Genomic DNA, 72,089 nt, shown 5'->3' on the forward strand with positions numbered 1-72,089 from the left:
TTTTAAATCTTACTCATTCAAAAAATGTACCTACAGCATGAGGCTTAGGGTGGAGCACAGATATTTATCACCTTTCTATTCATTTTCTGGTCCTATTGTCCACTAGTTGATCACACCTTTGGCTACTTGTTCAACAATGCATACTATCCTTTCCATGCCACAACTTTCTAGGTATCACTTTTATAGAAGTCGCCTAACCAGTCCTTCTGGATGCCAAAGGTTTAAAGATCAAGCACTATTGGGACCAAAAAAAACAAAACAAAACCCAAGATAATAATAAATTCTAATTAAATATTTAAAAACAGAAAGCAGAACAGAGGAGAGCAATTGTGTCTCAGAAAAAGCAGACAGTAGGGGTGTGAGGACACGGTTAAGAGGATGAACAGAGAGGTGCGTAAATGTTCTGCTGTCCCTCTAGCTCCCATGGAGAAATATGCAGCCAGAATCTAATTTCCAAGTTGTCCCTGGATAATCCTTTGTTAATCTACTCTGAAGATGTCATCCTTTCAGTCAGTACTCTTCAGTTGAAGTTTCCTCAATTTGGCAGCACAAAAAAATGTATTAAACTAAGTAATGTAGGTAGAAAGTGTTTCACACATTTGTTGAATATAAATATAGTACACTTTACTATAGCTCTAAAAATTCTCTTTCTTTGCTTAGATTTTCTGATTATATCCTACTGTATTTAAATTTTTTTTTTCACGTTTTTAGGAAAAAGATCTTTAGTGTCTGTTTAGTTTTATACTTCTTCCTACACTTCTTTAAGTTTGTTGTAGGGGCTGGAATGTTTTCTCATCTAGCTATCAGTAGTTTTTAATGATTTTCCTAGACTCCTATGATGCGTAGACTACACTTCCAAGGATCGTCTCCTGTGATCTCCATTAGAGGCTTTTGAAATTTACTTTCAGCACAATATACTGAAAATTTCTAATGGTCTGAAAAATGCACAGAATGACATCAAGTTGAAGCGGCAGAGAGGAGCTCAACAAAAAACTCCTCTCCCAAAGTTCAAAGTCCTTTTATACATTCAGTTGACTATTCATAGCAATCCTTTCTTCTACTAAGGCATTGGAAGCAGCTTCTGAAGAATTTGCGGAGATTGCATCATTATATCTAGCTAGGCATATTGAAAACATACAAAAAACATCATTCTAATATTACATGTTATATTTTGCTCCCAAGAGTTTAACCATGGAAGAAAACATATATCAAACTCTGAGGTCAATGAAATTTTGGTGGTTAAATAGGTGAGAATAAAAAAAGAGTATGTTTCCTGAATATTACCTTTTTATTGCCACAATGAAAGCATAAAAGTACTTTAGAAACATTAGATTTTTTTTCTGACACCAAAAAAAAAAAAAAAGTAAAAGGAAGAAAAATGAATTTTCTTAAAAAATGTTCCTGGTATTTACACTTTTTGAAGAAAAAGGAGAAAATTACTTGCATCAAAGTAATTTTCTAGATCTTACAATTATATTTGTTATTTAAAGTTGTTTCCTGTACATTTGGTAATTCCCCTGGTTTATTAATTTGTATTTTGTCTTTATTAGAATGATTATAATTGCAAACTATTTTATTTCTCCCTCCACCTGCAGAAACCTTTACGATGAATGAATGAATGAAGTCACTCAGTCGTGTCCGACTCTTTGCGACCCCATAGACTGTAGCCTACCAGGCTCCTCTGTCAATGGGATTTTCCAGGCAATAGTGCTGGAGTGGATTGCCATTTCCTTCTCCAGGGGATCTTCCCAACCCAGGGCTCGAACCCGGGTCTCCCGCATTGTAGACAGAAGATTTACCATCTGAGCCACCAGGGAAGTCCTTTATGATAAACGAGAGATTGAATTTGCTTGAAATTTTAGGAGTTTGAGCCCAGTAAGAGCTAACTAACTTAAATTTAATTACAACTTATCTAACCTTTTACTGTTTTTCAGTATGATATGCAATAAGATTATCAATAAGTTAATACAAATAATGATAATACAATTGATAGTCAAAAACATGAAGAAGGTAAAATAAGGATCATAAACAGGAACTATTAACAATTGTTCAACGTCAGTCCAAATATTTCTATCAATGGACAAATAGTAGTCATAAAATATTTGCCAGTATTTAATGATATATATTAATAATATATTTTAATATGTAAAATTTGCATGATTATAAAAGGATATAATAAATCTGAAATAAAAGAGGAAGATATTGCAGAACTTAAGGTCAAATTTTTTTCGAGGCAATCAGTTCAATTCAATTCAGTTGCTCAGTCATGTCTGACTATTTGTGACCCCATGAATCACAGCACACCAGGCCTCCCTGTCCATCACCAACTCCCGGAGTTCACTCAAACTCATGTCCATTGAGTCGGTGATGCCATCCAGCCATTTTATCCTTTGTCGTCCCCTTCTCCTCCTGACATCAATTCCTCCCAGCATCAGAGTCTTTTCCAATGAGTAAACTCTTTGCACGAGGTGGCCAAAGTACTGGAGTTTCAGCTTTAGCATCAGTCCTTCCAAAGAACACCCAGGACTGATTTCATTTAGAATGGACTGGTTGGATCTCCTTGCAGTCCAAGGGACTCTCAAGAGTCTTCTCCAACATCACAGTTCAAAAGCATCAGTTCTTCGGCACTCAGCTTTCCTCACAGTCCAACTCTCACATCCATACATGACTACTGGAAAAACCAGAGCCTTGACTAGATGGACATTTGTTGGCAAAGTAATGTCTCTGCTTTTGAATATGCTATCTAGGTTGGTCATAACTTTCCTTCCAAGGAGTAAGCATCTTTTAATTTCATGGCTGCAGTCACCATCTGCAGTGATTTGGGAGCCCAAAAAAATAAAGTCTGACACTATTTCCCCTTCTATTTCCCATGAAGTGATGGGACCAGATACCATGATCTTCATTTTCTGAATGTAGAGCTTTAAGCCAACTTTTTTACTCTCCTCTTTCACTTTCATCAAGAGACTTTTTAGTTCCTCTTCACTTTCTGCCATAAGGGTGGTGTCATGTGCATATCTGAGGTTATTAATATTTCTACCGGCAATCTTGATTCCAGCTTGTGCTTCTTCCAACTCAGAGTTTCTCATGATGTACTCTGCATAGAAGTTAAATGAGCAGGGTGACAATATACAGCCTTGACATACACCTTTTCCTATTTGGAACCAGCCTGTTCCATGTCCAGTTCTAACTGTTGCTTCTTGACCTACATACCGGTTTCTCAAGAGAGAGGTCAGGTGGTCTGGTATTCCCATCTCTTTCAGAATTTTCCACAGTTTCTTGTGATCCACACAGTCAAAGGCTTTGGCATAGTCAATAAAGCAGAAATAGATGTTTTTCTGGAACTCTCTTGCTTTTTTTAGGATCCAGCAGATGTTGGCAATTTGATCTCTGTTTCCTCTGCCTTTTCTAAAACCAGCTTGAACTACTGGAAGTTCATGGTTCACGTATTGCTGAAGCCTGGCTTGGAGGATTTTGAGAATTACTTTACTAGTGTGTGAGATGAGTGCAACTGTGCGGTAGTTTGAGCATTCTTTGGCATTACCTTTTTTTGGGATTGGAATAAAAAGTGACCTTTTCCAGTCCTCTGGCCATGGCTGAATTTTCCAAATGTGTTGGCATATTGAGTGCAGCACTTTCACAGCATCATCTTTCAGGATTTGAAATAGCTCAACTGGAATTCCATCACCTCTACAAGCTTTGTTCGTAGTGACGCTTGCTAAGGCCCACTTGACTTCGCATTCCAGGATGTCTGGTTCTAGGTGAGTGATCACACCATCGTGATTATCTGGGTCCTGAAGATCTTTTTTATACAGTTCTTCCGTGTATTCTTGCCACCTCTTCTTAATATCTTCTGCTTCTGTTAGATCTATACCATTTCCGTCCTTTATTGAACCCATCTTTGCATGAAATGTTCCCTTGGTATCTCTAATTTAATAATTCCTTACAAATAATTCCTCTGAAGCCAATGGAGGGAGAGGGTTTTTTCTTTTTTATTTGAAAAGTGTTTATGAAATTATAATGGTTTCTGCCATACAACAATGTAAATTAGACTTAGCATTCTGCTTCTTGAAGCTCCTTTCCTCTCCCCACCCCATCCCACCCTTCTAGCTTGTCACAGAGCACTGGATTGAGCTCTCTGTGTTGTACAACAACTTCCCACTAGTGTCAGCTTTACACATTGTAATGTTATTTTTCAATACTACTCTCTCAATTTGTCCCACCCTCTCCTTCCCACACTGTGTCCACAAGTCTCTTCTCTATGTCTGCATCTCTATCAGCAGGAGAGTTTTGAAATACATAAAAAACTGGAGTTATTGTAGCTTGTCTTTTATCCATGTTCCCCAAATGTCTAATATTTATAACATTTTTAATATTTCCAGTATTAACTTCCTGCTATGAAAGAACAGAAAACCAGTGTATTGATATATTTACTTCCCTTTCTCCAACCCTATGATCTTATGTGTTTATCATTTTTTTACATTAATAAGGTTCTTAAAGTATAATTTCTACAGTTATAGGACTTTTGTCATTTTAGTGATTCATTTTAATTTCTTATTTCCTCTATGAAAGTGAAAAAGTGAGAGTGAAGTCGCTCAGTTGTGTCCGACTCATTGCGATCCCATGGACTGTAGCTCTCTAGGCTCCTCCGTCCATAGGATTTTCCAGACAAGAGTACTGGAGTGGGTTGCCATTTCTTTCTCCAGAGGATCTTCTTGACCCAGGGATGGAACCCAGGTCACTTTACCATCTGAGCCACCAGGGATGTCTTTCCTCCGTAACAGGCTTCATAATTTTGATGATCATGAATCTGTCACACAAGTGCTCAATAAATACTTCTTTTCCCTTTCCTTCCCACTGATAATACTGAGTGATTTGTTCCATTACAGATCAGATTTCTTTACTGGTTTTTCTTTTTTAAGCTAATCTTTACTCTTGCAGTGATTTCTCTGAGTCAATAGGTGGACATTTATATCTCTCTGAATATATTATGATGAATCATTAGAATTCTTTTTTCTCTGTGTCACATATAAGATATGCGTGCTCAACAAAAACGCAAATCATTACTATTTTTTGTTACTCACATAAAATGCATTCCAAAGGGAGGGAGGAGAAAAATCTAAATTATGATGATTTAAAAGAACGTTCACTTCCCAGGCAACATACCAAGAAGATTATTTCACTGTAGCATAAAAATGACTGATGACCTTGTAGGAATATATCGTCTAAATATTTTGTCTTTGCAAAGTCCATATTAATATGACTAGTAAACATTTGGGATTTATATTATGCTTGATAAACTGAAGCATCATAAAAATAAAACACATAGCTGATCTTCATTTTAGAAATGAATAAAAGGAATAAAATATGAAATACAGGAGGTTTTATATGACATTTTTGCATAGTTTAGAATTTTATTTTGGAGCAATACTTTTGCAAGAAAAATTGCATCCACACAGAAGTGACATATCTTTTGATAATTATTGCTCCCCTCAATTCCAAGTTTTGTAGCATCAATATAAGAAAGACTGATAACATACATTTCTAATGTTTTTATCTTCTGTGGGCACACAGATTTTCAATAAATGTGATTTTAGCAAATGTGATGTTCATCTTTGCAGTATACACAAAAAAATGGTAAGAGACTTGTAATAAGCAAGTGGTAGGAAAATCATAATGATCACAGCTTTAAAATGATTTTAAAGGCCAAATACGATGTCCCAGAATAATTTATGACACAATCTAAGACTTTTATTTCTAGTTAAAGATAGAGAAGACTAAGAAATGGGCAAACTAGAAACAAAACCCATAGAAAAGGGAAAATAAAACACACACCCACACCCACATGTATAAGGTGCACACATCCAAGTATATTTTTAGGTTTTCAAATAAAATTAAAAAATGTCACTTATGTATTTTTGTAATATCTCTTAAACATGTCCAAAATGATAACATCAGCAATAAATCGATTAAATCACAATACATTTTACATATTTAAACTACCAAAGAGTCTTTGATATACAAATATACTTAACAGTATTCAAGTACTCTTTTGTAAATTTTGCTAACTGCTCACTATTGGAAAATTTTAGTGTTTTCAATGCCTTCAAAATTTTGGGAATTCTGAATTTTTGCTGTTCAATGAATGCCCTTTTCTGAAACTTTCTTATGTGCAAATCCATGCTATTTTATTTAGTCATATAATGGTAGTCACCATTTGTTTTATTAAATACTTAGCTTTTACTGAGAATTCATGAAATGCAAAAAGCATAAACATTTAGAATTTACAACAAAATATCAATCAATATCAGAAAAGTCTATGAAATTCTGATTTTGTCTAGCGTTCCTTGGGTTGAAAAATTAAAAAATGCCTGTTCTGGATATTTTCTGAGCAGATAAGACTCTTCTGACAGAATAAAATAATATGACATGTTTATAGATCAGATGTGAAACTATTATAAACTGTACTCATGTCTGAGATAATTTTGTGCTAGTTAGATTAACCTCAAGTTTAAAACCTCTGCATTTCTTGTATGGCCAGAATTTTCCTCCCTAAATTTAAGCCATGAGCCCAAACTCTTTCTGCTTCAACTGGTTATTAAAAAGAAATGTTTTTTTTATTTTTTAAAACTTTTTATTTTGTATTGAGATATAGTCAATTAACAGTGCTGTGGTAGTTTCAGGTGAACAGGGAAGGGACTCAGCCAAAGCAAGTTATTAAAAAAAAAAGACACTCCACTTTTAATGTCATGGCTGTGAATTAAAACCACATGGAAAGACAGTACTACTGTGAACAGTAGAGTTGTGATTTCTGAGAGAAGCTACTATCAATCAAGGGCTTGTGAGGCTATAGAGCACATCTCCTTCTGCCAAAGATGGTTAAATAGCTACCAGGAAATCCCTGGCGTTTCCCCCATAGAGATGTGCCAAGTAACAAACAATGGAAGCGCAACATAGACAAGAAACATAGAAGTGGACCTTCACTATTTGTGACCGGGAGAAAAAGTCCAGTTTGTGAGACCATAATTTTGTGTGGGCTTTACAGAAGTAGTAATTAGAGCCATTTCTATTATTTCATTTACTCCTTACATTTCTTTTAAAATGTTTAGCATTAAAACAGAACTAGATTTAACCATGGGGTGAGTGTTTATAAATTAAGCTCACCTAAAAATCATTTTGTAGTTAGGATCACATTCAGAATTTATCAATCATAAATATCAACATATACATTTTGGGCTTCTTGGCTCAGATGTTAAAGAATCTCTTTGCAATGTAGGAGATCCAGGTTTAATCCCTGGGTTGGGAAGATCTCCTGGAGAAGGAAATGGTAACCCACTCCAGTATTCTTGCCTGGAAAATTCCATGGACAGAGGAGCCTGGTGGGCTACCGTCCACGGGGTCACACAGAGTCGGACACAACTGAGCAACTAACATATAATTTTGACTGAGCAGCAGTCTTTCCTGTGAAATACAAATACTCTCAGAATCCAAATGTACTTTTAATTACCAATGTATTTATAAGTGACAAAACCACATTTAGTGTACATTACAATTATAAGCAGTTTGATATTACCTGCAACAAATATAAACTAATATTTTATCTTTGTCCATCAACATGGACTTTATGGTGAATGTCCTCTAACTGCTTACATGTTGAGAAAATATGTTGATGATAGGTATCCTTATTTTGCTTTACTTATCCAAACACTTCTAATTTTGCTGCATTTTTAACCCACAGCAGGCTACTCTGAAAGGTAGAAAAGCTTGGTTTGACTCATGGGATTTGACTGTCTTTACTCTGTGTTTCCACAGTACTCTATCAAATACTTTGGCCTCTATTTCTTATATTCTAGCTGTTTGCTCTAATGTCTGATTTTACATCATTGCCCAATTCCAGGAAAGATGGCTTTGTTTCTTTTTTTTTCTTATTCATTGTTGGATAAGTCCTAGAAGCTGACTCAATACAGAGCTAATGTTGGCTCTTAAACATATTCAAAATTAGATAAATTAATTAGCCTAGCAAGATCCTGAAATATCTAACTTAAATTTAAGGCACATTCAAGCCACCACTGAGAAGCAAATAAATTTGTTTAATCACTGAAGTACAGAGCACAAGCATAACCCATGTAACTCCAGGAATTTCCTTCAGCAATCATTATAAAAATCATTTTCTATGCCATTTTTTTGAGGACTTTATCAAATATAAACCTGTGAAATAGAAGAATGGGCATAAAGATATAGCAAACAGATGAACATTTCTTAGAGTTGCAGACCAGTAAACCCACTTGTCATGATTAGTGAATCCACTTTATATTTTATCTCACTGGCCTCTCCAAAGCTCATGCCTCAAGTTCTGTTTTGCCTCTTAGAAGTATCTTCTAAATATTTTAATGTCTTTTACTCTTGAATAATAAACATATAATTTCGGTATTTTTTTGTGAATAATTAAAAATACTAAAAGCATGTGAGACCAAGCAGGTGTATTACTTAACAGTATTCTACTGTGTTCTTTCCATCTGTTTGAGTTTTTGATTCAACTTGACAGGAAGTAAATATGCTTAATTCCTGTGAAGAAAAAACTTCCCCTGATGATTACTTTCAACTGGAGTAGGGAACACGATGTAAGAATGAAAGTCAGGATTTTATTTCACTTGCCCTGAAGATCTTGTCTCCCCAAGGGCAAAACATATTTCTGAGGAAAAAAAGAGAATGCTGTTTTACTTGGTGCCATCAACTCAAAGTAAATGTATGTTGATCTTCAGTATTTGTTTATACATACAATCTTTAAATGTAATAAGAAATATAGAAACTTTACTCTAAAATATTTCATTGCCTGCCAAGAGGAATTTTACTCAGATTTATTGCTACATGGAGACAGGCATTTTCAAGAGGTTGTTTGATTTGACACCTGACTTTTCCTGTTTGTGAAGTGGGTAAATAATGCCTCCCTAATAAAATGTTCAGTTCAGTTTAGTTCAGTCGCTCAGTTGTGTCCTACTCTTTGCAACCCCATGAATCGCAGCATGCCAGGCCTCCCTGTCCATCACCAACTCCCAGAGTTCACTCAGACTCACGTTCATCGAGTCAGTGATGTCATCCAGCCATCTCATCCTCTGACGTCCCCTTAAAATGTTTGTGAAGACTGCATGAGAATGTAAATATAAGTTGAATGTGATATTTACATTAAAATGCCTAGAATGATTCTTCAAAAAGTGCAATTGCCTCGTAAATATTAATCTCACTAATCCATCCATTTCATTTTTAATTGAATTCATGTTTATTTTTTCCCTCTATTCCATTGGGAAACTTAAAAAAATATGAGAGACAGTATTCAACTGTAATTTGAAAGATGCAGAAAAGAAACACCTAGTAGTGTTGAGCAGTCATGGGACTAGTAGATTAGCTCGGACAATGAACCATACTGAAAGTTACAATCAAGCCTTTCTTCACATCCTGTGCTAGTACAGTCAGGTGGCAAAAATAAGATCCAGCTTTCCTTGAGATCTGCCACATTAAACCTTATCACTGCCTATGATTAAGCTAGATAATTTACACATAAGATTTTTGCTTGGAGTTGGAATTCTCAGTTCCTTTGTGGATGCAAAATTGAGAAAGCAAAAGGATGATATAGAAAATATCTCTCTCCACGAATGCATCAGGAATACATCTAGAGATGCAACAATCACCATAGAACACCAAATGAATACTATTAGAAAACCCTGAACACTGGAAAGGACTGTAAAGATCCCCACATAATGGGTCTCTGAGGACAATTTCCCCCCCTTTGGTTTGTATATTGATTTTTTCCTTTTTTTTTTAAAAAAAAATCATTTTTGCCTATTTGTTTTGTTTTCTTTGCTTTATTCTTCCATTGGTTCTCTGCTTTGGTTTTTGGTTTGTTTGTTTTGTGTTTTCTTTAGAATTTTTTAAAATTGTTTGATTTTGTTTTTAGATTCATTAGTTTATCTTGTTGGCATCTTGGTTTTTGTTTTCCTTGGTTTTGTTTTCATGACTTTTGTGTGTGATGTGTGTTTCTTTGCTTTTTCTGGTTTGTTTGATTTTGCTTTTACCATTTGTCTGAGGTTTTGTTTAACTTAAAAAAAATTTTTCTTTATCCTTAATTGGAGAATGATTGCTTTACAAAATTGTGTTGGTTTCTGCCATACAACAACATGAATCAGCCACAGGTATACATATGTCCCCTCCCTCTTGAACCTCCTTCCCACCTCCCTCCCCATCCACTCTACTAGGTTGTCACAGATCACTGACTTTGGATTCTTTGTGTCATACAGCAAATTCTCACTGGATCTCTGTTTTACATATGATAAAGTATATATTTCAATGCTACTTTCTCAAATAATCCCACCATCTCCTTTCCTTACTGTGTACAATGTATGTCTGCATCTCCTTTGCTGACCTATAAATAGGATCATCAGTACCATCTTTCTAGTTTCCATATGTATGCCTTAATATACAATATTTTTCTTTATTTTTCTGACTTAATTCACTCTGTATAATAGGCTCTAGGTTCATCCATCTCATCAGAACTTACTCAAATATATTCCTTTTTATAACTGAGTAATATTCCACTGTTTATATGTATCACAACTTCTTTATCTTTCATTTTTTGATGGACATCTAGGTTGCTTCTATGTCCTAGCTATTGTAAATAGTGCTGCAGTGAATACTGGGATACATGTGTTTTTTCAATTCTGGTTTCCTCAGGGTGTATGACCAGTAGTGAGATTGCTGGATCATAAAGTAGTTTTATTCTTGGTTTTTAAAGGAATCTCCATACTGTTCTTCATAGTAGCTGTATCCATTTGCATTCCCACCAACAGTGCAAGGGGCTTCCCTTTCCTGCACATCTTCTCCAGAATTTATTGTTTATAAACACTTTGATGATGGCCATTCTGACATTTGTGAGATGATCCTTAGTTGTAGTTTTGACTTTCATTACTCTAATTATGAGTGGTGTTGAGCACCTTTTCATGTGTTTAATTAGTCATCTGTATGTCTTCCTTGGAGAAATGTCTGTTTAGGACAGACATTCTTTAGAGAAATGTCTTCTAACCGCTTTTTGATTGGGTTGTTTATTTTTCAGATATTGAGCTGGATGTATAGTTTGTATATTTTGGAGATTAATCTTTTGTTATTTGCTTCATTTGTTATCTGATTCTTTACATAGAAAACCCTAAAAATGCCACCAAAAAATGACTAGAGCTAATCAATGAATAGAGTAGAGCCACAGGATATAAAATTAATACACAGAAATTCCTTGCATTCCTATACTCTAAGAATGAAAAATCAGAAAGAGAAATTAAGGAAACAATCTCATTCATCATTGCAGCAAAGAGAAATTATTCTTTTTGCTATATATTATATATAAGTATATTAATACTTAGGAATAATTTTACCTAAATAGAAAAATGATTTGTATGGAGAAAACTATAAGACAGTGATGAAAGAAATCAAAGATGACACAAACAGATTGAGAGATATACCATGTTCTTGGATTGGAAGAATTAATATTGTGAAAATGAATACACTACTCAATGCAATCTATAGATTCAATGCAAACCATATAAAATTACCAATGGCATTTTTCACAGAATTAGAAAAATTAATTCCATAATTTGTTTAACTTAAAAAAAAATCATCTTTATTGCCATGCCTAGAGGCTTTCATGGTGCTGGTTCCCCAAACAGATGTTTGGCCTGAAGCTCTGGCATGGGAACAAAGTGTTCAAGAAGCTGGAAGGCCCAGCCCAGAGGAATATTAATTGGTGAGCGCTCTCATTGAGGTCTCTACCTCAAATCCAAGACGCAGTTCAACCAAGCTGCCTGCAAGCCCCAGTGCTGGACACCTCACACCAAGCAACAAACAAGACAGGAATGCAAAAGTACTCATAAGTAGACAGGCTATCTAAACTCATACTAAGCTCACAGACATGCCAATACACACCAGCTGACACTGCTCTGCCCATCAGAAGGAAAAAACTCAGCTCCACCCACCAGAAAACAAATACCAGTCCCTCCTCCCAGGAAGCCTACACAAGCCACTGAACCAATCTCACCCACCAGGGGCAGAGACCAGAATCAAGAGGAACAATCTTGCAGTCTGTGGAAACGAGACCACAAACACAGTTAAACAAAATGAGAAGACAGAAAAATATGTATCAGATGGAGGATCAAGTTAAAATCCCACATGGCCAAATAAATGAAGAGGGAAAAGGCAATCTACCTGAAAAATAATTCAGAGTAATGATAGTAAAGATGATCCAAAGTCTCAGAAATAGAATGGTGGCACAGATTGAGAAGATACAAGAAATGTTTAACAACTTAGAAGAACTGAAAAACAATCAGTGATGAATAGCATAATAATTGATATGAAAAAGATACTAGAAGGAATCAATACCAGAATAACTGAGGAAGAAGAACAGATACGTGAGCTGGAGGAAAGAATGGTGGAAATAACCAAAGTAGAGCAGAATAAATAAAAAAGAAATGAGGACAGTCTCAGAGACCTCTGGGAAATATTAAATGCACCAACATTTGAATGATAGGGGTCACAGAAGAAGAAGAGAAAGTTTCTGTGAAAAAATATGAAGACATTATACTTAAATTTCCCTAACATGGGAAAGGAAGTAGTCCATCAAGTCCAGGAAGCACAGTGAAACTTATTATACAGGGTAAATCCAAAAAAGAAAAATGCCAAGACACATATTAGTCAAACTAACAAAACCAGCAAGAGATAAGCAACAAATAGCATACAACTGAATCCCCAAAAGGTTAACAGCTAATCTTTCAGCAGAAACTCTGTAGGCTGGAAGGGAGTTGCAGGATATATTTAAACTGATGAAAGGGAAAAACCTACAACCTACAAATATTACACTCCACAGCAAGAATCTCATTTAGATTTGATGAAGAAATCAAAAGCTTTACAGATAAGCAAAAGTTAAGAAAATTCAGCATCACAAAACCAACTTTACAACAAATGCTAAAGGAACTTCTCCTGGCAGGAAACACAAGAGAAGGAAAAGACTTACAAGGACAAACCCAAGCAATTAAGAAAATGGTGATAGGAACATACATCTAGATAACTGTCTTAAATGTAAATGGATTAAATGCCCCAACCAAAAGACACAGACTGGCTGAATGGTTACAAAAATAAGACTCGTATATATGCTGTCTACAGGAGACACATTTAAGACCTACATAATACATACAGATTGAAAGTGAGGAGTTGGAAAAAGATATTACATGCAAATGTAAATTAAAAGAAAGTTGGAGTAGTAATACTCATATCAGATGAAATGCAGTTTAAAACAAAGACTGTTGCAAAAGACAAGGAAGGACACTATATAATGATCAAGAGATCAATCCATAAAGAAGACATAACAATTGAAAACATTTATACACACAACATACAAGCAGCTCAATACATAAGGCAGATGCTAACAGGCATACAAGGGGAAATTCACAGTAGCACATTAATAATAATGGACCTTAAGATCCCACCTACACAAATGGATAGATCTTCCAGACAGAAAGTAAAAAAAAAAGCACAAACCTTAAATGGTACATTAGATTAGATAGTCTTAATTGATATTTATAAGATATTCCATCCGAAAGCAGTAGAATACACTTTCTTAAGTGTACATGGAACATTCTCAAAAATACATCACATCTTTGGTCACAAATTAAGCCTCAATAAATTTAAGATAATTGAAATCATATCAAGCATCTGTTAGGACAATACAATGTTATGACATTAGATATCAATTGTAGGAATAAAACTGTAAAAAACAGACACACAGAGGCTAAACAATGTACTACTTAATAACTAAGAGGTCACTAGAAACTACTTAGAAAAAATGACAATGAAAACACATTGACCCTAAACCTATGGAATGCAACAAAAGCTATTCTAAGAGAGAAGTTTATAATAATACAATCCTACCTCAATAAATAAGAAAAATCTCACTCAACTAAACATTACACCTGAACCAGTTAGAGAAAGTAGAAAAAAAAAAGGAAAAAAAAACTTAGTGGAAGGGAAGAAATAATAATGATTAGAACGGAAATAAATGAAAAAGAAATTGAAAACGATAGCAAGGATCCATGCAACTAAACCTGGTTCTTTGAGAAGATAAATGAAATTGATAAACCATCAGCCAGATTCCTCAAGAGAAAAATGGAGAAGATGGAAATCAGTAAAATAGAAATGAAAAAAGTTATAACAGACCCTGTAGAAATACAAAAGATCATAACAGATTACTACGAGCAACCATAAGCTAATAACCTGGAGAACCTGGAAAAAAATGGACTAAGTCTTAGAAAACCATCATTTGAGAAGACACGTACACCTCAGTGTTTATTGCAGCACTATTTACAATATCCAGGACATTGAGGCAAACTAAATGTTCATTGACATATGAATGGATAAAGATGTGGTGCATATATACAATGGAATATGACTCAGCCACACAAAGAAAGAAAATTGGGTCATTTGTAGTGATGTGGATGGACCTAGAGTCTGTCATATGGACAGAAGTTTTTCAGGAATCAAAAGAAATATATATTAACACATACATACGGAATCTAGAAAAATGGTACAGACTGACCTATTTGTAGGGCAGTAATATAGATCCCATGAATCGCAGCACTCCAGGCCTCCCTGTCCATCACCAACTCCCGGAGTTCACTCAGACTCACATCCATCGAGTCAGTGATGCCATCCAGCCATCTCATCATCTGTCGTCCCCTTCTTCTCCTGCCCCCAATCCCTCCCAGATCAGGGTGTTTTCCAATGAGTCAAGTCTTTGCATGAGGTGGCCAAAGTACTGGAGTTTCAGCTTTAGCATCGTTCCTTCCAAAGAAATCCCAGGGCTGATCTCCTTCAGAATGGACTGGTTGGATCTCCTTGCAGTCCAAGGGACTCTCAAGAGTCTTCTCCAACACCACAGTTCAAAAGCATCAATTCTTTGGTGCTCAGCCTTCTTCACAGTCCAACTCCCACATCCATACATGACCACTGGAAAACCATAGCCTTGACTAGTCGGACCTTTGTTGGCAAAGTAATGTCTCTGCTTTTGAATATGTTATCTAGGTTGGTCATAACTTTTCTTCCAAGGAGTAAGCATCTTTTAATTTCATGGCTGCAGTCACCATCTGCAGTGATTTTGGAGCCCAGAAAAATAAAGTCTGCCACTGTTTCCACTGTTTCACAGAGTCAGACATGACTGAGCGACTGAACTGAACTGAACTGAACTGAATATAGACGCAGATTTAGGGAATGGGCATGTGGACGCAGCAGGGGAAGGGGAAGTTGAGTTCAACTGGGAGAGTAGCACTGAGATACGTGCACCACCATATGTAAAATACAGAGCTGATGGGAAGCTGCTGTAGAGCACAGGGAGCTCAGCTTGGTGCTGTGATGACCTAGAGGGGTGGGATGGGGAGGGAGGCTCTTGAGGGAAGGGGTGAGTGTACCCATACAGCTGAGTCATGGAAGAGAAAATAGCAATCCACCCCAGTATTCTTGCCTGGAAAATTCCATGGACAGAGGAGGCTGGAGGGCTATGGTCCATGGGATCACAAAGTCAGACACAACTAAGCATGAAGGCATGTACCTGATTTACTTTATTGTACAGCAGAAACTAACACAACCTTGTAAAGCAATTATACACCAAGAAAAAAGAGGAAAAAGTTGGAAAGCATCTCACTCACATTAGACAAATACATATGTGCTAGAGAAAAAGCCCTTGCACTTCTAAATTAAAAGGGTAGATATAAAGGACTTCAGGAGAAAATGGATGTGTCCAGTTTGTCCAGGGTAATATTTAAATAGATTGTGGTACATCCACATAACAAAATGTTAAGTAATAGCTATAAAGGGTGTTTTCAAGAATAGTTAATGAAAATATGTGCAGTATAATGTGAAATAAAGCATGTAGAGTCATTCTAGTCTGTCATTCTGGTGTCAGTCTAGTCATTCTAGTCTGAATCTAGTATAGCGCCAGAACCCAGTTTATAGATATATCTATGTATGTGTGAGTATAGCCTTGAGAAGCGTATGCATCTGTGTATGTTCAGTTACTGGAGTCAGGTCTGACTCTTTGTGACACTATGGACTGTAGCCTGCCAGGTTCCTCTGTCCATGCGATTTTCTCAGCAAAAATATAGGAGTGAATAGCCATTTACTCCTCTAGAGGATTTTTATCTAATGTTAAATGTAGCTATTTCTGGATAATTGGATTATGAAAAAAAGCTTTGTAACTTCATGAGATTTAATAAATTCTCAATAATGATAATGTATAATGTATTTATTAAATATATTATTATACAGGCAAGTATTAAAACTTTAAAGATATGGTGTCTTAGCAAAGAAAAAAGATGCTGAGAAGCCTGCAGTGATGCACTTGTTAGCACTCTCAGCACAGGCAGATGGAGCAGATGAAAGTAAAAGAAGTCTCAGACGTGAAAAAGAAAATTCACTGGAACCTGCCTCTCCATGAAACTTATGTCTGCTTCTTTGTTGAGTTTTAGCTCTATTTTTGTGTATGTGTGTATAAAAATACTGTACTAATTTATTAATATATTAATTAAGCAAACTAAACATGAATTGATTTATAACAAATATTTGGAAGGACATGGGAGAAGAAAGCACTTTTTAAGATTAAAAAGTGGAATTACGACTGTTAGTGATGAACCAACCACTTCTTTACTCCCTCCATATTTAATCCTAGACCCTTAGCTGCCTTCCTTCTTCAGGGGTGTGCAGTTGAGTAGCCTCCTGATTCTCTGGGTGCCCACCACAGAGGCTTGATCTCACTGTTTTTCTGTAAATGTAATGTCTGCCATTTCCATTGTGATGCATGCCATTGAAAAACAAGTGGACTTGAGATCATCACCGCACTTTTTCTATTTTGCATCATGTTGACAACTTAAATTGTCCCCTAACAGCACAGTCCTTTCATGACTTTTTGATAAAGATTTGTTTTAGTGGATTAAGAATTCTTCATCTTGGCCTCACCCTTTCCTTTTTTTTAAAAATGTAAACATAACTTTTATTTATTTTTTTTACTTTACAATATTGTATTGGTTTTGCCATACATTGACATGAATCCACCATGGGGGTACATGTGTTCCCCATCCTGAACCTCCCTCCCACCTCCCTCCCCATCCCATCCCTTTGGGTCATCCCAGTGCACCAGCCCCAAGCACCCTGTATCATGCATCGAACCTGGACTGGCAATTCGTTTCACATATGGTAATATACATGTTTCAATGCCATTCTCCCAAACCATCCCACCCTTGCCCTCTCCCACAGAGTCCAAAAGACTGTTCTATACATCTGTGTCTCTTTTGCTGTCTCGCATACAGGGTTATCATTACCATCTTTCTAAATTCTATATATATGCATTAGTATACTGTATTGGTGTTTTTCTTTCTGGCTTACTTCACTGTGGTCTTGTTCTTGACATTCAAATTTTATTTTCCTCAAGAAATTCAAAGACTGAATTACTGCCATTTAACAAAGAGGAACAGATCCTGAAATAACAAAGGACTACACAGATTTTTCCTGAAAAGTTGATGGAGAACTGATGGCATTAATTCTGTTTCTTTTCAGAATGATTCTTTACCCACATGGCTGTTTCCCTCCTGTTCAAAATAATCCAAAACAGAAGCAAGTAAGTTTCAGAATTACTGGAAGCTCAGGTTGTAATCACTGAGCAAGTTAATTAAGAGAACACATTTATCACATTTATATCAATATGAATATAATTTTTTTAAAAACAAATTCCATCTGTGATGAATGTAGACAACCATGTACTCATTGACAAAGGCCAGAAGGTTGGATAGCTCTCTCTCTCTCTCTTTTTTTTTTTTTCAAAATTGCCTTTAACCTTACTAAGCCACTGTTTTCTCATTTAGATAGATATACAATAATGGAATTTTTAATATTTTAAGAACTTGATTATGTACCTCATTTCATTCAGACAAGAGGAGAAATTGGTGCCAAGCTCCAAAGTATTTTAGAAGAGTAGACTACCTTATAGATACAAGGTTATAGTGGAGTCTCATGCCATGAAGACAGGTGGAATGTAATGTTTTCAGTGAAAGAAATAAGGTATACATGGGCATGAAGTAAGCAACTTGTGTTCTGATTGTTTCTTTGATTTGCCTTGAACCCCATTATCTTTGCAGAATGTGGTAGGCAGTCCTCTACTGTGGTTGAGACATCACCGCCTTTGGGAAGTCACACAGGAGTCAAGATAAAGACTAATGGAAATAAGAATCTGCTTATCTGTCCTGCAGGAACGGTGGCTGTGGGGGCAGGAGTGGCAGAGAGGACATACCCCACGTCCAAGGTCAGGAGCGGCGGCTGAGAGGAGAGACCCCATGTCTGAGGTAAGGAGCAGCGGCTGCACTTTGCTGGAGCAGCCATGAAGAGATACCCCACGTCCAAGGTAAGAGAAACCCAACTAAGACGGTAGGCACTGAGAGAGGGCATTAGAGGGCAGACAGACTGAAACCACGGTCACAGAAAACTAGCCAATCTAATCACATGGACCACAGCCTTGTCTAACTCAATGAAACTAAGCCGTGCTGTGTGGGGCCACCCAAGATGGGCAGGTCGTGGTGGAGAGGTCTGATGGAATGTGGTCCACTGGAGAAGGGAATGGCAAGCCACTTCAGTATTCTTGCCTTGAGAATCACATGAACAGTATGAAAAGGCAAAAAGATAGGATACTGAAAGATGGACTCCCCAGGTCAGTAGGTGCCCAAAATGCTACTGGAGATCAGTGGAGAAATAACCCTAGAAAGAATGAAGGGATGGAGCCAAAGCAAAAACAACACCCAGTAGTGGATGTGACTGGTGATATTGCATAGGAACCTGGAACGTTAGGTCCATGAATCAAGGCAAATAAGAAGTGGTCAAACAGGAGATGGCAAGAGTGAACATCGACATTCTAGAAATCAGCAAACTAAGATGTACTGGAATGGGTGAATTTAACTCAGATGACCATTATATCTACTATTGTGGGCAGGAATCCCTTAGAAGAAATGGAGTAGCCATCATGGTCAACAAAAGAGTCCAAAATGCAGTACTTGGATGCAATCTCAAAAATGACAGAATGATCTCTGTTCATTTCCAAGGCAAACCATTCAATATCACAGTAATCCAAGTCTATGCCCTGACCAGTAACGCTGAAGAAGCTGAAGTTGAACGGTTCTGTGAAGACCTACAAGACCTTTTAGAACTAACACCCCCAAAAGATTTCCTTTTCATTATAGGGACTGAAATGCAAAAGCAGGAAGTCAAGAAACTCCTGGAGTAACAGGCAAATTTGGCCCTGGAGTACAGAATGAAGCAGGGCAAAAACTAATAGAGTTTTGCCAAGAGAACGTACTATTGATAGCAAACACCCTCTTCCAACAACACAAGAGAAGACTCTACACATGGACATCACCAGATGGCCAACACTGAAATCAGATTGATTATATTCTTTGCAACCAAAGATGGAGAAGCTCAATACAGTCAGCAAAAACAAGACCTGGAGCTGACTGTGGCTCAGATCATGAACTCCTTATTGCCAAATTCAGACTGAAATTGAAGAAAGCGGGGAAAACCGCTAGACCATTCAGGTATGACCTCAATCAAATCCCTTATGATTATACAGTGGAAGTGAGAAACAGATTTAAGGGAATAGATCTGATAGACAGATGAACTATGGATGGAGGTTCGTGACATTGTACAGGAGACAGGAATCAAGGCCATCTCCAAGAAGAAGAAATGCAAAAAAGCAAGATGGTTGTCTGAGGAGGCCTTACAAATAGCTATGAAAAGAAGAGAAGCCAAAAGCAAAGGAGATAAGGAAAGATATCCATTTGAATGCAGAGTTTCAAAGAATAGCAAGGAGAGATAAGAAAGCCTTCCTCAGCGATCAATGCAAAGAAATAGAGGAAAAGAATAGAAGGGGAAAGACTAGAGAGCTCATCAAGAAAATTAGATACCAAGGAACATTTCATGCTAAGATGGGCTCAATAAAGCACAGAAATGGTAAGGACCTGACAGAAGCAGAAGATATTAAGAAGAGGTGGCAAGTATACACAGACAAACTGTACAAAAAAGATCATCATGGCTCAGATAATCACGATGGTGTGATCACTCACCTAGAGCCAGACATCCTGGAATGTGAAGTCAAGTGGGCCATAGGAAGCATGACTACGAACAAAGCTAGTGGAGGTGATGGAATTTCAGTTGAGCTGTTTCAAATCCTGAAAGATGATGCTGTGGAAATGCTGCACTCAATATGTCAGCAAATTTGGAAAACTCAGCAGTGGCCACAGGACTGGAAAAGGTCAGTTTTCATTCCAATCCCAATAAAAAGGCAATGCCAAAGAATGCTCAAACCACTGCACAATTGTACTCATCTCACGCGCTAGTAAAGTAATGCTCAAAATTCTGCAAGCCAGGCTTCAGCAATACGTGAACCATAAATTTCCAGATGGTCAAGCTGGTTTTAGAAAAGGCAGAGGAACCAGAGATCAAATTGCCAACATTTGCTGGATCATGGAAAAAGCAAGAGAGTTCCAGAAAAACATCTACATCTCCTTTATTGACTATGCCCAAGACTTTGACTGTGTGGATCACAAGAAACTGTGGAAAATTCTGAAAGAGATGGGAATACCAGACCACCTGACCTGCCTCTTGAGAAATCTGTATGCAGGTCAGGAAGCAACAGTTAGAACTGGACATGGAACAACAGACTGGATCCAAATAGGAAAAGGAGTACATCAAGGCTGTATATTGTCACCCTGCTTATTTAACTTCTATGCAGAGTACATCATGAGAAATGCTGGTCTGGGAGAAGCACAAGCTGGAATCAGGATTGCTGGGAGAAATATCAGTAACCTCAGGTGTGCATTAGACACCACCCTTATGGCATAAAGTGAAGAAGAACTAAAGAGCTTCTTGATAAAAGTGCAAAAGGAGAGTGAAAAAGTTGGCTAAAACTCAACATTTAGAAAACTAAGATCACGGCATCTGGTCCCAACACTTCATGGGAAGTAGATGGGGAAACAGTGAAAACAGTGGCTGACTATTTTTGGGGGCTCCCAAATCACTGCAGATGGTGATTGCAGCCATGAAATTAAAAGAAGCTTACTCTTGGAAGGAAAGGTATGACCAACCTAGACAGCATATTAAAAAGCAGAGACATTACCTTTGTCAACAAAGGTTCATCTAGTCAAGGCTATGGTTTTTCCAGTAGTCATGTATGAATGTGAGAGTTGGACTATAAAGAAAGCTGAGGGCCGAAGAACTGATGCTTTTGAACTGTGGTGTTGGGGAAGACTCTTGAGAGTCCCTTGGACTGCAAGGAGATCCAACCAGTTCATCATAAAGGAGATAAGTCCTGGGTGTTCTTTGGGAGGACTGATGCTGAAGCTGAAACTCCAATACTTTGGCCACCTGATGCGAAGAGCTGACTCATTTGTAAAGACCCTGATGCTGGGAAAGATTGAGGGCAGGAGAATAAGGGGACGACAGAGGATGAGATGGTTGGATGGCATCACCAACTCAATGAATATGAGTTTGGGTAAACTCCGGGAGTTGGTGATGGACAGGGAGGCCTGGTGTGCTGCAGTTCATGGGGTCGCAGAGTTGGACATGACTGAGTTACTGAACTGAACTGTTTGTCTACTCCTCTCTAAGCTAAGAGGCAAGACTATTTCTTAGATCCTCTAGTATGTGAGCAAGCATGTTCACTTAGAAAGAAGATGAGGTTGAATTTATAAGGTAAAAGCCACCTATCAATTGGTCAGTTTCTTATCTTTCTAACTCATTTAGCTCCAGGATGAGTGAGTTAAAATCCTGTTCCTGTCATTCATAGTGGTGTTATATGGTTATACTTTAAGCTATCCTGACCATCAGTTTCCTCATCTGTAAAATAAGGCTACTACTTAGAGCTTCCCTCAGAGTGTTGAGCGATGATTACATGAGTCAGCACATGCCAGGGAGGGCCTAGCACGTGCTGTGTACTGGGTGTGTGTGTCTTTTATCATTCTCTTTCTCTCTTTAACTGGTTGAATAATCTGTGTTCTGAGAGATTTCTGTTCTGACAGAAATCTCTGAACATTTCTTTACTTAGAGAAATGATTAGTCATTTCAAAACATCAAGTTTATTGTCTCATCTAAACTACTGCTAGTTTATACCCAGCTTGGGTATAGACTTTAGCTAACAGAAGTGATATGGTACCGTGGACATACTGTGGATTTATGAGAATGCAGAGCGATTGCTCTGTGATCTCCACCAGATCAAATCTCAAATAAGTAAGCATTACAGCAGATTGACTAGTTTAAAAAGTTTTCATTTCATTAATATTATTTTTGTGCTTAAAATGTTTCTGTTTCATTATAATTTATCTCAGATACACAAGATTGCTTGGTTCATGGTACACTGGAAGCATTGGTTGGCAAACTTTCCAGGCATTTTAATGTTATTATTATTTCATCCAATATCACCTATTTACTTATTTCCCTCTCCTATAAAGGCCTTGGGCTAGTCATTACCTGTTGACCCTTAGATCCAACAAGTCTGCATTCCCCCTGCATTCCCTTGGCCTGCATTTTAAACAAGGAACAGACCCCCTACAGAACACATGTCCAGACTCCCTTATCCTCTGGTGTCATGTTAGGCTGGGTCAATAGAAGGCACAAGAAAAGAGAGAAGGGGAAAATGCAGGTGATTTTCCTCCTTGTCACTCCATATTAAACTACCTGGCATGGATTCCATTTTCTTGACTGGAGTCTGACTCTATACACATGAAATCTAGAGTATTTAAAATATATTTTAAGTTATGCATATGTTGTTGAAAAGTATATGCTGATACTTGCAAGTTTAAAAAGTTACCAGTAATAGACTTTCTTACTTTCAACTTATTACTATTTAAAAAATCTAATCATGGTGCTGTATAAATTTTACTTATTTTAGAACACTTTATAGTATTCCATCCTTTACAAAGAAAAGAAATTCTACTATTATTTACCATAGTGATAGATATATAAATTGTTTTCAATTTCCCACTTCACATCATGATACCAGGAAATTCCCTATATCTCATCCTGTTTTTTTGTTCAGTTGCCAAGTCATGCCTGACTCTGCAACTCCATGCACTGCAGCACACCAAGCTTCCCTATGCTTCACTGTCTCCCAAAATGTGGTCAAGCTCATGTCCATTGAGCTGGTGATGCCATCCAACCATCTCATCTTCTGTCATCCCCTTCTCTCCCTACCTTCAATCTTTCACAGCATCAGGGTCTTTACCAATGAGTCAGTTCTTCATATCAGGTGGCCAAATATTGGATTTTCAGCTTCAGCATCAGTCCTTCCATTGAAATATTCAGGGTTGATTTCCTTTAGGATTGACTGGTTTGATCTCCTTGCTGTCCAAAGGTCTCTCAAGAGTCTTCTCCAGCACCACAGTTTGAAAGCATCAATTCTCAGCCTTCTTTAAGGTTCAACTCTCACATCTGTAGATGACTACTGGAAAAACTATAGCTTTGATGATATGGACCTTTGTTGGCAAAGTGATATCTCTGTTTTTTAATATGCTGTCTAGGTTTTGTCATCGCTTTTGTTTCAAGGAGCAAGCCTCTTAATTTTGTGGCTGCAGTCACTGTCTGCAGTGATTCTGGAGCCAAAGAAAATAAATTATGCTACTGTTTTCACTTTTTCTCCATCTATTGTGAAATGATGGGACTTGATGCCATGATCTTAGTTTTTTGAATGCCGAGTTTTAAGCCAGCTTTTTCACTCTCCTCTTTTACCCCCATCAAGAGTCTCTTTAGTTCCTCTCCACTTTTTGCCATTAGAGTGGTATCATCTGCATATCTGAGGTTGTTGATATCTCATCCTAATGTAACGCATTAAAAGGCTTGCTATTATCATAAGCACTAAAGAGCCTCTTGATGAAAGTGAAAGAGGAGAGTGAAAAAGTTGGCTTAAAGCTCAACATTCAGAAAATGAAGATCATGGAATCTGGTCCCATCACTTCATGGCAAATAGATGGGGAAACAGTGGAAAGTGTCAGACTTTATTTTTCTGGGCTCCAAGGTCACTGCAGACGGTGACTGCAGCCATGAAATTAAAAGACGCTTGCTCCTTGGAAGAAAAGTTATGACCAACCTAGATAGCATATTCAAAAGCAGAGACATTGCTTTGACAACAAAAGTCCATCTAGTCAAAGCTATGGTTTTTCCAGTAGTCATGTATGGATGTGAGAGTTGTACTATAAAGAAAGCTGAGTGCTGAAGAACTGATGCTTTTGAACTGTGGTGTCGGAGAAGACTCTTGAGGGTCCCTTGGACTGTAAGGAGATCCAACCAGTCCACCCTAAAGAAAATCAGTCCTGAATATTCATTGGAAAGACTGATGCTGATGCTAAAACTCCAATATTTGGCCACCTGATGTGAAGAGCTGACTGATTGGAAAAGACCCTGATGCCGGAAAGATTGAGGGTGGGAGGAGATGGGGACAGCAGAGGAAGAGATGGTTGGATGGCATCATCGACTGGATGGACATGAGTTTGTGTAGGCTCTGGGAGTTGGTGATGGACAGGAAGGCCTGGTGTGCTGTGGTTCATGGGGTCGCACAGAATCAGACAAAACTGAGCACTGAACTCATTATCATCAGTTCAGTCCAGTTCAGTCACTCAGTTGTATCCGACTCTTTGCAAACCCATGAACTGCAGCACGCCAGGCCTCCCTGTATGTCACCAACTTCCACAGTACACACAAACCCATGTCCATCAAGTCGATGATGCCATCCAACCATCTCATCCTCTATCATCCCCTTCTCCTCCTGCCCTCAATCTTTCCCAGCATCAGGGTCTTTTCCAATCAGTCAACTCTTCGCATCAGGTGGCCAAAATATTGGAGTTTCAGCCACAACATCAGTCCTTGCAAAGAACACCCAGGACTGATCTCCTTTAGGATGGACTGGTTGGATCTCCTTGCAGTCCAAGGGACTCTCAAGAGTCTTCTCCAACACCACAGTTCAAAAGCATCAATTCTTCGGCACTCAGCTTTCTTTATAGTCAAATACTCACATCCATACATGACCACTGGAAAAACCATAGTATTGACTAGACGGACCTTTGTTGGCAAAGTATGTCTCTGCTTTTTAATATGCTGTCAAAGTGGTCATAACTTTTCTTCCAAAGAGAAAGGGTCTTTTAATTTCATTGCTGCAATCACCATCTGCAGTGATTTTGGAGCCTAGAAAAATAAAATCAGCCACTGTTTTCACTGTTTCCCCATCTATCTGCCATGAAGTGATGGCTCTGGATACCATGATATTAGTTTTCTGAACATTTCACTTTAAGCCACCTTTTTCACTTTCCTCTTTCACTTTCATCAAGAGGCTCTTTAGTTCTTGTTCACTTTCTGCCATAAGGGTGGTGTCATCTGTATATCTGAGATTATTGATATTTCTCCCAGCAATCTTGATTCCAGTTTGTGTTTCTTCCAGCCCAGCATTTCTCATGATGTACTCTGCATAGAAGTTAAATACGCAGGGTGACAATATACAGCCTTGATGTACTCCTTTTCCTATTTGGAATCAGTCTGTTGTTCCATGTCCAGTTCTAACTGTTGCTTCCTGACCTATACAGGTTTCTCAGGAGGCAGGTAAGGTGGTCTGGTATTCCCATCTCTTTCAGAATTTCCACAGTTTATTGTGATCCACACAGTCAAAGGCATTGGCATAGTCAATAAAGCAAAAATAGATGTTTTTCTGGAACTCTCTTGCTTTTTTTAGGATCCAGCAGATGTTGGCAATTTGATCTCTGGTTCCTCTGCCTTTTCTAAAACCAGCTTGAACATCAGGGAGTTCATGGTTCATGTATTGCTGAAATCTTCCTTGGAGAATTTTAAGCATTACTTTACTAGTGTGTGAAACAAGTGCAATTGTGCAGTAGTTTGAGCATTCTTTGGAATTGCCTTTCTTTGGAATTGGAATGAAAACTCACCTTTTCCAGTCCTGAGGCCACTGCTGAGTTTTCCATATTTGCTGGCATATTGAGTGCAGCACTTTCACAGCATCATCTTTCAGGATTTGAAACAGCGCAACTGGAATTCTATTACTTCCACTAGCTTTGTTCGTAGTGATGCTTCCTAAGGCCCACTTGACTTCACATTCCAGGATGTCTGGCTCTAGGTGAGTGATCACATCATCGTGATTATCTGGGTCGTGAAGATCTTTTTTGTACAGTTCTTCTGTGTATTCTTGCCACCTCTTCTTAATATCTTCTGCTTCTGTTAGGTCCCTACCATTTCTGTCCTTTATTGAGCACATTATCATCAGTTCAGTTCAGTCGCTCAGTCATGTCCGACTCTTCGCGACCCCATGAATCACAGCATGCCAGGCCTCCCTGTCCATCACCAACTCCTGCAGTTTACTCAAACACATGTCCATTGAGTCGGTGACGCTATCCAGCCATCTCGCCCTCTGTTGTCCCCTTCTCCTCCTTCCCCCAATCCCTCCCAGCATCAAGGTCTTTTCCAATGAGTCAACTCTTTGCATCAGGTGGCCAAAGTATTGGAGTGTAAGCTTCAACATCAGTCCTTCCAGTGAACACCCAGGACTGATTTCCTTTAGGATGGACTGGTTGGATCTCCTTGCAGTCCAAGGGACTCTCAAGAGTCTTCTCCTACACCACAGTTCAAAAGCATCAATTCTTTGGTGCTGAGCTTTCTTCACAGTTGAACTCTCACATCCATACAAAACCACTGGAAAAACCTTGACTAGATGGACGTTTGTTGGCAAAGTAATGTCTCTGCTTTTGAATATGCTATCTAAGTTGGTCACAACTTTCCTTCCAAGGAGTAATCGTCTTTTTATTTCATGGCTGCAATCATCTTATGCAGTGATTTTGGAGCCCCACAAAATAGTCTGACACTGTTTCCACTGTTTCCCCATCTATTTGCCATGAAGTGATGGGACCAGATGCCATGACCGTTATCATTAGTTCAGTTCAGTTCAGTTCAGTCTCGGTCCTGTCCGACTCTTTGTAACCCCATGAATTGCAGCACGCCAGGCCTCCCTGTCCATCACCAACTCCTGGAGTTCACTAAGACTCATGTCCATCGAGTCAGTGATGCCATACAGCCATCTCAACCTCTGTCGTCCCCTTCTCTTCCTGCTCCCAGTCCCTCCCAGCATCAGAGTCTTTTCCAGTGAGTCAACTCTTCGCATGAGGTGGCCAAAATACTGGAGTTTCAGCTTTAGCATCATTCCCTCCAAAGAAATCCCAGGGCTGATCTCCTTCAGAATGGACTGGTTGGATCTCCTTGCAGTCCAAGGGACTCTCAAGAGTCTTCTCCAACACCACAGTTCAAAAGCATCAATTCTTTGGCGCTCAGCCTTCTTCACAGTCCAACTCTCACATCCATACATGACCGCGGGAAAAACCATAGCTTTGACTAGACGGACCTTAGTCGGCAAAGTAATGTCTCTGCTTTTGAATATGCTATCTAGGTTGATCATAACTTTTCTTCCAAGTAGTAAGCATCTTTTAATTTTGCCAAGAAAATGCACTGGTCATAGCAAACACCCTCTTCCAACAACACAAGAGAAGACTCTACACATGGACATCACCAGATGGTCAACACCAATATCAGATTGATTATTTTCTTTGCAGCCAAAGATGGAGAAGCTCTATACAGTCAGCAAAAACATGACCGGGAGCAGACTGTAGCTCAGCTCATGAACTCCTTATTGCCAAATTCAGACTGAAATTGAAGAAAGTAGGGAAAACTGCTAGACCATTCAGGTATGACCTCAATCAAATCCCTTATGATTATACAGCGGAAGTGAGAAATAGATTTAAGGGCCTAGTCTGATAGATAGAGTACCTGATGAACTATGGAATGAGGTTTGTTACATTGTACAGGAGACAGGGATCAAGACCATCCGCATCGAAAAGAAATGCAAAAAAGCAAAATGGCTGTCTGGGGAGGCCTTACAAATAGCTGTGAATAGAAGAGAAGCGAAAAGCAAAGGAGAAAAGGAAAGCTTTAAGCATGTGAATGCAGGGTTCCAGAGAATAGCAAGAAGAGATAAGAAAGCCTTCTCAGGGATCAATGCAAAGAAATAGAGGAAAAGAACAGAATGGGAAAGACTAGAATCTCTTCAAGAAAATTAGAGATACCAAGGGAACATTTCATGCAAAGATGGGCTCTATAAAGGACAGAAATGGTATGGACCTAACAGAAGCAGAAGATATTAAGAAGAGGTGGCAAGAATACACAGAAGAACTGTACAAAAAAGATCTTCATGACCTGGATAATCACGATGGTGTGATCACTCATCTAGAGCTAGACATCCTGGAATATGAAGTCAAGTGGGCCTTAGAAAGCATCACTACGAACAAAGCTAGTGGAGGTGATGGAATTTCAGTTGAGCTATTTCAAATCCTGAAAGATGATGCTGTGAAAGTGCTGCACTCAATATGCCAGCAAATTTGGAAAACTCAGCAGTGGTCTCAGGACTGGAAAAGGTGAGTTTCATTCCAATCCCAAAGAAAGGCAATCCCAAAGAATGCTCAAACTACCGCACAATTGCACTCACATCACATGCTAGTAAAGTAATGCTCAAAATTCTCTGTTATCATCAGTGTAGGTTATTTCTTTTTCAAAATGAAAACATTCCCTTTTACTTCTTATATTGTGAAATTTTCTGTCAGAGAGTAGGACTGATCTTCTCAAATGCTTTTCTTGCTTCAATGAAATGATTGTACCATTCTGCTTTTTCAACCAAAAGGATAATTTACATAAACAGAGTTTCTGATGTCTAACTTCCCCAGAGATAAAATCTATACAATATTATATTATGTGCTCTGTAAATTATTATGTACTTTAAAAGCTGATTAATAAAATTATGCCTTACTATGCAATCTGTTCTTCTCCTTAGTTTATATAGCAAAGATTCAGAATAAATCTTAATTTTCTACTTTTACCCTTATTAACCATTTATTAGTTTTGTCCTTGCTACTTCTTTGCATTTACCTTTCTACTCACTGTACAGTTTCACTAATATTCTTCTGAAAACCTTAGCTATATACCATACTTTTAATTTAAATTACTACATTTTTTTCAACATTTTATTGTCTTACTTCTTCAATGAAGAAGATGGGAGGGAGATTCAAGAGGGAGGGGACATATATTCACCTATGGTCAATTCATTTTGATATGACAGAAATCAAACCAATATTGTAAACTGATCATCAATTAATTAAAAATTAAAAAATAGCAAAAAAGAATTATTTAGTATAAGTTTTTCAATATGTGGAATTGTTTAGCTTTAATACATAAGTTTTTATAGTTATTGGATTCTAATATTATTGCATTATGATAATATACATACATATATATACCTTTAGAGAGAGAGACAATATGTGGTGTATTTTGTGATTTTGAACAGATTCATGTTTTGAAAATGTTATATCTTGTTTTTATATTCTAAACAGTTTGATTAATTTACATCTTTTTGATACATCAGCTTCTCAGTATTAGAATATGATATTAATTTTTCTGAATTCTAGCATGTATTTATTTATTTATGATTTTATTTTTAAATTTATATACATTCAGATTTTTTGATAATCTTTTTAAAATTATTCTTTTAGCTAGTATAGTATTCCTCTCATTTTCTCTTTGCTATTTATCACCTAAAATTATACTTTTTCCTAATATTTAGATTGTTACCATGGCTGACCTGTATTTGGTTTATACAGAGAGGCTTTATCTTTTAAATTTGCAGTCTAATCCTTTTACATTTATTATATTTACAGTTATATTAAGATTTCTGCTTTTGCATGTCCAATTTTCTATATATCTTATTTATTTCAGACTCTAGTTACTTTGTGTTCCTTCTTCACTCTTAACAGCATTAAATAATTTAAATTTTCTTTCTCTTCTGATTTAAAAGGTTGTTCATTTGATTTTAGTCTTGGTGACTCATACACATATTTAATTTTATGTATACTTATGTGTATTTCTTCCCATCTCTTAAGGAAAATATTCATTTCTTTCTTCCTTCTGATAAGTAGATACCTCACCAAGTATATTTTTCTGCCCTTTCTTAATTTGGGGATATTATTTATTTAGACCACTTTAGAGCTTTTAAAACTCACTTATCCAATGTTACCTTCTAAATTTTGTTTCTTCATGAGTCCATTTCTATTTTTGAGTACTTCCTCCAAAAGCGTTTTCAAAGAAAATTTTGCATATTAAATTTTATGCAGTCTCATATGCCTGTGGACAATATTTTGCCCTCACATTTATATTATAGCTTTACTTGATAAAAAAATTTATGTTCAGATTTATCTTCCATCAATTCTTAAATAATGTTATTCTATTGCTTTCTGGCATCCAATGCAGTTGTTGGGAAATATGATTTTAATCTGATACTTGTACTTTTGTAGGCTATCTGTATTTTCCTCTCTGGAAGCCTTTAGAATGTTTTCTTTATTGGGTGACCTCAAATATTATAGCAATATATATATGAGTGGGTTTTACCTTTAAGATTAAAGATATATTTCATTTTTCATCTTCTTTTAAACAGCATGGGGATGACCCAGAGAGATGTTATGAGGAGGGAGGTGGGAGGGGGGTTCATGTTTGGGAACACATGTAAGAATTAAAGATTTTAAAATTAAAATAAAAAAATAAAAATAAAAATAAAATAAAATAAAATAAAAAAATAAATAAAATACATAAAAGGTGGAAAAAAAAAACAGAAGACATATATTGTTTCAAGTATTCCTTTCTACATTCTTTTCTCTGTCTGATATATTCATTCTATGGATGATGACTCTTCTATTTTTATACTTCATAGCTCTAGACTTATCTTTTATTTTGCCAACTTTTTAATCTTTTTCTGTGCTTTCTATAAAATATTACATGATCACAGCCTCCAGTTACTGATTTTTTCTTTATTCTATTTTTAGTTTTTTCCTATTTTATATTCTTCATACCTATATTGTAATTGTTCTTTTATATACTTACATGTCTGCTACCAATTTTATATCCTAACTAAAAGAATTGTATGCGGTGCTTTTTAAGTTCAAAATTTGTAAGCTTATTATTTTTCTGAAAATTTATTCATTCTCTTGTTTCTTTCATAGACTTTAGGCTTGTCATTTTCCCCTATGATTTCTTATTGCTTTTTGGTGTCAGTTATCTTATCTTTATTGGAAGTTTTTCATTGTTTTTTTTTTTAAATTTTATTTTACGTTGGAGTATAATTGATTAACAATATTGTGTTAGTTTCAAGTGTCCAGCAAAGTGATTCAGTTATGCATATACATGTACCTATTCTTTTTCAAATTCTTTCCTCATTTTGGTTGTTACATTATATTCAGCAGAGTTCCTTGTGATTTACAGCAGGTCCTTGATGATTATCCATTTTAAATAGAGCAGTGTATACATGTCAGTTCCAGACTCCCTATCCCTCCTCCCAACCCTTTTGCCTTGGTAACCATAAGCTTGTTCTCTAAGTCTGTGAGTCTGTTTCTGTTTTATAAAAATTCATTTATATCACTTTTTAAGACTGCATGTGATAGATAACATATTTCTCTTTTTCTATCTTACTTGTTTCACTCAGTATGACAATCTCTAGGTCTATCCATGTTGCTGCATATGGCATATCTTGCCTTTATTGTAAACCTGGATGCCACAGTTCTATGCTAGGCCTGTCAAAGTGAGTTTAAAAGTGTCTTTGGGATAATACTTCAGGGCCAAGGATATCTTGCATTCCCATCAAGTCTCAACTCGTTTTAAGTGACCTTTCCCATCAAAGACCATCAAATACATCCACTCCTATTTTCAAAGTGCTCTTTTCTTAGGTTGATATTGTGCGACTCCTGGGGTGGGACAGGATCACTGCAAGAAATCTGTCTTCTACCCCAGCTGGAGTACTTTAGTTTACACTGCAATGTTCTCTTTGTTGACGTTGATGAAAAGAGTGGAACACACCAGAAAGCACTTCCACAGTATGTTGTCTCATTTGGCTTTTGGCCCTGCCCCACCTCAGGTCCCCAGTTTCTTTCCTCAGAAATACCCTACCAACTTTCTGTTCCCCAAAGGTCCTTCACAATTTTGCTTTATGCTCTAGATTCCATCAGCTTCTTTCTAACTTCTGTAGTATGTTTAAAGCTAGTTTCATCAGCAGCTTAAACAAAGCTGTGATTTGTTTTCTAGTTTATTAATATTCAAAAATGAAGGAATTGTGTCCCTGGCACATACTGATAACATTTTATAATGTGTCATAGCCACTCTCTACTAAGGTGGACACTTATTATTATTATTTTTTTGGTGGACACTTATTAAAAGCAGACCAGAGCCCTGAAATTGAATTGATTTGTTTTCATATGAGATCCAGATTTACATGTAAAGTTGAATGGTTCTGTGATAGCATTCAGTGCTTTCTTTTTCTATCTTTTTTATGTTCTGAATGTTTTATAACTTGGAACTATTCAGGTGAAACTTTAGAGCTATGTTGAATTGTTGTTGGTAATTTATTCATAATACTTAAAAAAGTGACCGTGCCTGGTATTAGAGTCAAGATACCCTGACATTCTAAAAACAGCTGTTTGTTTAGAGTTTTTCAAAGCATTATCTTAGTGGCTGATAAACTTTATTGTAATTTTTACTTTATGGATGAGGAAACCAGGGTTAAAAAAGACTCTTTGACTTTTCAAAATTATTTAATCAAGAATGAAAGGCAAGCAAATAGAAAAGACAGAAGAACCAGAGATTGCCAACATCCTTTGGTTGTGTGGATCACAACAAACTGTAGAAAATTCTGAAATAGATGGGAATACCAGAACACCTTACCTGCCTCCTGAGAAACCAGAGGAGGTCAAGAAGCAACAGTTAAAAATTGACATGAAACAATGGACTGGTTCAAAATTGGGAAAAGATTACGTCAAGGCTATATATTGTCACCCTGTTTACTTAACTTATATGCAGACTACCTCATGCAAACTGCTGGACTGGATGAATCACAAGTGGAATCAAGATTGCTGGGAGAAATATCAACAACCTCAGATATGCAGATGATACCACTCTAATGGCAGAAGTGAAAAGGAACTAAAGAGCCTCTTGATGAAGGTGAAAGAGGAGAGTTAAAAGCTGGCTTAAAAGTCAACATTCAAAAAAATAAGGTCAAAGCATCTGGTCCCATCACTTCATGGCAAATAGATTGAGAAACAATGGAAACAGCGGCAAGTTTTATTTTCTTGGGCTCCAAAATCACTGTGAATGGTGACTGCAGCCATAAAATTAAAAGATGCTCCTTGGAAGAAAAGCTATGACAAACCTAGACAGTATATTAAAAAGCAGAGATATCACTTTGCTGACCAAAGTCCATCTAGTTAAAGCTATGGTTTTACCAATAGTCATGTATGGATGTGAGAGTTGGACCGTTAAGAAGGCTGAATGCTGAAGAATAGATGCTTTCAAACTGTGGTGCTGGAGAAGACTCTTAACAGTTCCTTGGACAGCAAGGAGATCAAACCTGTCAGTCCTAAAGGAAATCAACCTTGAATATTCATTGAAAGGACTGATGCTGAAGCTGAAGCTCCAATACTTTGGCCACATGATGCAAGGAACTGACTCACTGGAAAAACCCTGATGCTGGGAAAGATTAAGGGCAGAAAAAGGCAACAACTGAGATGGTTGAATGATATCACGGACTCAATGGACTTGAGTTTCACCAAACTCTGGGAGACAGTGAAGGACAGGGAAGTCTGGAGTGCTGCAGTCCATGGGGTCGCAAAGAGTCAGAAATGACTTAGCTACTGAACAGCCACAAATAACATAAAGAAAATCACAGAACCTGGACTAAGTGCAGGAATAAGCAGACACAAGTACTGAGTATGCTAGCACAAACAAAGCCAGCAGATGGCAGCAAATGCAAGGAATAGATTTATCCTTATGGCTGCAAAACCTGAAAGAACTGTCTGGCTATCAGAATTTAGCCTTAGTTATGTGCGTGCTTAGTTGCTCAGTCGTGTCCGACTCTTTGCAACCCATGGCCTGTATCCCTCCAGTCTCCTCTGTCTGAGGAATTTTCCAGGCAAGAATACTTGAGGGGGTAGCCATTCCCTTCTCCAGGGAATCTTCCCAACCCAGGGATTGAACCCAGGTCTCCAACGTTGCAGGCGGATTCTTTACCAACTGAGCTACCAGGGTAGCCTTAGCTATATCTCTGTTAAACAGAAGAAAAATAACTAGAAAATAAATTTAAGACAAGGACCACACACTTAGTTTAAAATTGTGTTTGCAGTGGGGAAGTTGTGGGTGGGAGGGCCATGGTAGAGTGAGGTGGAAAAACTGAGGGGCTTTCCATACAGCTTTCCAAAGTGGAAAACATTTTGGTTTCCACACTTAATTTTTAAAATGTCAAAACAATGGCATTTTCCTTCTCTCCACACTACTTCTGCCTTCTGTTTCTATCGCTAATTTTTCTTGACTGTTTTTTGTACTACTTCTCTTCTACCTTCCCATTTCCCTATACATAAATTTTTTGAATATACATTTTCTTATGTCCTCCACCTGGCTGAAGATGTTTTAAGACTACATCCAAATGCCAGAAAGGAAGATGAAGGAGGAAAGGGAAGAGCGCTCCCTTTTCTTAAAGCAGTGACTTGGAGTTTGTCCATATCACTTCCACACACATACCAATGCCCAGAACTTAGTCACCAGGCTACAACTACTTAAGGAGACTGGATTAGACAGACCTTAGCTAGGCAGCTTGTGATCAGCTAAAATTCAGGACCTTAATGCCTGCAGGAAGAAAGAAAAATGGATATTAGGAATCAACTCCTTTTCTTCCTCAGCTACATTGTTTGGAATGCCTATTAGATATTCATGTCTGCCTCATATATCATCCCAGAACTGAAATTCCCACAGTGCATGTTTTATAGTTAATTTTCCATGTAAAATGCATGATCATATTTCCACAGCAATAAGCATCTTAGAGTAACCTGAGATCTAATGTTGCAACAAGCTTTGTGTTACTAGAACTCTGTAATGTGTTTAATCTGTCTCTTGATTATAGACTTTTTTTTACTGCTTCTAGTTCTCACTAGTAAAATTAATGTTTCATATAGAGAAGATCTTGCATTCATGCTTAATTTTTTTGTTTAAAGTACATTCTGAAAAACTGTATTACCAGTGAATAATTGCAATTTTTAAATTTTTTTGTGTTGACAAATGGTCTGTGAGTATGTCTATGTCTTCATACCTTCACCAGACTGTTTTTAATTTGTTTCTATCATTTGTTCATTTGTTTAAGTCATTTGCAACTTTTCTTATCTATATCTTCATAAAGTACTTAATAAATATATTGCAATTATCTTGATCAGAGATATGTCATACATATAAGTATGGTACATCTCTATTACATTTTTAAATGGAATATTTTTGGTATGTGGAAATTATTGATATTTATACATTCACTTTTTTTTTCTACACAAAGTACTTCTCTCTTTATGAGTCTCTTTGGTTTACCAGTTTAATCTTATATTATCTAAAAATAATAATCACATTGTCATCACAGTAATACTTCAAATTTCTTTTTAAATTTTGTTCCCTCAGCTAAAACTTCTGAAACACTATTGAATAAAAGTGGAGACACTAGTTGACCTTATCTGGTTTCCCAATGGGCTTCCTGGGTGGCTCAGCTGGTAAAGAATCCGCCTGCAATGTGGGAGACCTGAGTTTGATCCCTGGGTTGGGAAGATCCCCGGGAGAAGGGAACAGCTACCCACTCCAGTATTCTGGTCTGGAGAATTCCATGGGCTGTATAGTTCATGGGTCCCAATATAATTAAAATGCCCACTTAATTTCACCACTAAGTATGATAAGAGGACTTCCTTGTAGCCTAAACAGTAAAGAATCTGCCTGCAATGCTGGAGACCAGGGTTCAATCCCTGGGTTGGGAAGATCCTCTGGAGAAGGGAACGGCAATCTGCTCCAGTATTCTTGCCTGGAGAATCCCACGGATGGAGAGGCCTGGCAGGCTGCAGTCTGTGGGGCTGCAGAGTCAGACATGACTGAGCCACTCACACACACAAGCGTGATAATGCTATTGGTTAAAACTGTTATTGTTCATCATAATTGAGAAGAATCTTTCATTAACCATCTATCAAGATTTCATTGTCCAAATTCACGTAGTTTTTCCTAGTCAGGACATTTATGTCATTAGTGGTCCAGCTAAGATCAGGCTGTATACATATTAAAGTCTCTGTGAAACTGTAGAGATGGTGGGATGGGTTAACAAAGCTTATAGGTGAGGAGGCACTGACCTGACATAGCCATACCTAAACTGATGGAAGCAACGACAAGTATGACCTAGAATTATAAATCGAAAGAAAGCCAGTCTCAACCACATGAACAATCCAAGAAACTTTACTTTTCATTGTCCATGGATATCTCTCTCTCTCTCTCTCTCTCTCTCATACATGTCTATTTTAACTCTAACATCTAAGTGAGAACTTAGAACATAGTAAGCACTCAATACACATATATGACTGAATTTGAAGATTTTATTTTTGAGAATGTTCTATATACACAAAACTCATTTGTAATATTTATTAGAGAAAGAATTGATGCAAAGGGTTGTTCTTAGATTAAGCTTGGTTAGAAAAAGAGACTAGCCATTTCTGTCTTCAAAACTAACACAAAAGAGTGAATACTCAAAAGGAGACTCAAGGAAACAGTTTAGAATTCATTTATTAGTTTGCCTGCATCCAGAGCTTGGCTGTGTTCCAAATATGACTTATGACTTAGTTCTTTGACACTTTCATTAATTTTTGACAATTATATGTTTCCTGAATGCACTTTTATGCCATAGTTTTACTTTTTCTTTATATTAGAATGTTTTATTTTCAGCAATTCATGAGAAAGTAAAATTCATAACTCTTAATAAATGTCTCTGAAACCTGAGGCCTACTTTCTATTTGAAAGCCTTAAGTACTCACATATACAAGTGCCCTGCCCAACCTCAGGGCAATAATTCAGATATAATGTCAAAGAAATATATTGTCCCCTTTGAAGCTTTTGGCAGTCACTCTACCTTCCAAAGCAAGTCTCCTTTGAGAGGCAGACTCTTTGAGCACAAAGTCAAAAAGTTCAATGTATCACAGGCATTTCACTATCCCCACCATCTGTCAACAGAGGAAAAGTCCATACCCTTTCTCCTAATAATCTTCTTACATTGATAAATACAGCTAAAGAGAAATAGACTTCACAAGTAAGTCACATCTTAGGGCTTAAATTAGCTGAGCTAAGTTTAAACATCTTAGCATATACCTGATGGTTCCAGTATGTGATCATAAGTGGTTTCTGTGGTGCTGGTGAGTAGAGAAAGTTTGATGTCTGAACTGCATTTGTATAAGTTCCAGATACTATAAAAATGTAAGTGTTTCAGCTGTAATCATGATCCAGACCATACATAGCATGGGAGCAACTCAGAGGACATTAACACTGATATAAATATTCATCAAGAGACTCATTCTGGGCATATTTGTGAGTTTTTTCTTTTATAAAAATATATCAGTTCAGTTCAGTTGCTCAATCGTGTCTGAATCTTTGTGACCCCATGGACTGCAGCACATGCCAGGCTTCCTTGTCCATCACCAACTCCCTGAGCTTACTCAAACATATCCATTGAGTCGGTGATGCCATCCAACCATCTCATCCTCTGTCATCCCCTTCTCCTCCTGCCCTCAATCTTTCCCAGCATCAGGGTCTTTACAAATGAGTCAACTCTTCGCGTCAGGTGGCCAAAGTACTGGAGTTTCAGCTTCAGCATCAGTCCTTGCAATGAATGCTCAGGACTGATTTCCTTTAGGATGGACTGGTTGGATCTCCTTGCAGTCCAAGGGACTCTCAAGAGTCTTCTCCAACACCACAGTTCAAATGCATCAATTCTTCGGCGCTCAGGTTTCTTTATGGTCCAACTCTCATACCTATATATGACTATTGGAAAAGCCATAGCTTTGACTAGATGGACCTTTTTGGGCAAAGCAATGTCTCTGCTTTTTTAATATGCTGTCTAGGTTGGTCATAGCTTTTCTTCCAAGGAACAAGCATCTATATATAAAATGTACTACTGTCATTATTAGTTTCAAATTTAAATAATGCATAATTATACTTTAAGTAGAATATGGATTTCAATAAAAGTATTAAGGAAAGAAACAATAAACCATAAAATAATTAATAATATTTGTGGAAAACAGTGAATTAATATTCTTACTATGCAGAATAATTTTTAGAAACAAAAGTTAAAAATTTAACATCAGGAGAAAAGTAATTTTGGAACATTGACTCACAAAGTAGGAAATACAAATGGTTAATAGGTATTTTGGGGGGAAAGAGGTTTTACTTTTAATAGAAGAAATGCATTTTTTTAAAGCCATTTTTCTTAAGTTTTAAAATATCCAATGTTTCAAAAATAATTATTTTCATCATCAATGAAATGAGAGCTCTCATACAGTTCAGATAATTGGAATAATGTTCTGGAAGACAAGATATAAATTCACTACAATATTGCATGTATTAGGTTGGTGAAAAAGTAATTATGGTTTGGACTGTGAATTTTAAATTATTATTAATAGGCTCATACACATCTTTATTAATCAAAATAGGAAATATTACAATCAACACATTTTTGCCAATGAGAAGTAAGTTTGTTTGTTTCTGTAATGTAAAAATCCATGCTTCAGGATTTGATTAACTCTTGGGAATTATTTTCTGCCTCCTGCTGGTTGTGGAAAAAGTTGTTGAGATGCTTGAAAAAATGGTAGTTAGTTGGTGAGAGGTCAGGTGAATATTGTGGATGAGGCAAAACTTTGTAGTCCAGTTTGTTCAACTTTTGAAATGTTGGCTGTGTGACATGCAGTCGGGTGTTGGTCATGGATAACAATTAGGCCCATTCTGTTGCCTAATGCCAGCTGCAGGCACTGCAGTTGTTCATGCAACTCATTGATTTGCTGAGCATACTTCTCAGATGTAATGGTTTTGCCAGGATTCAGAAAGCTAGAGTGGATCAGACTGGCAGCAGACCAGAAAACAGGGACCATCACCATTTTTTGGTGCAAGTTTGGCTTTGGGAAGTACTTTAGACTTTCTTCTCGGCCCAACGACTGAGATTGCCAGTTGTTGCCAGTTGTTGTATACAATCCACTTTTCATTGTACATCGCAATCCAATTGATAAATGATTTGTTGTTGTGTAGAATAATAGAAGATGACACTTCAAAATGATGATTTTTTTTTGATTTGCGGTCAGCTCCAAGGCACCTACTTATTGAACTTTTTTACCTTTCCAGTTTGCTTCAAATGCTGAATGCCCATAGAATGGTTCATGCTGAGTCTTTCTGAAACTTTCATGTAGTTGTAAGAGGATCAACTTCAACGACGGCTCTCAGTTGGTCATTGTCAACTTCCAAGAGCCAGCCACTGCACTCCTCATCTTCAAGGCTCTCATCTCTTTTGCAAAATTCTTGTACCATCACTGCACTATACGTTTGTTAGTAATTCCTGGGCCAAATGTGTGTTGATGTTGCCAGTTGCCTCTGCTGCTTTATGACCCATTTTGAACTCAAATAAGGAAAAAGCTTGAATTTGCTTTTTGTTTAACACCATTTCCCTAGTCTAAAATAAACATAAAATGAACAGCAAGTAAATCATTAGCAAAAAACATCAAGTGAGAAATGTGTATTAAAATGATGTATAACCACAGTCCTATAAGAATATATTCCAATATCAAATGGCAAAGTTCAAAAAAGCAAAATTGCAATTATTTTTGAACCAACCTAATATATACATGGCAGGAGGAAGAAAAATTTTCGTACCTTTTAGGTTTTTCTGACTGGTTTAAGAATTAAATTGACATGAGATAGATTAACAGGAGAAAAATGAGATGTGTCTGTGGGAGAGACCAAGAAAAACAGTCAGTGGCCAAGATGGCAGAAGCCCTTACATTAAATACCATTTTCAATCAAAGACAAAAGTGTGTGGGGGTAGTGGTTTGGGACTTAAAAGGTAAGGAAGGCAGTTTGCTTTGATAAATAAAATGTTGACTGCCATATCTGTAAAAGGATGTCACAGTCATCAGTGATTGCAGCCACTGCCCTGATAGTGAATCCTGGGAGTACACAAGAAAGAAAAGAATGCTTGCCATCTCCCAGTCATCAAACTGTAGTCACTCCCTATGGTGAGCCCTGAAGAAACTCAGGATATGTAAACACACGATATAGGTCCAAGACAGTTGAGGTACGTATCAAAGGAACAATTTCAGTAGGCTCAGACTCTTACATCTTCACAGAGAAAAGCAGCAAACTCCTTGAGATTTCTAGTTTTCTTTAATTAACAATAATCTTTTGACATTTATGCTACCTGCCCTTTGTTGCAAAACTCCTGTATTTCCTGGCTTCCCACCTCCAATCTCCTCAGAGCAGTTCTCTCAGGTTTATTTGAGATGCTGCCTTCTAGGCTTGAAGTGCTAGAAATTCTAGTCAAAAAAGATGAGATGAAATATTTCCTGCCATATCAGTAAACAAAAAAGTCACAGTCATCAGTGATTGCAGTGCTCCAGTATGAGGTGGTTAGCCCTAAGGGCACTCAGGAAGGAGAAGAATACCTGTGATCTACCAGCCATCAGACTGCAGCCACTTCCTACAGTGAGTTCCAAGAAAGCCCAGGATGTGAAAACACAGCTACAGGTAGCTGAGATGCATATGAAGGAGTGATTTCAGTGAGTTCAGGATCTTGCATCTTCCCATACAGAGAAAACCACTAAATTCCTTAACTTCAGCTATCTGGCTTTCTTTAATTAACAATGACCCTTTAGATGTATGGACTACCTGCTCTTTGCTGCAAAACTTCTATAAAACCTTGCTCCTCCCCTTGCCTCCTCAGAACATTTCTCTCAGGATCACTCGAGATGCTACCTCCTGGGCCTGAAGCCCTAAAATTTCATACTGAAATAAAACATAACTCAACTTTAAGGTTCAGACTATCTCTTAAGTCAAAAGCTATGGTGACCCCCAGAAGGGCCAGAGCAGATTTCTCTCCTTCACCTGAACACTAAGAGGACCCGGAGCCTTGGTACCATCCAAGGCTTCTTGTGCCCGCCTGCATCCTAAGGGAGTCCACATGAATTTCAGTGAGTCTCTCCTGATTCTTGGATCTCCTGTATTGGTTGATGATCCTGAGTTTTATTTGGTGAGGTATATAGTAGGTCTGCCCCTTCCCAGCTGAGCGATACTGGGTGGGGCTTGATTGAAAGATAATGAAGAATACCCACCTAAGTGAAAGTACTGGGGATGGAGGTGGTTGAAAGAAAGACACCAGGGTTTGCTCATTTGTAGGAGACTGAGTGGTCTTGGATGAGTGGTTAAGTAAGAGCCTGATCTGATGCTATTTTTTTTTTTTTCAGTTCCACTGCCTTAATAGAATTTTCAGGATAAAGGTAAAGATACTGCATAAGAACTTTGCTCCAAAGAAAAGAGACAAGATTTCTCCTGGCCAGTTATGGCTTTCTCAGGTGACTGAGAAATTTACAGATTGATAGAGACCAAGTCCTCATACTATGCAGTGGCTCCAAGGGAAATCCACTCATTAATTAAAACACTTGCTCGCCCAAAGGTCACAAATTAGAGTTGGCCATTCAGCCATCTGAGCACCCATTTTGGTCTTAGACTGCCAGAGGGAAAAGCTGAGACATGTAAGACAAGCTGAAAGGGCTCTGGGGTGATGCCTGGAGGACTCAAGCTCACAAGTATCACACAGGTCTACCACCAGATTTTACTAGTAAATTTTGTTCCTGACAAATTCAGCTTAAGATGGTGATAGCTTATGGTGAATGGTGTTGCCTTTGTGATCTCCAAAGAAGAGAATTTATCTTCGGGACCAGAGATGAGGCTTCAGGCACTCAGAACTTCATGTGGCAAAAGTCTTATTACAGTGAAAAAGGAATAGAGAAAGCTTCTGACATAGACATCAGAAGGGGACAGAGAATGCCCTCTTAGTCTTATCAAGGCCTTATATACTTTTTCAAGATTGTAAAGGTCTTACCAGACCAACTCCTGCAACTTACATCTTAAGATAATAGGATTAGTCAGAAGTCCATGTGACCCCATGGACTGTAGCATGCCAGGCTTCCCTGTCCTTCACCAATTCCCAGAGCTTGTTCAAATTCATGTCCATCGAGTCGGTGATATTATCCAATCATTTCATCCTCTTTCATTCCGTTCTCCTCCTGCCTTCAATTTTTACCAGCGTCATGGTCTTTTCAAATGAGTCAGTACTTTGCATCAGATGGCCAAAGTACTGGAGTTTCAGCTTCAGCATCAGTCCTTCCAATGACTGATTATTCAGGACTGATTTCCTTTAGGATGGACTGGTTTGATCTCCTTGCACTAAGGGACTCTCAAGAGTTTTCTGCAACAACACAGTTCAAAAACATCAGTTTTTGCTACTCAGCTTTCTTTATAGTCCAACTCTCACATCTATAGACGACTAATGGGAAAACCATAGCTTTGACTAGACGGACCTTTGTTGACAAAGTAATGTCTCTGCTTTTTAATATGCTGTCTAGGTTGGTCATAATTATTCTTCCCAAGGAGCATGCATCTTTTAATTTCATGGCTGCTGTCACCATCTGCACTGATTTTGGAACCCACATCCCCCGAAAAACATCTCAGTGTTTCCACTGTTTCCCCATCTAATTGCCATGAAGTCATGGGACTGGATGCCATGACCTTTGTTTTCTGAATGTTGAGTTTTAAGCCAACTTTTTCTGTCTCCTCTTTCACTTTCAGCAAGAGGCTGTTTAGTTATTCTTCACTTTCTGCCATAAGGGTGGTGTCTAATGCACAGCTGAGGTTACTGATATTTCTCCTGGGAATCTTGATTCCAACTTGTGCTTCATCCAGCCTGGCATTTTGCATGATGCACTTTGCATAAAAGTTAAATAAGCAGGGTGACAATATACAGCCTTGGCATACTTCTTTCCTGATTTGGAACCGGTCTGTTGTTCCATGTCCAGTTCTAACTGTTGCATCTTGACCTGCATACACGTTTCTCAGGAGACAGGCAAGGTGTTCTGGTATTCCCCTTTCTTGAAGAATTTTCCACAGTTTGTTGTCATTCACACAGCCAAAGGCTTTGGTCAATAAAGAAGAAATAGACATTTTTTCTGCAACTCTCTTGCTTTTTCAAAGATCCAATGGATGTTGGCAATTTGATCTCTGGTTCCTCTGTCTTTTCTAAATCCAGCATGAACATCTGGAAGTACATGGTTTATGTACTGTTGAGGCCTGGCTTGGAGAATTTTGAGCATTACATTGCTAGCATGTGAGATGAGTGCAATTGTGCAGTGGTTTGAACATTCTTTGGCATTACCTTTCTTTGGGATTGGAATGCAAACCTATCTTTTCCAGTCCTGTGTCCACTGCTGAATTTTCCAAATTTGCTGACATATTGAGTGCAGCACTTTCACAGCATCATCTTTTAAGATTTGAAATAGCTCAACTGGAATGCCATCACCTTCATTAGCTTTGTTTGTAGTGATGCTTCCTAGGGCCCACTTGACTTCACATTCCAGGATGTCTGGCTCTAGGTGAGTGATCACACCATCACGGTATCTGGGTCATGAAGACGTTTATTTTTTGTTAGTTCTTCTGTGTATTTTTTCCACCTCTTTTAAGATCTTTTGCTTCTGTTAGGTCCATGCCATTTCTGTCCTTTATTATGCTCATCTTTGCATGAACTGTTCCCTAGGTATCTCTAATTTCCTTGAAGAGATCTCTAGTCTTTCCCATTCTATAGTTTCCTCTATTTCTTTGGACTGATCACTGAGAAGGGCTTTCTTATCTCTTCTTGCTATTCTTTGGAATTCTGAATTCACGTGGGTATATCTTTCCTTTTCTCCTTTGCTTTTCACTTCTCTTCCTTTCGTAGCTGTTTGTAAGGCTTCCTCAGATAACCATTTTGCCTTTTTGCATTTCTTTTTCTTGGGGAAGGTCTTGATCACTGCCTCCTGTACAATGTCATGAACCTCCATCCATAGTTTTTCAAGCACTCTCTCTAGCAGATTTAATCTCTTGAATCTATTTGTCACTTCCACTGTATAATTGTAAGGGATTTGATTTAGGTCATGCCTCAATGATCTATTGACTTTCCCTACTTTCTTCAATTTAAGTCTAAATTTGGCAATAAGGAGTTCATGATTTGTGCCACAGTCAATTCCCAATCTTGATTTTGCTGACTGTATAGAGCTTCTCCATCTTTGGCTGCAAAGAATACAATCAACCTGATTTTGATATTGACCATCTGGTGATGTCCATGTGTAGAGTCTTCTCTTGTGTTGTTGCAAGACGGTGTTTGCTGTGACCAGTGTGTTCTCTTGGCAAAACTCTGTTAGCCTTTGCCATGCTTCATTTTGTACTCCAATGCCAAACTTGCCCATTACTCCAGATATCTCTTGACTTCCTACATCTGCATTCCAGTCCCGTATAATGAAAAGGACATGTTTTGGGGGTGTTAGTTCTAGAAGGTCTTGTAGGTCGTTATAGAACCGTTCAACTTCAGCTTCTTCAGCCTTACTGGTTGGGGCATAGAGTTGGATTACTGTGATATTGAATGGTTTGCCTTGGAATGAACAGATATCATTCTGTCATTTATGAGACTGCACCCAAGAACTGCATTTTGGACTCTTTTGTTGACTATGAGGGCTACTCCATTTCTTCTAAGGGATTCTTGCCCACAGTAGTGGATATAATGGTCATCTGAATCAAGGCTGTATATTGTCACCCTGCTTATTTAACTTCTATGCAGAGTACATCATGAGAAACGCTGGACTGGAAGAAACACAAGATGGAATCAAGATTGCCGGGAGAAATATCAATAACCTCAGATATGCAGATGACACCACCCTTATGGCAGAAAGTGAAGAGGAACTAAAAAGCCTCTTGATGAAAGTGAAAGAGGAGAGTGAAAAAGTTGTCTTAAAGCTCAACATTCAGAAAACGAAGATCATGGCATCTGGTCCCATCACTTCATGGGAAATAGACGGGGAAACAGTGGAAACAGTGTGAGACTTTATTTTTTTTTGGCTCCAAAATCACTGCAAATGGTGACTGCAGCCATGAAATTAAGACGCTTACTCCTTGGAAGGAAAGTTATGACCAACCTAGATAGCATATTCAAAAGCAGAGACATTGCTGACTAAGGTCTGTCTAGTCAAGGCTATGGTTTTTCCTGTGGTCATGTATGGATGTGAGAGTTGGACTGTGAAGAAGGCTGAGCACTGAAGAATTCATGCTTTTAAACTGTGGTGTTGGAGAAGACTCTTGACAGTCCCTTGGACTGCAAGGAAATCCAACCAGTCCATTCTGAAGGAGATCAGCCCTGGGATTTCTTTGGAAGGAATGATGCTAAAGCTGAAGCTCCAGTACTTTGGCCACCTCATGCGAAGAGTTGACTCATTGGAAAAGACTCTGATGCTGGGAGGGATTGGGGGCAGGAGGAGAAGGGGACGACAGAGGATGAGATGGCTGGATGGCATCACTGACTCTATGAACGTGAATCTGAGTGAACTCCGGGAGTTGGTGATGGACAGGGAGTCCTGGCGTGCTGCGATTCATGGGGTCGCAAAGAGTCGGACACAACTGAGCGACTGAACTGAACTGAACTGAACTGAGTTAAATTCATCCATTCCAGTCCATTTTAGTTCACTGATTCCTAAAATGTTGATGTTCACTCTTGCCATCTCCTTTTTGATTGCTTCAAATTTACCTTGATTCATGGACCTAAAATTCCAGGTTCCTATGCAATATTGTTCTTTACAGCATTGGACTTTACTTCCATCACCAGTCACATCAACAACTGAACATTGTTTTTGCTTTGGCTCTGTCTCTTCATTTTTTCTGGTGTTATTTTTCCATTCTTCTCCAGAAGCATATTGGGCACCTACCGACCTGGGGAGTTCAGTTTCAATGTCATATCTTTTTGCCTTTTCATACTGTTCATGGGGTTCTCAAGGCCAGAATACTGAAGTTGTTTGCCATTCCCTTCTCCATGGACCACATTTTGTCAGAACTGTCCACCATAACACATCCATCTTCGGTGGCCCTTCATGGCATGGCTCATAGTTTCATTGAGTTAGACAGGGTTGTGATCCATGTGATCAATTTAATTAGTTTTCTGTGATTGTGGTTTTCTTTCTCTCTGCCCTCTCGTGGATAAGAATAAGAGGTTTATGGAAGCTTGCTGATGGGAGAGACTTCTCTAAGACAAAGTAATGTAGGGAAGAAAAAACACCACACGTTTGTTCTTTTCTCCTCCTTGAGGTCCCTGGTCCCCTTTTTGCTCCTTGAAGGCCCTGGACCCCTTTTTTCTCCTCAGTGGCCATGGACTCCTTATCAACTTACCTAAGAATTAACTCTCTCAATGGGAGATAGAATCTCTGAAAAACTAAAACAAGGGGTGTCAGAAAGCCAGCCTCTGACTAACACCCCTGTCAGATTCATGTATTATATATATGGAGTTCATACTTGCAAATACCTAGTTATTCGGGGAAATTATACTCTAGGAAATCTTGCCCTAAAATGAGGATGTTTTTAATTGCATAAGGAGTTAAGTTAAATTAAGGTTAAAAATTGGCTTTGTAAATATATCTTTTCAAAATTCTGACTTTAAACAAAGACCTTCTAGGGGGAACTTCCATTTCTCTTCCTGGGTGTTTGAGTTGTAAATGTTCTACCTGATCTTCCTAGGATGTTCTGTGTATATGTGTATTTGTATGTATGTGTTTTGAAAACTTCATCTTTGCTGTACTATTTTTTCAGAGTGAACTCTCCAGATTTAGGTTACATTCTCTCCCAGTCTTATGGGGAGGACTCTTGCATCTTAATGGTTTGAATCACTATTGATACATATTTTAGTGATGGCCAAATGATGGATCCTTTTAAATTTGGAGAAACTAACAGATTAGTGAATCTGAAGTGCTCTTATTATAAACAGCTATTTTATTGGTACCTATAAAACAAAAATCAAATTAAAGGTGACAACTATATCTAATGTTTAACCTAAGAATTTCTATTGTTTAAAACAAGTAAGAAAAACTAGTTTCAGAAGCTTCATTGGTAGTCCCTGTTTCCCCTTAATGGATCTTACAGATGCTAATAAGCATATTTGAATAATTAATGTTAACAAGAAAAACTTGTAAGGAAAAGTCTAACTACTATTTTCCAATAAGGTAGAAATTTTAAAAGGAATTATCTCAAATGAATGAACAAATCCATAGATGATTATTTAAAATGGGCTAAATAAACTGGACATTTTGTGACTAAAACAAGATTTAATATTACCACACTGCCTAGGGTTAAATGGGCCTGAAGGGACCCCTATTGGTTCCCAACATCAAAATCCAAATAAGTCTGTTCTATTTACATCAGTTTTAAATTATATTTAAGGGGCTAAAAAGTTTACCATGAGACATCTGCTCAGCAATTATTTGGCAACAGTTAGACCAAAGGCCTTATCTCTTCAGCTCAACCCCACTCTGGGGAATCTCAGAGCTTTTAAATATAAAAATAGATAAAAGGGACAGGGAACAAAAGAAGAAAAACTTCCAAAACTCTAGTTGTAAGATCAAAGCTTGTTAATTATATTCTAATGAAAACACTAAAGTTAAATATATAAAAGTTGACAGAACTGAGATGAAGGTATATAAAACTGATATATTTAAATGGGCTTTATATAGGATGTTTACATCTCTTTCATTTAATTATATTATGGGATTAGCATGTTTCAAGAGGAATGCTTCCCCTGCCTGATATTATAAAATACATATAAATCCATGCCTCAGCAAATATTAACTGAACATACTAAAGGAAACCAATAGGATTACCTAAGTCATACAAAATAAGTAAAAACTGGGAACTAACATGTAAGGTGTTGGAGAAGACTCTTGAGTCCCTTAGACTGCAAGGAGATCCAACCAGTCCATCCTAAAGAAAATCAGTCCTGATTATTCTTTGGAAGGACTGATGCTGAAGCTGAAACTCCAATACTTTGGCCACCTTATGCGAAGAACTGACTCAATGGAAAAGACCCTGATGCTGGGAAAGTTTGAGGGTGGGAGTAAAAGGGGATGACAGAGGATGAAATGGTCCAATGTTATCACTGACTCAATGGACATGAGTTTGAGTAAACTCCAGGAGTTGGTGATGGACAGGGAGGCCTGGCATGCTGCAGTCCATGGGGTTGCAAAGAGTTGGACATGACTGAGCGACTGAACATGTCAGGGCTTATAAAAATAAAAATAGTGATTTTGCTTTGGGTTTTACTCATAAACACAGAAAGGTCTTTGCTGAGTGCCTTATACAAACTTTTGAAGGCATAACAAGTTAAACTTTAAAATTATAGAACATAGAACTTGTAAAATAAATTTGTTTAGTTAGAAATCTTGTCACTGATAACACCTTTTAGTATCTTTTAAGTGACAGACCTGTTTTTTGGGGACCTAAAATCAACTGTCTTTCTCTTAAAAATCTCTAAAATCCAGAAATGTAAGTACTTGCTATAGGACCTGAGCCTAATTAGCTCAATCAAACAAGACTTGAAACTAAGGGGGAAAAATTGGTAGTTTTAAAATTCAAACTGCTGGGAATGCTCCCTCAGTCAAACCTTACAGATAGTAAGCCTTAGTCATCTGAGCAAACAACTTTAAGGCACTCAACTGTTTGTAAACTAGTAAGTTTATATTGTAATACCTGATTCATAACTAAGCTTTTAAGAAAAGCCAAGAGATCTCTAGTTTGCCTATTTATGTCTATAAACATTATACATGAGCTATCTCTACTTGTAAAAAGTACTATCAAAATTGAATTTATAAAGATTTCTTTTTAGTAAAAAGTGCTACATTAAAGAAACAGTCCAAGATGATTTTCAGGTTCATGTACAATGGGAAATATTCAGTATTATGCTGACATGCGTGCTAAGTCTCTTTGATTGTGTCTGACTCTTTGCAATCCTATGGATTGCCAGGCTCCTCTTCCATGGGATTCTCCAGGCATGAATACTGGAGTGGGTTACCATGCCTTCCTCCAGGGGATCTTCCTGATCCAGGGATCAAACTCACGTTTCTTATGTCTCCTACATTGGCAGGTGGGTTCTTTACCCACCTGAGTGGGTAGTGCTACCTGGGAATCCTGGTTTTAATTTTTGTTTGTTGATCTTTTTTTTTTTTTTTTGGTAATTTTTGTTTGCTTAATGTTATTAAAATTCATCAAAATTAAGTATAATATTTTATTGTACCTAGGTTTAATAAATAAAACATTATATCTGTTGCAAGGAAAATAACTTGATATGATGAAACTTTAAAGGAAATATAAATGACATAAGAGCTTTGGGATAAACTCTTTCAAATAGTAATATTTTAGAAATATCTACTTAAAATGATCTTTCCACAGATATTTGGCAACTGGAAATTCTATAGTTCTGCTAACTTAAGTGATAAAAGTTTATTAAATAGATAATTAAAAATTAGATGCTGAGACATTAATTACCCACTCCAGTGTTCTTGCCTGGAGAATCCCAGGGATGGGGGAGCCTGGTGGGCTGCTGTCCCTGGGGTTGCACAGAGTTGGACGCGACTGAAGCGACTTAGCAGCAGCAGCAGAGATACTAAAGATATTTAGGATTGTTAGTATATTTGGTATCACCCTGAGATGTTATCTACAAGAAAACGAGTTTAAAAAAAAAAATCATTGGTATTTATGCTCACAAATCTATAGAATGCTATTGTGAAAGACAGTTCATAATTGCTTACTTCTTAACTTTCACTATAAGGTTTTAAGAGTTGAGGATTCTAATTTAAATATGTTATTAAAGGTAATGGAATAACAAACATTTCATGTACAATAAGGAAGTAGAATGTATGTTTTCAGTAAAGCAGGTATGAGGACTGGAATTACATTTTACTGAGGAAACAGAAGGAATGAACTGCTTGGTTTTATTTGTATGGAAAATGAGAGAAAGGCTGTATACAAAAAGTCATGACAAATTGTGGAAAAGAACCTTGAAGATTAAAAAAAAATATGCATATTCAGGATTAACTAAATATAGATTGAGGTTAACTAAATGGATTTTGTTAAATAAGCTAATTCAGGACTGAAATTTGATTTGTCTTTCAGATTAAAAAATCACTTTCTGTGCCCTTAAGTGATCTATATTTATTTTCTTTTCAATGCTGTTGTGACTTTCGTTAAATGAATAAGTATTGCTTCAGTGACCTATGATCCTGTGTGTTTAGAAACTTTTTTAATATTTATAACAAATTTCCCAAATATCAAAATATAACTAATGATCTTTTAACCTCCAGCTAACTCTGGGATGCTTCAAAAAAACATCTCTGAGACATCTCAGAGAAGAATGTTAAGCTAAGTTTCAGTTCAGCTCAGTTCAGTTCAGTCGCTCAGTCGTGTCCGACTCTTTGCGACCCCATGAATCGCAGCACGCCAGGCCTCCCTGTTCATCACCACCTTGGTATTTTTAACTCAAAAACATTTTCAAGTGATTGAATGTGGGCTTTGTAAAGTATGGGAAAATGTCATTTATATAGATATTCCAAGGTTTATATGAATCTCTTACATCTGGTATGTCCTGATAAAAAGCTATCAGTTGTAATTCTAGTTTTTATCCTAAGGTGCCAAATGTTGTCAAAATATCCAAGTTTCCTTCTAACTGCATTGTGTTTGAATCTTTAACCATGCTACCTTAAGATTTGTTCTTTATGTGTTAGTTGCTCAGTTGTGTCTGACTCTTTGCGACTCCATATTCTGTAGTCTGACAGGCTCCTCTATTCTCCAGGCAAATAGTTTGGAGTGGGTTGTCATTTTCTTCTCCAAGGGATCTTCCTGACCAGGACATCAAACCTGGGTCTCTCGTGTTGCAGGCAGATCCTTTACTGTCTGAGCCACCACGGAAGCCCTTGTTCTTTACTGATGATCATAATTTTACACTGCTTTTACAAAATGAATATTTTCTAAGCTCATAAAAATAACTTTTCAATAAATATATTTCTGATGGTCTTTAAATAATGTCGTTGAACTGGGTAACAAATGACAAACTCTTAATGGAAAACCTGATTACTTCATGTAACTCAACAGAAACCAATTACATGGGACTGATATAACTTACGACTTTATGACTTTGGAAAATATACTAACTTGAATCCTTGTTTTCCTGTAAAACCTTTTGTCTTATGCTATGATGTATAAGTTGATAAAGCATGCATTTTTAAACAAAGATGAAACATTTATATTTTTATCTCTACCTGATCATGTCAGAATTTGTCTTCTCCAACTGGCTCTCCTGTGGACTTAATGGTTTATTCCAACTGGATTACAACTAGTTGTACTTATTGTTTTATACTCCCAGCGCATTTCCACTGTGCAACTCTGCTAATCATTGTTTTAATTTGTTCTTTGCTTCTAAATTATTTATGCTTTGTGTCCCTGCTATGCTATGACTTTGTCAATGTTACTAGCTGCGTTACTTATGTCCTATTTGATAAGACTGTTGTCTCTTACAGCACCCAGTGTGTAACCAGGCCTCCAACAAAAATAATAATCACTAGGCGACTTAGAACAATTGATCAAATATTAATATATATAGTTCTGTATGTGACAAATAATTATAATAGTGTGATTCTAGGTATGAGAAGAAGCAACAAGGAGATTATTTCCTGGGTCATATTAATAATAGATTAGAAGATAGAGTATCCAAAGAATTGTTTATTATCTATCAACAGGCCTAATCTGGAAATTAACACCTGGAGTGGCATATCAACAAACACTTTTGCCTGATCTATGATGAGCCTCCGAGCATTATGGGACAAAGATTGGTCATGAAATGTCTCCTAAGTATTGGTTGAATTCCTCACTAAGATGAGGAAATTAAGAAATAAAATACTTCCTATCGCATCAATAAACAAGGATGTCACAGTCATCAATGATTGCAGCCCTCCAGTATGAGCTGGTGAGCCCTAAGGTCACTCAGGAAGGAGAAGAATACTTGTGATTTAGCAGTCATCAGACTTCAGCCACTCCAAACAGTGAGTCCTAAGGAATCTCAGGATGTAAAAACATGGATACTAGCCCTGGACAGGTAAAATGCATATGAAAGGAATGATTTCTGTGAGCTCAGACTCTTTCATCTTCCCACACAAAGAAAAGTACTAAATTTCTTTACTTGGGATATCTGATTTTTCTTTAGTTAATAATTTTAAAATATATATTCATACTGCCTGCCCTTCCTGGCAAAACTTCTATATAACTTGGCTCCTCCTCTTGCCTCCTCAGAACAATTCTCTCAGAGTCACTTGAGATGCTGTCTCCTGGGCTTGAAATCTGAAAAATTCCTACCAAACATCATAACTGTCAACTTTTAGTTGTGAATATTTTTTAAGTCAACAAAGACATAACTCTCAATTTTTAGGTTGTGTAGTTTTTAGTTGACAACATGACGATGGAAAAGCCAATGTGTGGTAAATAAATATTTGCTGGGCCATGAAGAGACAATGGGGCACAGAAAGGACTCTGATCCCTAGGTTCTGCTCCATCCAGCACACTTAGCCTATACTGTCGCAGAAAAGGGGACCCCTTCCAGGGTCAAAGAGTGGGCTCTTGTTGAACACTCAGAAATAAATTGCCCGAGGAGACATGTATTGATAAAGTAAGAGATTTTTCTGGGAAGGGTGCCCGGACAGAGAGTGGGAGCATAAGGAAACCCAGGAGAACTGCTCTACTACATGTCTTACAGTCTCGGGTTTGATGATAATGGGGTTAGTTTCTGGCCAATCATTCTTAATCTGGGTCCTTCTTGATGATGCATTCATTGCTCAGCTAAGACGGATTCCAGCAAGAAGGATTCTGGGAGGTTAGTAGGACTTGTGGACTGGTGTCTTCTCTATATTTTGAACTTTCCCTAAGTCTTCAGGTTGTTGGTAGCTTATGCATGTTGTTAGTTCAGAAGCTGTGTTAGTTGTTAGTTCTGCATGCCTTACTAGGACCTCCTGCTATAAGGAAACTCATGCAAGTGATTACTATAGGGCCTGGCCAGGGCAGGCAGTTTCAGGGAGGTGGTTTCAGTACAGAAATGATGCTCAGTTGTGGATGTCTCTGGTGATGAAAGTAAAATCTGATGTTGCAAAGAGTAGTATTGCATCGGACCCTGGAATGTTAGGTCCATGAATCAAGGTAAATTGGATGCGGTAAAGCAGGAGATGGTAAGAATAAACATCAATATCTTAGGGAAAGAATTTATTCATTTATTTAATAAATATTTAATTTGACAATATGTCCACATAGTGTATTAAAGGTTCTAAGAAAATTGTATGTTATATGTTTTTGGTAATTACTGTATGTCAGATGTGCTAAATAAGTTACAAACATTTATATTTTTCTTATCTTCTTTAATCCTTGCAAATGATACATATTAATTAATATTGCTTCAGTTGTAACTGATGAGAAAACTGAAACATAAGAGTTCAAGTAACTTGTCCAAAAGTTTATAGGAAGTATGTAAAAAAAATCTGGAAGCAAGTCTGAAAGCTGAAATGTGTAAGCAGTACATTTTCATAATAATATGAGTAATTAATTTTCATAATAAGCAATAACTCTCATAATAATAGCAAAGAAATAAACTTTCATAATAATAACAAAGTTAGAATTCACTTGTTAAATGCCAAAACTGTTCTGAGACCTTCAGGTATTTCATTTCATTTATGGTGATAACAGTAAGATAGATACTATATTATGCTAACTGATCATATGAGGAAAACATGGTACAGAATGATAAAGTAACTTGCCCAAGTTCTTCATCTGGAAGGTGGAAACTAGGATTAAAAATAGATAATCTGATTCTAAACAGCAAACTCTTTAAGTTCAGGGCAATTTTTAATTATCAATAAAACCTCACTATTGAAAATGGTTTAAAACTTCACTCAGTTGTTTCTTGTTGATGAATTATATAGACCAAAATATATAATTTGATAATATAACCTTTTCTTTCATCAAAATATTGACTAACAAATCATTATTCAAACTATTAAAAAAATATAGGAATTTATAAAAGTGGAGCTCAGGGAATACATAGAAGAAATAAGAAAATAAGTAGAGTAGAAGAAAAGGTCAGTGTCTTCAACTTAAATACTTGGCAAAACTAATTAAAAGACATATTGGCCCAAGTGAAATGTAACTACTTTTCTAAATTTCAAAAATAAAGAATAAAATACTTAAATATATTCAAATAGAAAAATATAGGCAAAATGTAAATATAGAAAATATGTATTTCATATAGTATCACTTTCTCAAATATTAAATGTTGAAAGATGATGGAACAATGTTTTAAAATTTTAGTATAAATTTTCACTCAAACTATATGTGAACTCTATAGAAAAATGTAGGCTATTTGTTAAATCAAAAATTTTCACAAAATATACTACCTTTTATGGAAAGTAAACTTTGACCTAATACTTCATCTAATCAAGAAAAATCAAGAAAGCAGAACACACACTCTCACATATAAATTCATACATGAATCAAAATTAGGGAAGACACAAAATAAAATTATAGGCTGGTACTAATGAAAATAACAAAATGAACGTTTACTTTTAAATAATTATTAATAACTTTTTACTAAACAATTAAATATGGAAGAGAATTCTTGAAAAAGAATGTGTCATACTGTATAAAACAACTAATTAACAAGTTGGGTCTAATAGTCACAAATTATTTCAATAGATTTTGAACTCAGGATTGTTGAGAAAAGTAGATGACTAGTTAAAGTTATTAAAAGAGATAACTTAAACCTATTAAGAGCGATCTTTTAGAATTCTTTTGTGTTTCAGATGAATGGAAAATCATATTCACTTACAGTTAAACAGAAAAAAAGTAAAAATAAAAATTCATAAATAATTCATAAAGATAGAAAGATATTTTAAAAGAAAATAGCAAGAATTTCTAACACATAGAAAACATGGCATAAAGATATTGAAAACAAATTGATAGGCAAAAAATTATGGAGGGAGTAGAGATAATATTAGACAAACTATAATTTAAGTGAAGGAATATGTCCTTAAGACTAAAAAGTCTTCAAATTAAATACTATGTGTATTCAATATTTAATTTATACTAAAAACAGTGGAAGCAGTGTCAGACTTTATTTCTGGGAGCTCCAAAATCATTGCAGATGGTGATTGTGGCCATGAAATTAAAAGACGCTTACTCCTTGGAAGGAAAGTTATGACCAACCTAGATAGCATATTCAAAAGCAGAGACATTACTTTGCCAAAACACATCCGTCTAGTCAAGGCTATGGTTTTTCCAGTGGTCATGTATGGATGTGAGAGTTGGACTGTGAAGAAAGCTGAGTGCTGAAGAATTGATGCTTTTGAACTGTGGTGCTGGAGAAGACTCTTGAGAGTCCATTGGACTGCAAGGAGATCCAACCAGTCCATTCTAAAGGAGATCAGTCCTGGGTGTTCTTTGGAAGGACTGATGCTAAAGCTGAAACTCCAATACTTTAGCCACCTCATGAGAAGAGTTGAGTCTTTAGAAAACACTCTGATGCTGGGAGGGATTGGGGGCAGGAAGAGAAGGGGACAACAGAGGATGAGATGGCTGGATGGCATCACTGACTCAGTGCACATGAGTTTGAGTGAACTCTGGGAGTTGGTGATGGACAGGGAGGCCTGGCATGCTGCAAATCATGGGGTTGCAAAGAGTCGGACACGACTGAGCAACTGAACTGTGTATATCATGTGCATATTTATAGCCAAATTTATATATTAAATAATATAATATTTATAGACAGGTATTTCATATTTATTAAATATAACATTCACAATTAAATTGTAAAGTTCCTGGATGTGGCTATATATATATATATATATAACTTCATACACAGAATAAAATATTAAAACAAAACAAAATAACTGCAATGCAAAAGATGGTTTGATATGCAATAAATCAGTGGGGGACATGAACATATGTTTAAGGCTTTGTAGCCACCTGTGCAAGTAAAACTCTCCCCTACATGTCCAAAGATCTACACTAATAGATAGAAACATAACTAATTGACAAAATATTTATTTCAGATAGTCAAAAATTTAATTACATTCACAACAACCACTATACACGTACACAATTCAGTTCAGTTCCGTTCAGTTCAGTTGCTCAGTCGTGTCTGACTCTTTGGAACCCCATGAATCACAGCATGCCAGGCCTCCCTGTCCATCACCAACCCCCGGAGTTCACTCAAACTCACGTCCATCAAGTCAGTGATGCCATCCAGCCATCTCATCCTCTGTTGTCCCCTTCTCCTGCTGCCCTCAATCCCTCCCAGCATCAGAGTCTTTTTCTATGAGTCAACTCTTCTCATGAGCTGGCCAAAGTATTGGAGTTTCAGCTTTAGCATCAGTCCTTCCAAAGAATACCCAGGACTGATCTCCTTCAGAATGGACTGGTTGGATCTCCTTGCAGTCCAATGGACTCTCAAGAGTCTTCTCCAGCACCACAGTTCAAAAGCATCAATCCTTCAGCACTCAGCTTTCTTCACAGTCCAACTCTCACATCCATACATGACCACTGGAAAAACCATAGCCTTGACTAGACAGATGTTTGTTGGCAAAGTAATGTCTCTGCTTTTGAATATGCTATCTAGTTTGGTCATAACTTTCCTTCCAAGGAGTAAGCGTCTTTTAATTTCATGGCTGCAATCACCTTATGCAGTGATTTTGGAGCCCCCCAAAATAAAATCTGACACTGTTTCCACTGTACACAATTACATGTACCTATATCATGTGTAAGGATATTTATACCAAACATTTCACCTGTAAATAATGAATGTAGTTTTGCTTTACATATATTCTTGAAAAGAATAGACTTTAGTAGTGTATTAGGCTCTAAGAAAATGATAGAATATTGTCTATTTAGAAATTCTATTAACCATGTTCTTCAACTTCAGTCAGTAGAAGTATACCTTAACTTTAGTAATTGTTTATTGAGCATATGTTATCTTAAAAGCAATGCAATTACTCAGAAAATGATAGACTTCTTGAATCATTGTTGTTCTGTTGCTAAGCTATGTCTGACTCTTTGTGACCCCACTACTGCAGCAAGCCAGCCTTCCCTGTCCTTCACTGTCTCCCAGAGTTTGCTCAAATTCATGTCCATTGAGTCACTGATGCCATCCAACCATCTCATTCTCTGTCACTCCCTTCACCTTCTGCCGTCAATCTTTCCCAGAATCAAGGTCTATTTCAGTGAGTCAGCTCTTCCCATCAGATGGCCAAAGTATTGGAACTTCAGCTTCAGCATCAGTCCTTCCAATGAGTATTCAGGATTGGTTTCCTTTAGGAGTGACTGGTTTGATCTCCTTGCTGTCCAAGGGACTCTCATGAGTCTTCTCGAGCAACACAGTTCGAAAGCAACAATTCTTAGGCACTCAGCCTTTTTGATGGTTCAACTCTCACATCTGTACACAGTTTAGTTCAGTTCAGTCGCTCAGTCGTGTCCTACTCTTTGCGACCTCATGAATCGCACCACGCCAGACCTCCCTGTCCATCACCAACTCCCAAAGTTCACTCAGACTCACGTCCATCGAGTCAGTGATGCCATCCAGCCATCTCATCCTCTGTTGTCCCCTTCTCCTCCTGCCCCCAACTACTGGAAAAATCATAGCTTTGACTATATGGACCTTTGTTGGCAAAGTAACTTCTGAATAAACAATAAATAATCTAACAACTTTGAAATTAAAGAAACTTGTCACTTTTGGTCAAATAATTAAAACTGCAAATTTGCATTTCAAAGTAACCACAAGTTGTTATCAATGAGAATAATTTTTACCAAAACTAAAAGATATTGGGAAAGCTGTATGACAGGAATATCTAATAGTATTTTTTTCAATTTAAATGAGATAGAATAAAAAGAATGAAATGAAATAGAAGTAATTAATAATGATATAGATAAAAATCGACATTTAATTTGTTCAATAACAGAAGAATAAAGAGTTGACTAAGTGAAGACTTAACTTGTTAAATAACATCAATAAAATAGATCAACTCCGTTAAGATTGCTCATGACACAATATGAGCAATATATTATGTATAAGAAAAGGAATATATTAACACTGATGTCTGTTTATGATATTAAAAATATAACTAATGTAACTAAAATGCTAAATTGTGAAATAGGCTATTTTGCAGAGAAGGCAATGGCACCCCACTCCAATACTCTTGCCTGGAAAATCCTATGGATGGAGGAGTGTGGTAGGGTGTAGTCCATGGGGTCGCTGAGGGTCGGACATGACTGAGCGACTTCACTTTCACTTTTCACTTTCATGCATTGGAGAAAGAATTGGCAACCCACTCCAGTGTTCTTGCCTTGAGAATCCCAGGGATGGGAGAGTCTGGTGGGCTGCCGTCTATGGGGTCGCTCAGAGTCAGACACGACTGAAGCGACTTAGCAGCAGCAGCAGCAGGATATTTTGAATGAATTTATAATTGAAAATATTCAAGACTGGGTAGAATAATTTAATAATATTTGAAATATTATTGCAAAACCTTAAAGCGTTGTCAAAGAACTAAGCAGAAGAGTTGTGTCTCATACAAATAGTTTTAATACTAGGTTTTATAAAAATTCATTTCTATTGTATTTTAATTGCTCAAACCATTTAAAAAAAGCTTATAAAAAGTAAACCCATTCATAATGGAGTGACTTCCATGACATCAGCATTGGGCTTTGAGGGAAGGGTGTCCAGTTTCATGCCATTCTCCATTTTATCTGACCTCCCAATTGGTTTGGGCAGCAACATCTTTGTTAACTACATTTTTGCTAAGATCCTCCATCTTGACATAACCTTCAGGTATCAGTCCACACAATATTCACTGAAATCCTTCCAACCACATGGCTCCCCACTATGAAATATGGACTGTCTCAGACACACCCACAGCAGTGTTTGGGGCAGAAGGAAAGGGCAGATCACTGAGCTGTTTTCCACATACATTAGTATTTGAGGGATTAGAATTTGAGTTCCTCTGGCCCATTTGTTTATACATGTGCCTGGCCATGACTACTCTTTTCTCTATTTTCCATGCATATTTCTATGTTTTCTATGCAGTACTTTAAACTGACAGGAGCATTTATTTTCTGACTCTTATTTTCTCTTCCATTCAAAATGAATGGATTAAAAATTTTTTTTTGTTGTTTTTTATTGGAGTGTTGTTTATTGACAAAATTGTGCTGGTTTTGGGAGTCAGTCAGTTAGGCAGCTCAGTCGTGTCTGACTCTTTGCGACCCCATGGACCACAGCATGCCAGGCTTCCCTGTCCATCACCAACTCCTGGAGCTTGCTCAAACTCATGTCCATCAAGTCAGTGATGCCATCCAACCATCTCATCCTCTGTCATCCCCATCTCCTCTTGCCTTCAATGTTTCCCAGCACTAGGGTCTTTTCCAATGAGTCAGTTCTTCGCATCAGGTGGCTGAAGTATTGGAGTTTCAGCTTCAGCATCAGTCCTTCCAATGAATATTCAGGACTGATTTCCTTTAGGAACATGAATCCAGATAACTGCAATGGTAGGTTTTTGGGAGTAGAGCAGAGCAATTCAGTTATACGTAGGCATGTGCTGTTCTTCCTTGAATTCTTTTCCCATTTAGGTTGTTACAAAGTATCGAGCAGAGTTTCCTGTGATGTGCAGTGTATTCTTGTTGGTTGTCTATTTTAAAGATGGCAGTGTGTACATATCAACTTGAAACTATCCCTCCATTCCATCCTCCCCACTTGGTAACCATAAGTTCATTTTATAGTTGGTGAGTCTGTTTTTGTTTTGCAAATAGGTTAATTTGAATTATATTTTGTAGGGAATCTTCCTCTTTTTTTTAAAAAAATTGTGTCTTGTTCTTATATCAGTGATGAAGTATTTATCTGAGAATATTAATTTTTTTAAGCTTTCTTCTGTCCCCTGCAATATCTTTATCACCTCAGAGTTTCTTTTTTACTTTTTTTTGTTTTACATCATTGTCATACATGCTATAATTCCAGAAAAACATCTACTTCTGCTTCATTGACTACACTAAAGCCTTTTACAGTGTGGATCACAACAAACTATAGAAAATTCTTAAAGAGATGGGAATACCAGACCACCTTCCCTGCCTCCTGAGAAATTTGTATGCAGGTCAAGAAGCAACAGTTAGAACCAGACATGGAACAACAGACTGGTTCCAGACTGGGAAAGGAGTACGTCAAGGCTGTATATTGTCACCCTGCTTATTTAACTTATATGCAGAGTATATCATGAAAAATGCTAGGCCAGATGAAGCACAAACTGGAATCAAGATTGCTGAGAGAAATATCAATAACCTCAGATATGCTGATGACACCAGCCTTATGGCAGAAAGTGAAGAGAAACTAAAGAACCTTTTGATGATGGTGAAAGAGGAGAGTGAAAAAGCTGGCTTATAACTCAACATTCAGAGAACTAAGATCATGGCATCTAGTCCCATCACTTCGTGGCAAATAGATGGGGAAACAGAGGAAACAGTGACAGACTTAATTTTCTTGGGCTCCAAAATCATTGCTGATGGTGACTGCAGCCATGCAATTAAAAGATGCTTACTCCTTGGAAGAAAAAATATGACAAACTTAAATGGCGTGTTAAAAAGCAGAGACATTATTTTGCCAACAAAGGTCTGTATAGTTAAAGCTATGGTTTTTCTAGTAGTCAAGTATAGATGTGAGAGCTGGACCATAAAGGAGCCTGAGCGTCGAAGAACTGATGCTTTGAACTGTGGTGCTGGAGAAGACTCTTGAGTCCCTTCGACAGTAAGGAGATCAAACCAGTCCATCCTAAACGAAATCAATGCTGAATATTCACTGGAAGGACTGTGGCTGAAACTGAAGCTTCAAAACTTTGGCCACCTGATGAGAAGAGCTGACTCATTAGAAAAGACCCTGATGCTGGGAAAGATTGAAGACAGTAGGAGAAGGGGATGACAGAAGATGAAATGGTTGGATGACCTCACAGATTCAATGCACATGAGTTTGAGCAAGCTCCAGGAGATGGTGAAGGACAGGGAAGCCTGGTGTCTGCAGTCCGCGGGATGACAAAGAGTCAGACATGACTGAGTGACTGAACAACAATAAATACATGTTAGAGGCATTCTTCAAATGACTCTTATTCTTGGATGTCCATATATAAGAGAGAGATATAGTACTTCAGAACTAAATTAAAAGCCCATGTCTGAAGATAAGCCTTACTGAAATTTCTGGGTATTCCATGGGCAGTCCTCCTCTCTGTCTCTTTGTCCTTGTGGTTTGTGCCCTTTTATTTATTAATGTCATGAAGGTAGGGAGAAAGGACATGGTCAGGAATGAATGGAGATTAATTCAGGTGTTCAGTAAATCAGAGTTTCCCTGGCTTGTATTAACACAAAATTAAATGAATTCAGGGCTTGATGAACCCCAAGCAGGCAAAATCAGTAAAAGTATATTAAGAAAACTTAATGTAGCTTATTTCATGAATGTTTGTAAAACTTATTTTGTGTTAAAGCCTCTGATAATCATAAAATTTAAGTCATCTTCCTAAAATTGTATGATTACTTTTAACTGATCCTCTGTCATCTAGAAATCCTCATTGTAATAACCAATCATTGTAAAGGTTCATGTTCACTTTATAAGCCATCCTGTAACATTACACCTCAGAGCTTCATATAGTTTTAGGTTTGAAGTCTCTGTTCACAAACATCTTCTTTGTTACTCAAGAAAATATTCATATTTAAAAAAATTCATTCACACACAAAAATTATGGATGTGCCAAACATATGCCATTAATCCTAATCCTAAATATATTTTCTTTGCTAAATATATTAGCAAACAAAGCCAACTATATAATTGAGGTCTGCTCTGAAAATGGAAAGATAGTCAAATTTATATAATACTTTAATAGAAATTCTTATATTCTTTATACTGCATAGAAGAGAGAACCTTGCCTGTTGTTAACATACCACTTCTTTCCTAATGACTATAACAATGCCAATTTTGTGTTAACTCTTTGGTAAACACTGTCTGAATGACTTTTCATTATCAATAAGTGAAGGAGAAAATATAAATGTATAATAATGTTAGCACTTTATTGATTTTTATTGTTTTTTACCACTTGTGAAGTAGGTGCAAAAATGCTTGAGTAAAGGAAGATATTGAGCCCATAATTTATGAAGTCAAGTGATGAGTAGTCAAAATATGTAGTCTGCTTCTAAATTCCTAGAAACCAAACTGTATTGCTTATATGATTAACATACCAGAAGGACAGTTGATGGAATTCAATATTCATTACTGATAAAAATTATTTTAAAGATATGTTTAAATAATACTATAAGATGGGTTTTTCTTAAGACCAAAATGAAAAAAAAGATAGATAGATAGACACACAGATAGATAGACAGACACACAGATATGTCAATATTATAGTGAACCATATTAATGACTATGAAACACCAGAAGCATTCTTTTTAAAATCTGAAAATAATTATTTAATAAATATTTATTACTACAAAATTATTTAGAAGCATATCATAGTTTTCAAAGAATTAATAATTAGGAAATTCACACATGGAAAAGCAGTTAATACAGCTGTTATTTATGGTGTGAAGTTGCTCAGTTGTGTCCGACTCTTTGAGACCTCATGGACTATAGCTTACCAGGCTCCTCCCTCCATGGGATTTTCCAGGCAAGAGTACTGGAGTGGGTTGCCATTTCCTTCTCCAGGGGATCTTCCCGACTCAGGGATTGAACCCGGGTCTCCCGAATTCTAGGCAGATGCTTTAACCTCTAATCTTATTTTGTTTTTCATATAAATTTTTTTACAAAATATTCAAAACATAGATTAATGACACCATGCTATCTACCTCCAAAATAAAATAGATATGAGAAGTTTCCTTGATAGTTATCTGATCTGTTTTCTATTAAAAACAAATTAAATGGAATATTACAGTAAAAATAAAGATTCATTCCTGAAAGACCCTAGACATTGCCCCTGCCCCATTTCCAAGTTCCTATTGCTGTCTTGATATTGCTACAAACATTTCCTATACAGGGTTGTAGTAATTTCCTACATAAAGGTATCTTATTAACTACAATTGGGTAGTTTGAGTTACAAATTCTATAATTTATATATATGGATTTTTTGTTTTCTTATATGAAGTCGCCTTCACAGCAATATATTTTTGAGTATTCAGGGACTTGATTTATTCACTTCAAGTGCTGAAACTATTTTTTCCACGTGAACACATTATACATGATTTACCATTCTTTTATAAAGGGACATGAAGAATAAACATCATTGCACAGGTCTCCTGTGCACATATACAAGAATTTCTCTAGAGTTATCACTTGAATATGAAATGTCAGAATTCGATAATGTAGGCAACTCCAATATAATTAGATATTGCCAAAACTGTTACACAAATTTACCCTTTTTCCAACAAAATTGGCAACTCTGTTATCCCCACCAACTAATAATTAGTTTCCCATCCTGATTGGTGGGGAATGTCCCATTGAAAAATGACATTTGTCTTTCTCTGTGTTGAAATGTGTCAAAAAGAAAAATGTATGGGGCTGCTCTTGCCTGGTGCCATGATGACAGGCCAAAACTTGGGTAACTTTCAAGTCAGTATCAATTCTCCTCTGGACCAGAGACACATTATATCCTGTCAGCCAGTTCCCAAACGGCCAAGTCAGCTCTGGGCTCTATGCTTAGTGTCTTGTTCTCTATTCATTTTCTATTTTTGTCTTCCCTGTTCCTTATTCTTTATCCTATAAAAGCTTCTTTTTCCCTTCCATCCTATGTTTCAGCTCTCTGCACTCTTCTGAGCAGAGAAAGCTTGCTTCACAAAGTGTTAAATAAAGATTGTATTAATTGATAAATGAAGAAAGTAAAGCAATTTTAAATAATGAATTTGATGTCTCCCTTGAGTACAAGGGAGAACGATCTATGGACAGAGGGGGTTCAGTACCTCACAAGCAGTGGGGCACTATTCCTGAGGGATTGGGTGCGAGTCAGTTTTACAGAGATTAGAAGAGCAAGATGGGCTACGAGGTCGGGGATTTCCTTAGGAGGTGGGCAGGTCCTGCTTTCCAGGGTAAGGAGAACTTGAGAAAGAGGAGTTCAAAGATTGTGGTTAGGGTATGTTAGCCTTACATGAGGGAGGCTTCTTGTAAATGCAACTGATTTAGGTTTGGATTTGTGTTGTGGGCTGGCCACTGGGGCAGTCTTTATTTTGTGGGTCCATATGAATTAATTTTATCACATCTAAATTGTCTTCTTTGATCATTTTTAACATGTATAATTTACAGACAAGATGCACTCATTTTGAACATACAATTTCTTGATTTTTGACAACCCAGGTAAACAAATATCTACCATCCCACAACATTCCCTATATCCCTTCTCAGTTTCTCCCTTCTCCCTAATTCCAGGCTTTCTGTCACAATTGACTAGGTTGTTTCCTACAACTGTATCCTATCTGTGTCCAACAACTTTTGGTCTTTGTAGGTAATTAATTTTTTTTCTAGTTGATTTTAATAATTATTCTTGGTTCTTCAGGTTCCCTGTTATATATCTACATTGAAATATATTTTAAATTATTTTGCTTAACAATAATTCTCCTTAAAACTTTCACCAATCTTGGGGAATCCTCAGCCATTATCAATTTCATCTGAGGAAATAAAAGTTCACAATTTTAAAATAAGACAAAAAAATTTAAACATAAAACTTTTTCTACATCCTTTGGCTTTCTCCCTCCCCTCAACTGTGTGTTACGCTTCTGTGTTATGTGTTAACCAGACTTCCTCTATGGCAGAAATACCTGCTCAACCATAAAGATTCATTTCTCTCCTTCTGGCACCAACCATGTAACTACTTAAAAGATAACATTCATTTTTCAATCCTGGAAGGGATCAGGATGACTCACCACTCTCTTTGTATGTGCAGTTATCTTTTGTGAACTTTATGTACAAAGCCAATATATTATTTCCCTTAAGATAGTGATTGGTGAAGAACTAATTGGTTAGCGAACCTGGGGAGACACTAGGCCACACCTAATGGATGTTCCTAGCTTAAATACTTACTATGACTTTATTGATATTACAGCAATATTGCTTGTATTCTGCCTATTTTACAAGACTACATTACCAAATGTGTGACAGAGCCTCAGAGGAAATTGATGATAATTGTGCAGCTTGAAACAATTGGCCAAATATGTAGTCTTACAAGATCAATTTTTGTAATAGTGTAGCTTTAGATATAGGAAGAAGCAACAAGAAAGAAACATTTCCTGGACCATTAAAGACTGATAAACACAGGGATCCCAGAGGCTTTTGATTACTGTTGACAGAGCCTAGCCCAATAATACATTAAGTAGCCTTTCAACAAAATCCTTGCCTACCCTGGGAATGAGCATTTCTAATGCCATGGGACAAATTGATCACAAAATGCCTCCCAAACCTGGCTTGAAATTAAGACTGAAAGGGAAGGGGTTGAAAAATAATGTTACCTACCATCCAGTTCTGCACAAATCAAGTTACTGGCCGCTGCAATTGCTGACCTTCAATACTAAAGATTGGGCCAAAACTAGCAGAATAAGTCTTCAGATAGTTAGATATTTTCAGAGGAAATTTTTTATGAACCTGGATTCTTACAATTTCTGATATTCAGGAAAACACCAAAACCATTAACTAAGATATCTGTTCCATCTGGCTAGTTGCAGCCTTCTGCTGAGATGTGCGCTTGATTGCATGTATTCATTTCACCAAAATCCAATATATACTGACCTCCCCAATTACCTCTTCAGAACAGTTCCCAGAACTCTCTGAGAAGCTATCGACTGAGTTATACTCTTCAGTTCAGTTCAGTTGCTCAGTTGTGTCCAACTCTTTGCGACCCCATGAATCGCAGCACGCCAGGCCTCCCTGTCCCTCACCAACTCCCGGAGTTCACTCAGACTCATGTCCATCCAGTCAGTGATGTCATCCAGCCATCTCATCTTTTGTCGTCCTCTTCTCCTCCTGCCCCTAATCCCTCCCAGCATCAGAGTCTTTTCCAATGAGTCAACTCTTCGCATGAAGTGGCCAAAGTACTGGAGCTTCAGCTTTAGCATCATTCCTTCCAAAGAAATCCCAGGGCTGATCTCCTTCAGAATGGACTGGTTGGATCTCTTTGCAGTCCAAGGGACTCTCAAGAGTCTTCTCCAACACCACAGTTCAAAAGCATCAATTCTTCGGCGCTCAGGCTTCTTCACAGTCCAAATCTCACATCCATACATGACTACTGGAAAAACCATAGCCTTAACTAGACAGACCTTTGTTGGCAAAGTAATGTCTCTGCTTTTGAATATGCTGTCTAGGTTGGTCATAACTTTCCTTCCAAGGAGTAAGCGTCTTTAATTTCATGGCTGCAGTCACCATCTGCAGTGATTTTGGAGCCCAAAAAAATAAAGTCTGACATTGTTTCCACTGTTTCCCCATCTATTTCCCATGAGGTGATGGGACTGGATGCCATGATCTTCGTTTTCTGAATGTTGAGCTTTAAGCCAACTTTTTCACTCTCTTCTTTCACTTTCGTCAAGAGGCTTTTTAGTTCCTCTTCACTTTCTGCCATTAGGGTGGTGTCATCTGCATACCTGAGGTGATTGATATTTCTCCCAGCAATCTTGATTCCAGCTTGTGTTTCTTCCAGCCCAGCGTTCCTTATGATGTACTCTGCATATAAGTTAAATAAGCAGGATGACAATATACAGCCTTGATGTGCTCCTTTTCCTCTTTGGAACCAGTCTGTTGTTCCATGTCCAGTTCTAACTGTTGCTTCCTGACCTGCATACAGATTTCTCAAGAGGCAGGTCAGGTGGTCTGGTATGCCCATCTCTCTCAGAATCTTCCACAGTTTATTGTGATCCACACAAAGGCTTTGGCATAGTCAATAAAGCAGAAATAGATGTTTTTCTGGAACTCTCTTGCTTTTTCCATGATCCAGCAGATGTTGGCAATTTGATCTCTGGTTTCTCTGCCTTTTCTAAAACCAGTTTGAACATCTGGAAGTTCATGGTTCATGTATTGCTGAAGCCTGGCTTGCAGAATTTTGAGCATTCCTTTACTAGCATGTGAGATGAGTGCAATTGTGTGGTAGTTTGAGCATTCTTTGGCATTGCCTTTCTTTGGGATTGGAATGAAAACTGACCTTTTCCAGTCCTGAGGCCACTGGTGAGTTTTCCAAATTTGCTGGCATATTAAGCGCAGCACTTTCACAGCATCATCTTTCAGGATTTGAAATAGCTCAACTGGAATTCCATCACCTCCACTAGCTTTGTAGGTAGTGATGCTTTCTAAGGCCCACTTGACTTCACATTCCAGGATGTCTGGCTCTAGATGAGTGATCACACACCATCGTGATTATCTGGGTCATGAAGATCTTTTTTGTACTCCTCAGTTTGGCTCAAATAAACTTTTCCATTTCTTTCTTAGATTGACTATTAATTGATGTTTTGTTCACATAGTTTCCCCACAATTATCTTTCACATTATTTCTTTATTATCTTTACTGTTAAGTCCTAATATTCACATATAGCACTTTCTCACTCTATCCTTAAACTCATATCGTTAGTCCAAGTTTATGGCCCAATGCACAATGTGGCCGAACACATGAAAACATTGGAGTTTGCAGCAGAGAAAGGTTTATTGCAGCGCCATGCAGGGAGGTTGATGGCTCATGCCCGAGAGCTCATGCATGAGCTTCTCAAAGGGTTTTGGCAAAACATTTTTAAAAGCCAGGTGGGGAGGAGCGTAGCAGGGTATGTAATCAGCTAATGCACAATTCTTTGATTAATTGATGAGATAACACGGTGGTGTCATAGGGGTTAGTATTATGAGTCCTTAGGCTGCTGGAGGCCTGAGGCTACATGTTCATGGTCATCAAGTAGTTGACATCTTACATTTGATGGGAGAGCTTTTCACATCTGTAAAACAACTCTGAAAATGTGCATCAAATGTTATTATCTAGGTACTTCAGACAAAATGTGGTCCACTGGAGAAGGGAATGGGAAACCACTTAGTATTCTTGCCTTGAGAACCCCATGAACAGTATGAAAAGGCAAAAAGGACACTGAACGATGAACTCCCCAGGTCAGTAGGTGCCCTATATGCTACTGGAGATCAGTGAAGAAATAACTTCAGAAAGAATGAAGCGATGGAGCCAAAGCAAAAACAACACCCAGTTGTGGATGTGACTGGTGATGGAAGTAAAATACAATGCTTTAAAGAGCAATACAGCATAGGAACTTGGAATGTTAGGTTCATGAATCAAGGCAAGTTGGAAGTGGTCAAATGGGAGATGGCAAGAATGAATATCAACATTTTAGGAATCAGCAAACTAAAATGGACTGGAATGGCTGAATTTAACTTAGATGACCATTATATCGTCTATGGTGGCAAAGAATCCCTTAGAAGAAATGGAGTAACCATCACAGTCAACAAAAGGGTCTGAAATGCAGTACTTGGATGCAGTCTCAAAAATGACAGAATCATCTCTGTTCGTTTACAAACTATTCAAAATCACACTAATCCAAGTCTATGCCCGGACCAATAATGCTGAAGAAGCTGAAGTTGAATGGTTCTATGAAGACCTACAAGACCTTCTAGAAGTAATACCCAAAAAAGACATCCTTTTCATTATAGGGGAAGAATGCAATAGTAGGAAGTCAAGGAACACCTGGCGTAACAGGCAGATTTGGCCTTGAAGTACAGAATGAAGCAGGGCAATGGCTAATAGAGTTTTACTTAGAAAACGCACTGGTGATAGCAAACACCCTCCTCCAACAACAAAAGAGGACTCTATACATGGACATCACCAGATGGTCAATACTGAAATCAGATTAATGATATTCTTTGCAGCCAAAGATGGAGACACTCTATACAGTCAGCAAAAACAAGACTGGGAGCTGACTGTGGCACAGACCATGAACTCCTTATTGCCAAATTCAGACTGAAATTGAAGAAAGTGGGGAAAACCACTAGACCATTCAGATATGACCTAAATCAAATCCCTTACGATTATACAGTAGAAGTGACAAATAGATTCAAGGGATTAGATATGATAGAGTGCTTGAAGAACTGTGGACGGAGGTTTCATCTCCAAGAAAAAGAAATGTAGAAAGGCAAAATGGTTGTCTGAGGAGACCTTGCAAACAGCTGTGAAAAGAAAAGTGAAAGGCAAAGTAGAAAAGGAAAGATATACCCATTTGAATGCAGAGTTCCAAAGAATAGCAAGGAGAGATAAGAAAGCCTTTCTCAGTGATCAGTGCAAAGAAATAGAGGAAAACAGCAGAATGGGAAAGACTAGAGATCTCTTCAAGAAAATTAGAGATACCAAGGGAATATTTCATGCAAAGATGGGCTCAATAAAGGACAGAAATGGCATGGAACTAACAGAAGCAGAAGATATTAAGATGTGGCAAGAATACACAGAAGGACTGTACAAAAAAAAATCTTCATGACCGAGATCATCACAATGGTGTGATCACTCACCTAGAGCCAGACATCCTGGAATGCGAAATCAAGTGGGCCTTAGAAAGCATCACTATGAACAAAGCTAGTGGAAGTGATGGAATTCCAGTTGAGTTATTTCAAATCCTGAAATGATGCTGTGAAAGTGCAGCACTCAATATGTCAGCAAATTTGGAAAACTCAGCAGTGGACACAGGACTGGAAAAGGTCAGTTTTCATTCTAGTCCCAAAGAAAGGCAATGCCAAAGAATGCTCAAGCTACTGTTCAATTGCACTCATCTCACATGCTAGTAAAGTAATGCTCAAAATTCTCCAAGCCAGGCTTTAACAGTACGTGAACCATGAACTTTCAGATGTTCAAGCTGGATTTGGAAAAGGCAGAGGAACCAGAAAGAAAGTTGCCAACATCCATGGGATCACTGAAAAAGCAAGAGAGTTCCAGAAAAACATCTATTTCTGCTTTATTGACTATGCCAAAGCCTTTGTGTAGATCACAATAAACTGTGGAAGATTGTGAAAGAGATGGGAATACCAGACCACCTGACCTGCCTCCTGAGAAATCTGTATGCAGGTCAAGAAGCAACAGTTAGAACGGGACATGGAACAACAGCCTGGTTCCAAATAGGAAAAGGAGTACGTCAAGGCTGTATATTGTCATCCTGCTTATTTAACTTATATGCAGAGTACATCATGGAAATGCTGGGCTGGATGAAGCAGAAGCTTGAATCAAGATTGCCGGGAGAAATATCATAACCTCAGAAATGCAGATGACACCACCCTTATGGCAGAAAGTAAAGAAGAATTAAAAGCCTCTTGATGAGAGTGAAAGAGGAGAGTGAAAAAGTTGGCTTAAAGATCAACATTCAGAAAACTAAGGTGATCATATCTGGTCCCATTACTTCATGGCAAATAGATGGAAAATCAGTGGAAACAATGTCAGACTTTATTATTTTTTTTTGGCTCCAAAATCACTGCAGTTATTGACTGCAGGCATGAAATTAAAAGACACTTGCTCCTTGGAAGAAAAGTTATGACCAACCTAGAGCTTATTAAAAAACAGAGGCATTGCTTTGCTGACATAGGTCCATCTAGTCAAAGCTATTGTTTTTCCGGTAGTCATGTATGGATATTAGAGTTGGACCATAGAGAAAGCTTAGCACTGAAGTATTGATGCTTTTGAACTGTGGTGTTGTAGAAGACTCTTGAGAGTCCCTTGGACTGCAAGAAGATCTAACCAGTCCATCCTAAAGGAAATCAGTCCTGAATATTCATTGGTAGGACTGATGTTGAAGCTGAAACTCCAATACTTTGGCCACCTGATGCAAAGAACTGACTCATTTGAAAAGACATTGATGCTGGGAAAGATTGAGGGTAGGACTAGAAGGGGATGAGATGGTTGGATGGTAGTACTGACTCAACGGACATGAGTTTGAATAGACTCCTGGAGTTGGTCATGACTGGAAGCCTGGCGTGCTGCAGTCCATGGGGTCGCAAAGACTCGGACATGACTGAGTGACTGAACTGAACTGAGGTGAACTTCAGATATGAACTAAAGCAGTAAGGGGAAAGCCTGACTCGTGAAGTCACCATAGTTTCCTCCTTGGAAACTGTTAAGTATTTTATAACATTTTTGCTATTTCAATCTTCACAGTTTCCTCAGGTCTAACTTGCTGCTTCCTGGGCATATCTAACATTATAATACTCATTTACAGCTTTTAAAATTCATTTATATATTTAAAAATTTTAAGACATTCTGTTTAGCTTTTTATATCTAAACGTTTTTAGTAAGTAAGGAAGAGCTCGTTGCTTAGTTGTGTCTGACTGTAATCCTATGGATTGTAGCCTGGCAGGCTCTTCTGTCCATGGAATTCTCCAGGCAAGAATTCTGGAGTGGGTTCCTGCTCCCTTCTCCAGGAGATCTTCCCAACCCTGGGATCAAAGTTGGGTCTCCTGCATTGCAGGCAGATTCTTGAGCATTTGAGCCACCATTAATCACAACCTAAGTTGTGATTAATAATTTATGTGCTTAATCATTGTAAAAGTATTTCATATTCTCCTTATGATATTTATCTCATTATCTGAAATTCATGCTGTCCGTACTTCTGTCATTTCCTATTGCTGTTTGCATTTATCCCATGCTTAATCTTGCTTTCTGTATTTGGTAATTTCTGAAGGTTAGTTCATATTTGTCTTTTGTTTCTTTCTAAATTCCTTTTTCCTAGATTGTCAAAGCATCACCCCCAGAGTGATTTTAATTGTCTTCTGCAGGAACAAAAGGCACATAATTGGATCAATCATTATTGATATTAATTTCTCAGATTGTAAACTCCAGGGCCACTCATGTATGTTGACTTTAAAAATGCACTACATGAAATTGTGAGTTAAGT

The sequence above is a fragment of the Capricornis sumatraensis genome, chromosome 1, assembly GCF_032405125.1.
Source record: "Capricornis sumatraensis isolate serow.1 chromosome 1, serow.2, whole genome shotgun sequence".
NCBI lineage: Eukaryota > Metazoa > Chordata > Mammalia > Artiodactyla > Bovidae > Capricornis > Capricornis sumatraensis.